Source organism: Dendrobates tinctorius, unplaced genomic scaffold, assembly GCF_039654945.1.
Source record: "Dendrobates tinctorius isolate UK_male_01 unplaced genomic scaffold, ASM3965494v1 ptg000055l, whole genome shotgun sequence".
In the NCBI taxonomy this organism is placed as follows: domain Eukaryota; kingdom Metazoa; phylum Chordata; class Amphibia; order Anura; family Dendrobatidae; genus Dendrobates; species Dendrobates tinctorius.
In genome coordinates, this window is record NW_027361723.1 from 2,832,137 (window position 1) to 2,893,194 (window position 61,058).

Here is a 61,058-nt window from a genome sequence, read left to right on the forward strand (position 1 = left end):
GGCGGTCGTTTCTCAGGCACTGCAGCATGAAATCAACCATGTGCTGCAGACTCCCAACTACCAAAGAACCGCTGTCCCCTGCTTGAGGCGTGATCTCTGCCTGCTCTGCATCACCCCACCCTCGCTGTACATACTGACTAGAGCTTTGTGTACCCCCCTCCTGTGGAGAGATGTCTTCCTCCTCCATCGACTCCTCCTCACAAAGTGTCCCCTGCCTAGGCCTTTGTGAGGAAACACGTAGGGCAGACTGTCCAGAAGCAGATGGCATTTGTGACTCCTCATCCTCCACCTCTTCCAAAACCTCCTCCCTTAGTGCTTGCAGTGTTTTTTGAAGCAGGCAGATAAGGGGGACAGTCATGCTGACTAGTGCATCATCTGCACTCGCCATCCGCGTGGAATCATCGAAGGCACGCAAAACGAGGCAGATGTCCTTCATAGAGGCCCACTCAGTGGTGCTGAAGTGTGACCGGCGCACATTGCGACTTGTTTGCACCTGATGCAGCTGGTACTCCATGACTGCTGCCTGCTGCTCACACAACCGCTCCAACATATGTAACGTTGAATTCCACCTAGTGGGTAGGTCACATATGATGCGATGTTCCGGAAGGCGTAATCGGCGCTGCAGAGATGCAATGCGCGATCTTGCCGTGCTGGAACGACGCAAGTGAGCGCACTCTATGCGGACCTTGTGCAGCAGTGCATCAAGATCCGGATAGTCCCTCAGAAAGCTCTGCACGACCAAGTTGAGCACATGTGCCAGACATGGGATGTGAGTGAGGTTTCTTAGGCCAAGAGCTGCCACCAGATTTCGGCCATTGTCACACACTACCAAGCCCGGCTGGAGATTCGCTGGCACAAACCACACGTCGCTCTCCTGCTTGATGGCATTCCAGAGCTCCTGCGCTGTGTGGCTTCGATTCCCCAAAGAAATTAATTTCAGTACGGCCTGTTGACGTTTGGCCGCGGCTGTGCTCATATCGGTCGTAACAGGCTCCTGCTGCGCTGTTTCAGAGGAACTAGAGTAGGAGGAGGAGTCAATATGAACAGACTGGATTCCTGCAATCCGTGGAGTTGGCAGAACACGTAGAATGCCACTCTCCAGATCTGTACCCGGCTCCTCAACATTGACCCAATGGGCAGTGAGGGAAAGGTATTGTCCCTGTCCATGGTTACTGGTCCACGCATCAGTGGTCAGGTGGACCTTGCTACTGACAGCGTTTAGTAGCGCATGTTTTATGTTTGCCTCCACATGTTTCTGCAGGGCAGGGACGGCTCGCCTGCTGAAATCAAAGCGGCTGGGCACAGTGTATTGTGGGACTGCCAATGCCATGAAGTCCCGGAAGGTGTCAGTCTCCACCAGCCTGAATGACAGCATTTCAAGGGCCAGTAGTTTGGCAATGCCAGCATTCAGAGCCTGTGCTCGGGGATGGTTTGCCGAGTATGGCCACCTTTTCTCCCATGCCTGTGCTACCGACGGCTGCCGAGTGGCCTGGGAGTGTGAGGATGACTTGGAACGTGGTGCTGTGGGTGGAATGTCACAGGGTCTCCGGACAACAGTGCCAGAGGTTCTTCCTTGGCGATCCTGTGAGTAAGTCAAACCAGCTGTGTGTGAGCTGGAGGAAGAGGCCCCAACACGAGCTGAAGAGGTGGTAGGTGCTGCTGTACGTTGGCCTACGTCATCAGTGTGTCTATGTAACTCCACCTCGTGCTTGGTCCGCACATGTTTCCACATATTAGTGGTATTGAGGTTGCTGACAGTTTTCCCTCTTTTGACTCTCTGATGACACAGCTTGCATTTGACAAAGCAAATGTCATCTGCAACTGTGTCAAAAAAGGACCACGCACTGCAAGTCTTGGGAGCGCCCGTTATGCCTTTTGAAAGTGGAATGCTCCTAATGGGTGCCGAAGTGGAGGCTACAGGCAACCAAGTCTGCCCCCTCCCTCTCCCTCCGGTTTTGGCCTTTCGGGGAATCTCTTCCTCAGAGCTGCTCCCACCACCTTCCTGTTCCTCACGCCATGATGGGTCAAGGACCTCATCATCTACACTCCCCTCTTCAAACACCTGCTTCTCCTGGGTTGTCTCGCCAGCACCGTACGCACCAGAAAGTGGTAACTGAGTCTCGTCATCATCTGATGCGTACTGAGGTGTGCTGACCATAGGCACTGGCCCACCCGCCTCTTCAGATTCAGAGGGACAAAGAAGTTGCGCATCACTGCATACTCCCTCTTCTCATTCTGGAATGCTGCTTGGCTGGCCCCCTCTTTCCAAACCAACAGATTCCGAGAACAGAAGTAGAGACTGTGATGGCTCCTGTCCAGGGCTCTCTGACTGCCTGGGCACGTTGGCAGGTGGTGAAGAGACAGATGGTTGCTCTTTGATGCTTTGGCCCTGAGAGGATGTGGAAGTAATTGAAGTCGATGCGTTAGCTGCCATCCATCCGACAACGGCTTCAATTTGTTCCTCCCGTAGCAGTGGGGTACGGCGAGGTCCTACAAAACTGTGCGTAAAGGACTGTTGCCTGGTAAAACTGGGGGATGCTGACTCACTGGTGCCAGCAGCAGGCACAGAATCCCCACGTCCTCTCCCTGCAGAATCCCCACGTCCTCTCTCTGCAGAATCCCCATGTCCTCTCCCTGCTGAAACTCCACGACCACGTGCCTTACTCCCTGCCTTCTTCATCTTGCTAGACTGAGAAAGATAGGCAGAAAAGTACAAAGGGGGGCCTAAGGCCTCTTTCACACATCAGGTTTTCGCCGTTAAGCGCGATCCGGCGCTTTTGACAGAAACCGGATCCGGCGAAATGCAATGCCGGATCCGGTTTCCCCCCCATTGACTTGCATTTGCGCCGGATCGTGCCGGATGGCCATGCGTTTCATCCGGTTTTCGCCGGATCCGGCAATGTGTCGCGATCCGGCGTCTGGAAAAAACGGCTACTGTAACGTTTTTTGTCTCCGGCGTAAAAGCCGGACACGCCGGATCCGGCGCGTCCGGCTTTTTCACACAATGAAAGCCTATGTGCGCCGCAATGCCGGATCCGGTTTTTTGGGTCTGAGCATGCTCAGTAGCTCTGCCCACAAGACATATATAAAAGCAAGACAGTGGGACCCACAGCCACACCCAACATGCCACCCAAGAAAGCAACCAAGCGCAGCAGGAGAAGGCAGGTGACCACTGCAGCACCATCAGCACCACCACCACCCCAAATGGAGCAGCAAATGGAACATGCTGAGGAGGGGAGGCCAGCAGCAGATGAGAGACGGTAATTATCAAATCCCCCATTCCTCCAAACTAGGGCTATGGAATATCAAGATATTCATTGGCCCTTTGTTTCTCTTTATTCAACAGCCGCCCAATAGATGCAGCAGCAGCAGCAGCAGCAGCAGCAATGGCAGCAGGTGGAACACCACCCACAGGCATGGAGTCTGGCCACCAGGAAGACAGCACATCATCTTCTGGGAGCCCTCCCTCGCATCATCAGCGTTTGACGGTAAGTTTTTATTTCCAAAATCCATCATCTCTGTAATATATGTCTATTCATTGCCTTTTATTTCAAAACAGGATTCACAAGATGAAGAGGAGCTCCCAGAAGAAGAAGGAAGGGGTGGGCAGACACTTGGAGTGGGCTCACAATTGGTAAGTTTTTTGCATCAAACGCAGAAACACAACATCACACTACACACAACACATAGAAAACAATGTTCTGCAGACCACACACAGCAAACAAATGCCTACATCCAAAGACATAACATTTTTTGTTTTCTTCTCTAGTCTTCCCAATCTGGTGCTCGGCCAAGAGGTCCTCGCAGTGCCTCCCAGGGTCATCGGCGACAGCAACGCGGCGGTCACCAGCGTGTAAGTATAAATATTTTTGCTTTGTTTTTTTGCACTTTTTATTTCATTTCTTTTGTGGAGGCTAATTATGTTATTTTTGTCTTTTTCTTTAACAGCCTTCACAGCGTGCTCCCGACTCTGACGGTGAGGATGGAGGACTCGATGTGGACCACCTCATCGATCTCGTCAGAGAAAGGGAGCCGCTCTGGAATATGGCTGACCGCCGCCACGCTGACCTTATCGTTACCCGACGACTCTGGGAGGAAATCTGTTCGCTCCTTGTGGACCGCTGGGAGGACCTCGATGCTCGGGCCAAGATTAAAGAGCGTAAGTATATACAGTACCGGTTGCTTGATGTAAACCAGTGTTTCCCGAACTCCAGTCCTCGTGGTCCCCACGGATCATGTGTTCAGGATTTCTATTTACTATGGAAATCCTGAAAACATGACCCCTGGGGACCATGAGGACTGGAGTTTGGGAAACACTGATGTTGTATACTAACCACTCCTTTCTCGTTTCAGGGAACAGAATTGTGAATCGGTGGCGGTCTGTGAGGGATCGTTTCAAGAAGGAGTTCAATAAAGAGATGCGGGCCCCGAGTGGATCTGGAGGACGCAGGAGCAAGTACAAGTCTGCAGAAGCCCTGTCGTTCCTCTGGGAAACAATGGTCACTAGAAGGTAAATATTACACACCACATGTGAAAAAAAATGTTAGATGTAAATTTTTTTTTTCAGCCAGGGCCATACCATGTCAGTATTTTAATAGTTTTTTTTTCTCTTTATTCCACAGCACGGTGAGCAGCACTCGGGAGCCTGCACGATTGGACCCTTCTGAGGAGATCCCTGAGGAGACCGGCACTGAGGGACACTTCGACCGCCCCGGTACATCTGCACCTTCCCAGCCTTCCCACACATTCGACCCATCTGTCCCATCCACCAGCACAGGAGCATCGTGGCCGCCTACATTACATGAAGCTGCTGGTGAGGAGATCGCTTTCCCTTTACCCCACCCTTCTGCCCCTGCCACCTCTAGTACACCTGCGGGTACTGGGCGGCAGCGGCAGAGGGGTCAGGAAAAGACTTATGCGCCAGAGTTCTTGCATCTGAATGCATCTTTCCAGAACTGTCTAAAAGTCTTGTCAGAGCAAATCTCCGCAGGCTATCAGCAGATCAACTCCAGCATTCTGGAGGTGAAGACACTTCTGCAAACCATGCATTCAGAAGCAAGATCTTCGCCAAACCACACCTTTTTCAGGTCTGTTGTGGAGCGCATGGAAACGCTCTCTCCTGCCCAGCAGATGCATGTAATGCATTCATGCCACGCTGTTCTCCAGCAAGTTACCTCCCAACCTCCTCCTCCCACCACAGTAGTTCCTCCACCTGCACCCCCTCCAGCCACTTTCCATCCTCCCCCTCCTATTACATCTACACCCCCTCCAGCCACTTTCCATCCTCCCCCTCCTATTACATACCATCCACCTCCCCAGCACCATCCACCTCCCCAGCACCAGCAACCTCCCCAGCACCAGCAACCTCCCCAGCACCAGCAACCTCCCCAGTACCAGCAACCTCCCCAGTACCAGCAACCTCCCCAGTACCTGCAAACTCCCCAGTACCAGCAACCTCCCCAGTACCAGACATCTCCCCACTTCCAGCAACCTGCCCCGTACCAGACATCTCCCCACTTCCAGCAACCTGCCCCGTACGAGACATCTCCCCACTTCCAGCAACCTGCCCCGTACCAAACTCATTCCCCATACAACTTGCCATCAACATCATCTGCTCCTACAGTCCCTGCCCAACCCTCCACTCCACCACCCACCACCTCTTCTGCTTCCCACATGTCCACCCATTCTGTAGTTTTTTCCACACCTTCACCTCTAACTGTTCCTTCCCCACCACGATCCCAGTCCTCTCTCCACACTCCCAGTGTCGAAGTGTCCCGCAGCCCCTCCAGCAGTATTTCCACCACACACTACACAGATTTATAATGTGTGTATTTAAATAAAAATGACCAGTTTTATGGTTTCAAAGCTTTATTAAACAAGTTTATTAAAATTTTAAAAAAGTTTACTAAAAAAAACATTTTTCAATAAAAGTTAAATTATTTTACACTGGTTGTCTGTCATTTCTTTCTGCGGCGAAAAAGGTTAAATACAGGGTATTTAAAAGGTGAAATGGTATTCAAAACTAGGTATATAACTGTGGGTAAATTTTAGCTTTTTGCCACAGTTGTGTTCCTGGTTGTGTTTGAAGCAAAGTATTTCACCTAAAAAGTTGTGTTTATTGTTGGTGATTTCCTAACAATGTACACAACTTTTGTTAAAAGGTGAAATACTTTGCATAAAACACAACCAGGTACACACCTGTGGCCTAAAGCTAAAAATAGTAAGACCATGACAAGATAGCCAACTTTGGTTGGCAAAGGTATATACTGTTGGTCCAGAAGGTACACAAGTTTGGTTAGGGCACAAATCTTTCACACTCTGTCATCCTGCCAGTGCACTCTGCCTTGAGGTGACATAAAGTATATTGCAAAATTGTCCCTCATTACTGAAACCGTCACAGAACTTCTAGTGGTAATGTCATGGTAATCTTGCAAGGTGGTTTCTTCAGAGGTGTCCTCAATGGAAATGGGTTCCTTGCAGATAACAAAATTGTGGAGTACCACGCACGCTTTGATCACCTCGTCCACAGTTTCTGTCTTGAGGTTGATCGCAGTCAATAGGACCCGCCATTTGGCTGTCAGAATACCAAAGGTACATTCAACCATTCTTCTTGCTCTTGTGAGGTGGTAATTAAAAATGCGTTTTGGTCTTGTCAATCCTCTGCTAGAGTACGGTTTCAAAAGGTGTTCTGACAGCTGGAAGGCTTCATCCCCTACACAGACAAATGGCATAGGTGGACCAGATGTTTGCGGCAGCGGTCTAGGTGGTGGGAACTGGAAGGTGTTTCCATACAGTTTACGCCCCATGGCAGACAGTTTGAAAACTTGAGAGTCATTGGAGCGGCCATAGGCCCCAATATCAACCGCAATAAATTTGTATTCCGCGTCAGCGATGGCCATGAGGACAATTGAAAAATATTTCTTGTAATTGAAATATTCCGATCCCGATCCAGCTGGCTTTACAATGCGGATATGTTTCCCGTCCACAGCGCCCAAGCAGTTTGGAAACTGACATATCTGTTGAAACTTGTCAGCAATTTCAATCCACCTCTCTGTTGTGGGCTCTGGTAAAAACTCTTCAGCTAAGGAGTCCCACAGTGCACGGCATGTGTACTTCACAATTCCAGATATGGTGGAAATCCCGAGTCTGTACTGGAAATGCAGTGACGAAAGGGATTCTCCAGTTGCAAGAAATCTGTGGGGAATTAAAAAACAATAAATTAGTTTTAAATCACAGCATTACATACCAAAACTGAGCTATAACACTTGGAGATACAAACTACCACCAACAAGATTGCAGTGAAAGTGTGCTCTGATGCGATCACATCCAATAAATGTGGCTTACCTTAAAGTCACCATCAGACGCTCTGCGGGTGAAACAGAGAAGCGGCAATAGGTGTCCGCTTTTCTTATGAGGTGTGCAATGCGCTCCACCAAGTAATCAAAATTTTCCATTTTCATCCTAAGAAATCCAAAAAATTTCTCCGGGTTTCGTCGAAGGTCCATGCAGAGTGTAGAATAGACCCCACGCGTCATTCTCTTGGCTGTGATGGGGTGGATCCACAAACGTCGTCTACGATGCCTGATGCGCTGCTGTCTCGCTCTCTCCTTCTCCAGAACAATCACCCTCAAACGATTCGCCTCCGCTATAAAATCCGCCAAATTCTTCAAAATATTTCCAATCACAACATCCATCTTCGCCAGTAACTTGCTCTTCTCTCCAACCTGCACTTTCTCCTCTACAACCTGTCAAAGAAGGGCTGTAGGAACATGCTATATATAGTTTTCCAGTAGCCAATCCCGTTCGGAAGGCCACAAGGGTCAATTTTAAAAACCGGATCCGGCGTAATCCGTCGAAAAACGGATAGAAAAACGGATGAACCGGATGAGACGGATCCGGTTTTGTCTGTCAAGAAAAAGACGGATCCGGCAGAAAACCGGATCCGTCACATCCGGTTTTACGAAACATTTGCCGGATCCGGCGTTCCGACACGACGCCGGATCGCGCCTGACGCCGAAAACCTGATGTGTGAAAGTAGCCTTAGTGTGCTTATTCCTGAACAGCTGGTTACAGGTATAAGAAACACTAATTTTATGAAGTGTGTGTGTCGACTACACTTTAATGGGAGCTAATGTGGCCTACACAACTTTCAAATGTAGTGTTTGTTGAACTTTGTTGTTTTTTTTTTGGGGGGGGAAACTAAAAGGATGTGACCAAAGATTTGAAAGTCAGAGTATCACCAACTTTCTGGAGCTATTACAATGCAGGCAGGTAACCTACAATGCAAAAGATGAGGCTCCAAAAAAATTGGGTAATACTAATCTGGCTGCAGCTGAAGGGCTCAAGCCAGAAAAAGGCTCCTCTATCTACTCCTATATAGTGTTTGCAACCAACCACTGTAAATGGATAGGGATGGATGCACACTAATAGGAGAACAAAAAATGAGCTGCAATTAAAGAAAAATATGTGTGAGGCAGTGACGCACGCTGAGCGGCCTACAACCAGACGTGGCTGCAGGACACACTACTCAGCGTGAGCTGCACTCACACACAGTCACCTCTCAGACAGCCGTGAACAGTGCAGCAAAGTGGGCACTAGCACTGAAAGGCTGCAGAAAGGCTCCGCTGTCTACTACTAGTGTTTGCAACCAACGTATATGGATACGGATGGAAGCACACTAGATAGAATTTTTTAAAAATAAGCAGCTCAAAAAGAAAAATATGTATGAGGCAGCAGTGAGGCACGCTGGGCGGCCTACCACCAGACATGGCTGCAGGACCCACTCCACAGCGTGAGCTGCACTCACACAGCCCTTGCAGACAACTGTGAACACTGCTGCTAGGGAAAAGAAGGCTACAGTGGTGGTTTATGTAGCCTGGGTAAAGCACAATATTGTTTTGAGAATCGCTATTTCTAACTGTCCCTCACAGTCTTCAACAGCAGCCAGTCCCTAACTGAATTCACAGCAGAGTGACCAGAAATGGCAGCGGCGGTGGCTTTTATAGTGCATCATGACATCATTTCAGCAGCCAATCACAGCCATGCCAATAGTTAACATGCCTACATGCCTAACAGGATGTGCCCACACTTCTGAGGATTCCCATTGGCTGAATCAAAGCGAGCGGGCTCCTAGCATTATGGGAACTTCCGATTCCGGTATCCGATATGAAAAAAGTATCGGAAGTCAGTATCGGAATTCCGATACAGCTAATATCGGCCGATACCTGATACTTGCGGTATCGGAAAGCTCAACACTATTCAAGAGTCTATATGCCTGATTTTCATATAGCTCATTAGGCCATATCACAAGGTTGCCCCCCCTTATCCGCAGCCTTAAAGACAACGTCTTTCCATTTTTGCATCTCCTCTAAGGCTTTTTGTTGTTCATATGTTAAATTAAATTTTTTCTTTTTGGTCTCAGCCAATTTCTCAATATCATTAGACACAATTTTTGTAAAAAATTCCACTGCAGGACAAACACTCAATACAGGGAATTTTTTAGATTTACAAAATAGTTTTTTAAGGGAAATTGCTTACCTCAGACGAATTGTCATTTTCCTCCGCCAAGGATTCCAACACTTGAAGGGCCTCCTGCTCCTCTCTAGTGTTAAGACCCTCCACCGTTTTACAATGAAACTTTTTCAAGAGGACTTTACGGGCAAACAGGTGGACGTCCTTAGTCGTTAGAAGCGGATCTATAGAACGGGATGGTGAAAAGGTTAAACCTTTTTCTAATACCTCAATTTGAGGCAAAGTGAGTACATGAGAAGGCAAATTAATGACCTTACTCTTATCATTCTCATAATTTCTCTCTTTCCTTTGATTTTTAAAAGGTTGAATTGATTTATTATTATTTTGATAAGCATATCTTGTAACAGGTCCCGATCTATAAGAGGATTCTCTGTCACTCTCAGATCCATATGCTCCAACTGATGAAGAGAGGGAATTCACGGACTCACTTCTTTTCGGCTGATTCTTATTTTTATCCACTGGGTCCTGGTGCCGCCTCTCCAGTTAGTTCTGCCACACCGAGTTTTTTTAGTAAAGGACTCTGCGCTCATCAGTCATCGTGTTCTGCTGACTACGGGAAGATGTCTGGTCGCGGTAAAAGAGGGAAAGGTCTCGGGAAGGGCGGCGCCAAGCGGCACAGGAAGGTGCTCCGTGATAACATCCAGGGCATCACCAAGCCTGCCATCCGCCGTCTCGCTCGCAGGGGAGGCGTCACGCGCATCTCCGGCCTCATCTATGAGGAGACTCGCGGCGTCCTGAAAGTCTTCCTGGAGAACGTGATCCGTGACGCCGTCACATACACTGAGCACGCCAAGAGGAAGACCGTCACCGCCATGGACGTGGTGTACGCGCTCAAGCGCCAGGGCCGCACTCTCTACAGCTTCAGAGGTTAATGCGTCTCCTCTCCATCCTCACCCCCCAAAGGCTCTTATCAGAGCCGCCCACATCTACTAAGAAAAAGCTATGATCTCCGCTGTGTGATGTGGCCAGGGAGGGAGATTGCGGGTATTTTGCGGTGTTATGTGACATCAGCGGTTAAAACAGATGGTTACCTGGATATACAGCGCTATATGGGTCGGGAATTACTGTATGGATGAAATATCTAGAGCGCTTTATAGAGATTACATCAAAGTATATACATTTACTGCACTCTATGAGGGTACACTGCAGTGTATTAATGGTATTGGGTAGAGTTGAGCGACTTTTGTTTTTTTAGGGTCGAGTTTCGTTTCGTGAAACCCGACTTTTCCAAAAGTCGGGTCGAGCAAGATCGGCCGGCTATAGGGAAAAGTCTGGGTCGTCCTGAAACACGAAACCCAATGTAAGTCAATGGGGAATAAAAGTCGGCAGTGAGAGGAGGACAGGAAACACACCTACAGTGCCCATTTGAATGCCAAAAGCATCAATTCTTCTTACTTAAGCTTGTCAACCTTAATTAACTTCATAATACAAGTTACGCACCGAAAAATGGGGGTTATTTGGCTAAAGTTGTGGGGGGGAAGGGCTGGCTCCAGGTTTTCATGTGCCCTGGGCGAAAGAGCGCCCCTTTAACACATACCACAACTCATCATGCTCCGATACGGCAGAGAAATAGCGGTATAGTACAATGAAAAATACTTCACTTTTTACATCTCATGACAAGGCCCATCTATTTCTCCATACAGAATCATTGGTCCCATATAATGTTTGAAACAGTATATGATGAGATCCACATCCTGCTACAGTATATGTTGGTCCCCATGGATGAAGCTCCACTGTCTTATGGGCCCAAATAATGCTCCAAACATAATGGGCCCCATTTCTAATGCTCTAGTGTATAATGGGCCCTGTAAATGCTGCTCCAGTGTCTGATGTCCACCTTTGGAATGTTCCAGTGTATGGTGGGCCCCATCTATCATTCTCCAGAGTATAGTGCTCCCCAAAAATTGCTGTCCCAACATTGAAAACAATGAAATAAGTCTCCTCGCTAGGGAATCCCTGTACTAGTCTGGACTCCTCGTCGTCCCCATCTTCCATCTCACTGCACAGTATTTCAACCTTGCAAGTGCTGTGATCCTGAGCAAGCAGGGGGGGCCCACTCGTTGGCGACGGCACTGACACAGGGCCCCTGATAGTACGGTGGTGTGTCTGATGGCGGGTGGGCCGAACCTGCACTTTCATCTGCAGCTTCCTCTTTGTCACCGTGTAAGATGGAACTGTATATGGGAAGGGTAACATGAGTTTCATCAGGGTCAGATTAAGGTCGTGTAGCGTGCGAGGGGAATGTAGTGGTCTGGGTCAATGTACCAGCAGATTCATCGAGCAGTGGCTGGGCATCAGTGCACTTGTGTCGCCCCCAGGAGTACGGTCGCCACAGTGGCATTACCTTCCTCCTAGGGAGTGTGATGTCATGCTTGGGAGCAACGAAGGATCTCTCTAGCAGGTTAACTGATTGGGCGGCGTTATTCCCACGAGTCATGACCCTCCAAACAGCGTTCATGAAGGCAAAGTGTTTGTTTTACGTGGGCAGTATGGTTGCAAAGCTGAACCTTAAAGAAATGTCCAGAAGGGCACCACCAGGAGTGGAGCCTACGGTTTAATTCGACTCCACCTGGGAAACCTCAACCATGCCAGCTACAGAAAAGATGCACACATTGCAAGCTTAATTCTGTTAACGAACGAGACTCCGTCATGCCCCGCGGTCCGAGTCCGGCTTACTAGAGGGACACGTGAGGCTCTGGCACATGAGATTGGCCAATAACTGGTGTGTCATGCCCTTACATGTCCGTGGCTGCATGTGCGCTACACTGAAAAGGCCAGCGTTTGTCGCTTACAGGTGCAGATAACCCGCTGAACAGCGTTAGTGATGGGGATCTGTGATTACAATTATTACCCGCGAACAATGATTTCCCAGTAAGTGCAGGTCAACTACCGTTCCGGAATTAGGCCTAACCGTCATTCCTGAAAAAATGAAAAACTTACGTGTGCAAACTACAGGTGCTGTAGCTTGCTTAACAGCTCGCCAGCCATTCTCACATTCTCACGCCCAGTATGGATTACACGTGATTGCACAAAGGTGAGAAAGGGTACCGTATCCCCGGATGACATGTATGGATAGCATAGTGTACACATTCAAAATATATGTCTATACATCAGGAGGCAGGCTCAGACGGTGTCAGGCACAGTATGGATTTCACGGCCCAGACTACACAGCGGAGGAGCAGGGAGAGGTAAAGATTGCAAATGCTGGGGCCCTGCCCAAGCAAGGGGGGCCCACTCGTGGGCGTCGGTATTGGCACTGGGCCCCTCATAGTACGGCGGTGTGTCTGACGGCGGGTGTGCACCACCACCGTCAGAGACACTTGATTGCACTATGAGGGACCCTGTGCCAGTGCCCGCGCCCAAGAGTCGGCCTACCCACCTGTCCAGGGCAACGGCACTCGCACGGTGTCGTGCGCTAGGTGGTGACCCCGGCCATGGGGGGGGGAGGCAGCACAGTTAGGGAGTTTTAGAAAGTGGCATATGTTGATGTTGGACATTCAGCTGATGCAAAAGGCGAAATAGGTGAAGTACCAGGAACAGGTGAACCAAAGCAAGCCATTTTTCTGTCACCCTATGTGTCATCAGGGGAAGGTGGGACAAAATCCTTGGAAACCCATGCATGGTTCATTTTAATGAAGGTTAGATCATCCACATTTTGGGTTGACAGACGGGTCCTTTTTCTGTCAGGATTGATCCAGCTGCACTGAAGACTCTTTCCGATAGCACACTTGCAGCTGGGCAAGCGAGCCCCTGTAAGGCATATTGGGCCAATTCAGGCCAGGTGTCCAGTTTAGCGGCCCAATAGTCAAAGGGGAATGACCTGTGTGGAAGAACATCGATATGGGAGGAAAAGTAGTTTGTAACCATAGTTGACAACTGCTGTCTCCTGTCACTTTCCATCAATGCAGTATTACCAGTTGTGTGAGCGGTACTTGAAAAATCAGTCCACAACATTGTCATGAAACCCCTGTCTCCAACGCCACTTCTGCTGTGTGCACCACGAACACCTCTGCCAAGCTGCCCCCGGCCCGTACGGCTCGTGTGAGAACCATCACCGCTGCTGTGTGCTGGGAATGCCTCAAGCAACCGATTTACCAGAGTTGCTTGTTTATTAGCCAATATTAGGTCAAGGTTCTCCTGTGGCATGATGTTTTGTAATTTGTCTTTATAGCGTGGATCCAGGATGCTGGCCAACCAGTAGTCGTCATCGTTCATCATTTTGGCAATGCGGGGGTCCCTTTTTAGGATCTGCAAGGCATAATCTGACATGTGGGCCAATGTTCCCGGTGTCAATGATGCACTGCGAGTGCTGGTTGGAGGAGCACTTTCTGGCAAATCCACATCCCTCCAGTCACGCACAAACCCTGTACCAGACCTTGCCACGCCAACATTTTCACTTGCCCCACGAGATGCATCCTCCTCCCCTAAGTAATCATCCCCATCATCATCCTCCTCCTCCTCTTCTTCCTCCACCTCGTCCAGGAGAGGTCCCTGAGCAGACAATGGCTGAATGTCATCAAGGATTCCCTCCTCGTCAACATTGGCTGCAGACGCCTGCTCCTTAAGGTGCGTCAAAGTTTGCATGAGCAGACGCATAAGTGGGATGCTCATGCTTAGGATGGCGTCTTCTGCGCTTACCAGCCGTTGTGCATTACTCAAAACACTGAAGGACTTTACAGAGGTCTTTCAGCTTCGACCACTGCACACCTGTCAACTCCATGTCTGCTCTCAAAGTGCCTGGCCGTGTATCCTCCCACAAATGCATTATGGCCTGCCTCTGCTCGCACAGCCGCTCAACCATGTGCAGGGTGGAGTTCCACCTTGTTGCAATGTCGATAATGAGGCGGTGGTTGGGAAGGTGGAGCAATCGCTGCAGCTTCTGCATACGAATGGAGTGTACAGGCGACCGGCGGATGTGCGCGCACAGTCTTCGCACCTTCTGGAGCAGGGCTGTTAACTCCGGATAATTTTTGAGGAAGCACTGCACCACCAGGTTCAAGGTGTGAGCCAAGCAAGGTAGTTTTGAAAGGGCTATGGCTGCCACAAAATTACGGCCGTTATCACTAACTACCTTGCCTGCCTCAAGATGTACACTGCCCAGCCATGACTCAGTTTGTCGCTGAAAGTACTCGGCCAGCACCTCGGCGGTGTGTCTGTCGCCCAAACACATCATCTGCAACACAGCCTGCTGACGCTTTCCACTAGATGCTCAATAGGGGGACACCTCGTGTGCAACAGTGGCAGCTGCAGATGGAGTGCTCGTACGACTGCGCTCTGTGGACGAGCTTTCGCTTCTGGAGGAGGAGGAGGAGGAGGGTGGAACGCCTACAGCCAACTGTTTCCTATACCGTGGGCTAGGCAGCACTGTCCCACCACCGCTGTCCTCTGTGGACCCTGCATCCACCACATTAACCCAGTGCGCAGTGATGGACACGTAACGGCCCTGGCCATGCCGACTGGACCATGCATCAGTTGTGAGGTGCACCTTTCCACTCACTGACTGCTTGAGTGCATGGACAATGCGGTCTTTCACATGATGGTGGAGGGCTGGGATGGCTTTGCGAGAGAAGAAGTGGCGACTGGGTAGGTCATAGCGTGGTACTGCATAGGCGCTTTCCACCAACCGAAAGGGCATCATCTCAAACGAGATTAGTTTGGCAATGTGGGCGTTCAAACCCAGTGTACGCGGATGAGAGACTGAGTACTTTCTTGACCAACTCATAGTGTCTGGGAGGGTGAGCTGGACTTGAGAGCTGCATATGGTGGAAGTAGCGGTGGACAGGGCGGACTGAGAGAGGGTTGATGATGGTGATGGAGTTGGTGTTCTTTCTGATGGCCTAGATTCAGTATTTCGTTGATATAACAGTGGGATTCCCTGACTGCTGTGGCCTTGCAACGACACCTCAACATTTGCTGCTTTGCTGACCGGTGGGCTTACAGTGGGGGAAACAATGTAGCATTGCTGACTACCTTCTTTGTGATCAGTTGCACATGTGGTACTTGAGGTTTGGTGTTGTGTCCACGCTTGCAAGTGCATGGTGGTTAAATGTCTAAGCATGCAACTGGTATTCAAATTTTTCAGATTTTACCCTCGGCTAAAAGTCTTTGCGCACTTCTTACAGATAACCTTGGCCTGATCATGAGGATTTTGTTCAAAAAAGTGCCACACTGCACTCTTCCTACTTTGGCAGACATTTTGCGGCCTAGCACGCTGTGATATTTTGACCCTCTGGACAAGCTGTCCAACAACTCTTTTGATTTTTGGAACCTGTCTTTGGAGTGCTCCGTGCCTGCCAGATAACAGCTGTTGCGATGTCGATGTCTGCTGTGGATGCTCCTCATCTGAGCTATTGGAAGCAGCACCCTCTTCCCCCAATGGATGCCAATCTGGGTCAACAACTGGGTCATCCATCACCTCCTCTTCAATGTCATGTGCACCTTCCCCTGTGTCACCGTGTATGGTGGTATAGTGTGCGGGAAGGGGCACCTGAGTCTCATCAGGGTCAGAATCTGGCTCTGTACACTGCGAGGACAATGTAGTGCTCTGAGTGAATGTACCAGCAGAATCATCTATCAGTGGCTGTGCATCAGTGCACTCCATGTCAGATTCATCTTGGCCTGGGTAATTCACCATTTCACTTGATAATCCAGGCGTGGTATGTGAAAACAGCTCCATGGAGTAATCAGTAGTATGGCCTGCGTCATCCTTCAATCTTGGTTGGGGTGAAGGACACAAGGAAAGGTGTGGTTCATGAACATGAGCCTCCAATGACGACTCAGTGCTTTTACTTTTTACAACTTCAGAAGAGGAGGCGATAGAGCTGGAGGCTGAGTCAGCAATGTAAGCCAAAACTTTTTCCTGCAGCTCTGGCTTTAAAAGCGGTTTGCCAACTCCTAGAAAAGTAAGCCTTCGAGGCCTTGTGGAGCCAGACGATGACGCAGGCTCAACACCTCCTGCATTCGGTCCTATTTTGCTCTTGCCACTACCATCAGATCCACCACCAACACCATCATTACCAGCTGCCAACCCCCGCCCAATTCCTCGGCCTCTTCCACCAGCCTTCCTCATTTTTGGTAGAAATGTAGACAAAATCCAACAAACTATATAGTAATGTAAAACAAGGTACAAGGTGTCTATAGGACAGGGGAGATTTTGAATTTCTGCACACACTTGTGGACACTGGACACTTATGGATTGTGTGAGGCCCACTGAATATCAGAGCGCTATGTCACAGGCTTGATGGCACAGGTGTGAAAAAAGTGACTACAGGATAAGGGAGATTTTGAATTTCTGCACACACTTGTGGACACTGGACACTTATGGATTGTGTGAGGCCCACTGAATATCAGAGCGCTATGTCACAGGCTCGATGGCACAGGTGTGAAAAAAGTGAGTACTGGATAAGGGAGATTTTGAATTTCTGCACACACTTGGGGACACTGGACACTTATGGATTGTGTGAGGCCCACTGAATATCAGAGCGCTATGTCACAGGCTCGATGGCACAGGTGTGAAAAAAGTGAGTACAGGATCACGGAGATTTTGAATTTCTGCACACACTTGTGGACACTGGACACTTATGGACTGTGTGAGGCCCACTGAATATCAGAGCGCTATGTCACAGGCTCGATGGCACAGGTGTGAAAAAAGAGACTACAGGATCACGGAGATTTTGAATTTCTGCACACACTTGTGGACACTGGACACTTATGGATTGTGTGAGGCCCACTGAATATCAGAGCGCTATGTCACAGGCTTGATGGCACAGGTGTGAAAAAAGTGACTACAGGATAAGGGAGATTTTGAATTTCTGCACACACTTGTGGACACTGGACACTTATGGATTGTGTGAGGCCCACTGAATATCAGAGCGCTATGTCACAGGCAGAAATTGGCTAGTGCATCACAAACTACAAGGTGTATATAGAATTGGGCAGAATAGGAATCTAGAGTGTAGGTCTGTAAGAACGGAACAAGTACTCCACTTATCCTTCCACAGTGACACACAGATAGCTTCACTGTGGCCGTGATAAAAGCCGTTACACGGTACTGAGAGGAGCGTGCACGTACACGGCTGTCCGGTGTACGTAAAATTGTCAAGCTCCGTGTTTTTTAAGTATACGGACTGACACACGCTGTCTCTCTATAGTTTTGAATGTAATCAAACAGCAAATATATTTAACTGTTTGAAAGCTAGACAAAACTAGTAGGTGCAGGTCTGAAAGAACGGAACATGTCCTCGACTTATTCTCACAGAGTGACACACAGATGGCTTCACTGTGGCTGTGATAACAGCCGTTACACGGTACTGTGTGAGGAGTGTGCACCGCTGTATGGTGTGAAAAAATGCACGCTCAGTACCTCAGCAGGACAAAAAAAAAAAAATTGGGATTGCTTTTAAAAAAGCAGTTTGCAGAGCAGTGGGTAAACAGCAATGCAGCCGTCAGGAAGCCTTAGAAGGCAGCGTAACAACCAACACCCCTGATCCACCAAAATATAGCCTCCCCTTGCACCGCGCACACAGTGACTGGTGTGTTGTACAGGCAAAATCGATAGCAGCAGAATCAGTTTTTTTTTCTTCTTCCCTGCCTAACGCTCTCCCTACAGAATCAGCAGCAGCAACCTCTCCCTATGCTAAGATCGGCAGAAGTAAGATGGCGGTTGGCGTGCACGCCCTTTTATAACCCCTGTGACGCCCACCAAAGCAAGCCAATCACTTGCATGCCCTTCTGAAAGATGGTGGTGACCCGTGCCTATGTCATCACGTTGCCCACAGTGTCCGTGGATCCTGATTGGCTGAAAAGGAGCGCAAAACAAACTTTTGAAACGCGACTTTGGCACGTAAGTCGCCGACCTCGTGGCCGACCTCATCCTAGGGTCAGGTTTCGTTTCATGAAACCCGACTTTGCCAAAAGTCGGCGACTTTTGAAATTTTTCGACCTGTTTCGCTCAACTCTAGTATTGGGTATGAGCATTAAATGGCCGCAAATAGCGCTATATGGCATCCGGAGAACTACTTTGAAGGCTACATTACTACCTGGAGGTGTCTATTTCTATATGGAAGGTTTACAGCTGTGCGTGGGGGGTTTTGCATGATAGATAGGAGGCATACAGCACAATAAGAGGGTACGCTGCAGTATATGGAGCTTCACTGTGCTATTTAGATGTATACAGCACTATATGGGGGTACACGGCGGTATATAAAGCTGCACTGCATCCCCCATATAGTGCTGTATAAAGACTTGTGGAGCCACCAATGAGCAGCAGTGGGCGGAGCGAGTGACGGTTCCGTTGGTCACATGACTTTGTCACCCAATAGCACGGCGATCTCGCAGCAGTGCTCATTTGCATGGCCGGGCTATAAATACCTCCGCTCTGGGAGGAGCAAGATCGTTATTATTCTGCTTTGAGACGGAGGAGGCTGCTTTACTTTTGTTATGGCTGATCCCAAGTCTGCTCCAGCTCCCAAGAAGGGCTCCAAGAAAGCCGTGACCAAGCCTCAGAAGAAGGACGGCAAGAAGCGGAGGAAGAGCAGGAAGGAGAGCTACGCCATCTACGTGTACAAGGTGCTGAAGCAGGTCCACCCCGACACCGGCATCTCCTCCAAGGCCATGGGCATCATGAACTCCTTCGTCAATGACATCTTCGAGCGCATCGCAGGGGAAGCCTCCCGCCTGGCTCACTACAACAAGCGCTCCACCATCACCTCCCGGGAGATCCAGACCGCCGTGCGCCTGCTGCTGCCCGGAGAGCTGGCCAAGCACGCCGTGTCCGAGGGCACCAAGGCCGTCACCAAGTACACCAGCGCCAAGTGAGATCTGCTCCGCCATCACCCCAAAGGCTCTTCTAAGAGCCGCCCACCCCCTCACCATAAGAGCTGCTCCTCCGCTGCCCTGTGTAGTGTCCTCATCAAGGCCGTGCATGTGCTGAGCAGCTCCTTTCCGGAGAAAACGTCTACACTGGGACCTCCTCTCTCCAATAGGTCAGTGATAATGATTGCAGGTGGTGCGTTGCACTCGGCGATAGGTCCTCGCTCTCCCGCAGCTGGTAATGATGATCTCTGCTCAGTGACATTTCCAGTAGATTATCCTCCTGGTTGGATCTCTGCTTTCTCTTTTCATCTCCTCTTACATTAACCCTTTCCATTCCAATTTGTGAGTTTCCTGTGAATGCTGGGGGTGGTAGTAGTGAGGTGCAGACACAACACTGGATGAATCCAGGAGCCGCGCTACAGCGATCTATGAGGGCACCCGGCCGTCACTGCGCTTCACTGGAATAATACAAGTTCATGGAGTCTCTGATTCTACACACTCCTTTTCCTTCCGCTGTCCGGTTTATGTGCGGGTTCTCCCTATACGGATCGCACTCTCTCAGGAATAGATGGCGGCTGCGGTTTCTGATATCACAGGTGAGAAGTGAGATTCCAGTTATCGCTCAGCACTTTCTCTAGTCTCATCCATTGTAAGGGAGAGGGGTATGGTGTGCACAGCCGGGGTCTGCGGTGCTTGAGGCGGATTCTGTACAGAGCAGAGATTCAGCAGGAATACGGTCACTAAGGAGTTGAAAGTAAATTAAGTAGCGGGCGAATGGTCGGTTCTTTATTTCGATGTTCCGCCGTCATTTACTGAGCCGTTAGTGAACCCTAATTTCCCGCTCAGTCGCACATTGCGCTCCGGAGAAGCGTTAGCGATCACAATCTGATGTCACACGCGCTGGGTCCTGGTGCCGCCTCTCCAGTGTGTTCTGCCTATACCCGTATTTGTCCCCGGATCGGTGCTGGCGCCTTCCCACTCCCTTTTCTATATTGTCTTAGTGAACATTATTCCTGACGTTGATTGGAGCAGATCCCGTGCGCGGCGATGGTCGCTGCAGATCACATCGGTGGTTGGGGATCGTTATCTTGTATCTGATATTTCTCCTCTTCTCCGGGGATGGAGCCTCCGGGACTCGTTACATGCGGCTCCCTGCCCTGTACTGGCCGCCACCACCTGTAATGAGGAGCGACTGCCTGGGTCAGATGAGGCTTCTGGAGATCACTGTCCCTAAAGTATTTATTTACTTATTACATTTTGAAGAAGCTGGAAAATAGCAACGGAAAAATCCAAATAACGGACAGATCTAGCGGCGGCGCCGCGATGGGGAGTTTTGTTGAATATTCTTTGTAACTTAGAGGCGGGAAATTCAAAATCACCAACAGTCCTGTATTCAGCCAATCAGAGAAGAGGAGGAGCTTAACTGCGAATTCAATACTAGAACCCCCGCCCCGGAAACCGTCATCCCTCCTGTTCTCGCTCCGGTCCGCACCTCCTCCATGTAAAGTAAAGGACTCTGCGCTCATCAGTCTTAGTGTTCTGCTCACTACAGGAAGATGTCTGGTCGTGGTAAAGGAGGGAAAGGTCTCGGGAAGGGCGGCGCCAAGCGGCACAGGAAGGTGCTCCGTGATAACATCCAGGGCATCACCAAGCCTGCCATCCGCCGTCTCGCTCGCAGGGGAGGCGTCAAGCGCATCTCCGGCTTCATCTATGAGGAGACTCGCGGCGTCCTGAAAGTCTTCCTGGAGAACGTGATCCGTGACGCCGTCACCTACACCGAGCACGCCAAGAGGAAGACCGTCACCGCCATGGACGTGGTGTACGCGCTCAAGCGCCAGGGCCGCACTCTACGGCTTCGGAGGTTAATGCGTCTCCGCTCCATCCTCACCCCCCAAAGGCTCTTATCAGAGCCGCCCACATCTACTTAGAAAAAGCTATGATCTCCGCTGTGTGATGTGGCCAAATGGTTATCTGGATATACTATATGGGTCATGAATTCCTGTATGGATGAAATATCTAGAGCGCTTTATAGAGGCTACATCACAGTATAGGCATTCACCACACTCTGAGGGTACACACACCTTACCCCTCTCCCTATATTAACGTTGGTTGTTATAGACGCCGCATGTTTTACAATGGATGAGAATAGAGAAAGGTGAGATTTCAGTTATCGCTCAGCAATCACCTGTGATATCAGAAACCGCAGCCGCCATCTATTCCTGAGAGTGCGATCCCTATATGGAGAACACGCACATAAACCGGCAGTTCAGGACTCAGCTCGTTTTTGGGAAGATTTGGTGGCTCTGAAAAGAGCCTTTGTGTTGTGGTTGGAGCCCGGGAAGATCTAAGCTCTCTCCCCACGGATCCTGCGGGCCAACTGGATGTCTTTGGGCATGATTGTTACCCTCTTGGCGTGGATGGCGCACAGGTTGGTGTCCTCGAACAGTCCCACCAGATAAGCCTCGCTGGCCTCCTGCAGGGCCATCACCGCGGAGCTCTGAAAGCGCAGATCAGTTGTTAAGGGGTTAAGTGTGACAAAAGAATTGGAAATCAGGAAGGGGGCAAACGCTTTTTCATACCACTGCATATCACATAGTAAAGAACAAACACCCCAGAATAACAAGACCGTATGTAACACCCCAGAATACTGAGACCGTATATAACGACTCGAAAGTACGGGAATGTATATAAAACACCAGAATAATGGGATCGTATATAAGACCCCAGAATACCGAGAATGTTGTGAATTTGCTTTCTGGCCTACCTCTGGTTACTACTAGTGTTGAGCGATACCGTTCGATACCCAAAAATATCGTATCGGATGGTATCGCCCGATACGAAAAAAAAATCGGGTATCGCCGATTCCGATACCGGAAGTCCCATTCAAGTCAATGGGACTTCCGGTATCGGAATTAAAAAAAGGCCTTTATTTCCTTGTTGGCTAATTCTACATAATTGAAAACAAATAAGAATCATGTAGAATGTATTGTGGGAGGTGGAGGAGACATTAAAGGCATAGTGGTTTATTCAAATCACATGGCACAGCATTAAATCCAATTTTTTTTTTCAAGACGTTCGGAGTTAAAAAGATATTGACTATGTTAACCTTTTTTATATTTAGTCAGATATGTGTGTTTCACAACTTCCTTGCTCTTCACCTTCTTTTGTACTTCTCCCACACTTTCTCCTTCATGATCCGCAGCAGTAGCATTTTTTTCATCAACTGTTTCTTCACCTTATTCATCTTCTTCTTCTTCATCTTCTCCCCATTAATTTTTTTTTTCCATTCTTCATATTCTTCTTATTCAGCTATTATTAATTTTCATATGCTATTTCTTCATCTTCTTCCTATTCTTCTTTTTCTTCATTTTCTTATGGTGACAGGCATTCCTGTAGTACTTATCTATAAAAGTTATAAGATTACACCTTACGTTCTGCCTGTCACAAAAGATTTACAAAAGGATTTGTCCGCGTTCAGTTTGGCCTGCAGCAGCAGGCATTTTCCAGGGGCACCACGAGGAGGAACGGACTCACCCCCATTTACTGCTTAGTCTTCTGCTTATAATTTTGATTTCTTCTATGCTGATTTTTTGTCTTATGCTTAATGTTCTTCTGCTTTCTGTTCTTCTGCTTCTTGTTCTTCTGTCTTTTGTTCTGTATCTTGGTGGTTGTCTTCATGTTCTTTGTCCTCTTGGTCTTATTATTTAGGGTCATATTTCTGGTCTTCTTTGGTGTGGTCTTCAGGGTCATCGTCATGGAGATCAATAAGGATTACCAAAGACAATTTCAAAAAGCTTGATCTTGGAAATGTAGCAGAAGGTACAAGAAGGCTGAGAAACTGGCGAGAACCAGCAGACAGTGCTGGCACCCGGATGGGTAGCAGAAGGAACAAGAGCCAATGGCACTACCGAGGACCAACTGACGGTGCTGGACCACGGTTACTAAGCAGAAGGTACCTGTGCTAAAAAGCACTACCAAGGACCAGCTGACGGTGCTGGACCTCGGATACCGAGATGGAGGCACCTAGGCCAAAGGCTCTGGCGAGAACCAGCAGACAGTGCTGGAACCCGGGTGGGTAGCAGAAGGTACCCATTGAAAGCAAAGTAGCCAGGCCGCAGTTACCGAAACCCACAGTCCTACAGGGGGTCCATGTCCCATTGGCACTACGGATCCAGCCTTCAGTGCCAGTTCCCGCAGCCCACATAGGAGTCACCTAAACTGCAGGCACCGTAGAGTCGGCTAACCCGGCCGCAAGACGACAGGACAACGGATTGGTGGCATAGTGACCTTGACACTACCCGGAAACAGCAGGCGTGCTGGAACCCGGGTGGGTAGCAGAAGGTACCCATTCAAAGCAAAGTAGCCAGGCCGCAAGCCTGCCGCAGTTACCGAAACCCACAGTCCTACAGGGGGTCCATGTCCCATTGGCACTACGGATCCAGCCTTCAGTGCCAGTTCCCGCAGCCCACATAGGAGTCACCTAAACTGCAGGCACCGTAGAGTCGGCTAACCCGGCCGCAAGACGACAGGACAACGGATTGGTGGCATAGTGACCTTGACACTACCCGGAAACAGCAGGCGTGCTGGAACCAGGCTGGGCAACAGGGAGTCCCCGTGCCAAAGACACTGCCGAGCACCAACTGGTGTTGTTGGAGCCCAGGGACAATCATGGTGTAGGCCGAGGCCTACTTGGTGGCAGTTTTAGATTGCTTGTAGGCTACAACAGACTGTCAACGTGCTCCAATTAGGCATCTGTCTCCACTCTGTTTCCATGATTTCACGTGACTACCAACACCGCCAGTTTATGCGTACAGTAGCCGTCTGCCCAATCCACACGTGTTCCTGTGTTACTGGTGTTCTGTAATGTCAGCAGATCCCCTGATGTTTGTCTGCCACTGTCTCCTGCTCTGTCCACATTCCCACCGCTTACAGTGGGAAGGTGGACAGCGCAGGAGACAGTGCCGGACACACATTGGGGGATCTGCTGACGTAACAGAACCCCAGTAACACAGGAACACGTGTGGAATGCGTGGACGGCAACTGTGAGCAGGAACTGGCGGTGTTGGAGGTCAGGGGAAATACTAGAGACAGAGTGGAGACAGAGGCCAAATCAGAGAATTTTTAAATCTGAAGTAGTTACAATTTGGAGGCAGCAGCAGTTTGCCCTCCACACAGCAGGGGATCAGCTGACGTTACTGAACCTCACTTTCACATGAACGAGTGTGTTTTTCTGTGTGGACAGCACTTCCGAGCACCAACAGGCGGTGTTGGAGCCCAGTGACAATCATGGTGCAGGCCGAGGCCTACTAGGAGCCAGGTGTAAAGCTGAGGTATTTTGACTTTGGAGGGAGCAGGACACTTTGCCCTCCACACAGCAGGGGGATCAGCTGACGTTACCGAACCCCACTTTCACATGAACGAGTGTGTTTTTCTGTGTGGACGGCACTTCCGAGCAACAACTGACGATGTTGGAGCCCAGGGATAGTCATTTTGTAGGCTGAGGCCTACTTGGAGGCAGTTTAAGATAAGACGTTGTTTGAATTTGGAGGCAGCAGCAGTTTGCCCTCCACACAGCAGGGGATCAGCTGACATTACTGACCCCCACATTCACATGAACAAGTGTCTTTTTCTGTGTGGACAGCACTTCCGAGCACCAACTAGCGTTGTTGGAGCCCAGGGAGAACCAGGGTGCAGGCCGAGGCCTACTTGGTGGCAGTTTTAGATTGTTTGTAGGCTACAACAGGTTGTCAACGTGCTCCAATTGGGCATCTGTCTCCACTCTGTTTCCAGGATTTCACGTGACCACCAACACCGCCAGTTTATGCGTACAGTAGCCGTCTGCCCAATCCACACGTGTTCCTGTGTTACTGGGATTCTGTAATGTCAGCAGATCCCCTGATGTGTGTCTGCCACTGTCTCCTGCTCTGTCCACATGTCCACCTTCCCACTGCAAGCGGTGGGAATGTGGACAGAGCAGGAGACAGTGGCAGACACACATTGGGGGATCTGCTGACGTAACAGAACCCCAGTAATACAGGAACACGTGTGGATTGCGTGGATGGCAACTGTGAGCAGGAACTGGCGGTGTTGGAGGTCAGAGGAAATTCTAGAGACAGAGTGGAGACAGAGGCCAAATCAGAGAATGTTTAAATCTGAAGTAGCTAACATTTGGAGGCAGCAGCAGTTTGCCCGCCACACAGCAGGGGATCAGCTGACGTTACCGAACCCCACTTTCACATGAACGAGTGTGTTTTTCTGTGTGGACAGCACTTCCGAGCACCAACTGGCGTTGTCGGAGCCCAGGGAAAATGAGGTAGTAGGCTGAGGCCTACTTGGAGCCAGGTGTAAATCTGAGGTTGTTTGACTGTGGAGGGAGCAGGACACTTTGCCATACACACAGCAGGGGATCAGCTGACGTTACCGAACCCCACTTACACATGAGCGAGTGTTTTGTCTGTGCGGACAGCACTTCTGAGCACCAACTGGCGGTGTCGGAGCCCAGGGAAAATCAGGTAGTAGGCTGAGGCCTAATTGGTGGCAGTTTGCGATTGTTTCTAGACTACTACTAACTGTCAACGTACTCCAATTAGGCCTCTGTCTTCACTCTGTTTCGAGTATTTCCGCTGGCTTCCAACCACGCCAGTTGCTGCTCTGAAATGCCGTCTGCACATCCACACTTGTTCCTGTGTTACTGGGGTTCTGTAACAGCAGCTTCTCCCTAGAGGTGAGTCAGGCAATGTCTCCTGCTCTGTCCACATTTCCACTACAAGTAGTGGGAATGTAGACAAAGCAGGAGACATTGCCGTGCTCAACTCTGGAGATGAGCAGATGTTACAGGACCCAGGTACCACAGGAACAAGTGTGGATTGTGCAGACGGCACTTGACAGCAGAAACAGGCGGTGTTGTAGGCCGGAGGAAATACTCAAAACAGAGTGGAGACAGAGGGCAAATCAGAGAACATATTAAATCAGAGGTAGTCAGAAGTTGTAGGCAGCAGGAGAGTTTGCCGTACACACAGCAGGGGATCAGCTGACGTTACCGAACCCCACTTACACATGACCGAGTGTTTTGTCTGTGCGGACAGCACTTCAGAGTAGAGTTGAGCGAAACGGGTCGAAAAAATTCAAAAGTCGCCGACTTTTGGCAAAGTCGGGTTTCATGAAACGAAACCCGACCCTAGGATGAGGTCGGCCACGAGGTCGGCGACTTACGCGCCAAAGTCGCGTTTCAAAAGTTTGTTTTGCGCTCTTTCAGCCAATCAGGATCCACGGACACTGTGGGCAACGTGATGACCTAGGCACGGGTCACCACCATCTTTCAGAAGGGCATGCAAGTGATTGGCTTGCTTTGGTGGGCCTCACAGGGGGTATAAAAGGGCGTGCACGCCGACCGCCATCTTACTTCTGCCGATCTTAGTATAGGGAGAGGTTGCTGCTGATTCTGTAGGGAGAGCATTAGGATGGGAAGAAGACAAAAAAACTGCTTCTGCTGCTAGCGATTTGGCCTGCACAACACACAAGTCACTGTGTGTGCAGTGCAAGGGGAGGCTATATTGTGGTGTATCAGTGGTGTTGGTTGTTGGGCTGCCTTCTAAGGCTTCCTGACACGCTGGCATTGCTGTTTACCCACTGCTCCACAAACTGCTTTTTTAAAAGCAATCCAATCTCCCTTATCCTCTAGTCACTTTTGTCACAGCTGTGCCATCGAGCCTGTCACATAGCGCTCAGATATCAGTGGGCCTCACACAATCCACAAGTGTCCAGTGTCCAAAAGTGTGCGCAGAGATTCAAAATTTCCATTATCCTCTCGTCACTTTGGTCACAGGCAGCTGTGCCATCGAGCGTGTCACATAGCGCTCAGATATCAGTGGGCCTCACACAATCCACAAGTGTCCAGTGTCCAAAAGTGTGCGCAGAGATTCAAAATCTCCATTATCCTCTCGTCACTTTGGTCACAGGCAGCTGTGCCATCGAGCGTGTCACATAGCGCTCAGATATCAGTGGGCCTCACACAATCCACAAGTGTCCAGTGTCCAAAAGTGTGCGCAGAGATTCAAAATCTCCATTATCCTCTCGTCACTTTGGTCACAGGCAGCTGTGCCATCGAGCGTGTCACATAGCGCTCAGATATCAGTGGGCCTCACACAATCCACAAGTGTCCAGTGTCCAAAAGTGTGCGCAGAGATTCAAAATCTCCATTATCCTCTCGTCACTTTGGTCACAGGCAGCTGTGCCATCGAGCGTGTCACATAGCGCTCAGATATCAGTGGGCCTCACACAATCCACAAGTGTCCAGTGTCCAAAAGTGTGCGCAGAGATTCAAAATCTCCATTATCCTCTCGTCACTTTGGTCACAGGCAGCTGTGCCATCGAGCGTGTCACATAGCGCTCAGATATCAGTGGGCCTCACACAATCCACAAGTGTCCAGTGTCCAAAAGTGTGCGCAGAGATTCAAAATCTCCATTATCCTCTCGTCACTTTGGTCACAGGCAGCTGTGCCATCGAGCGTGTCACATAGCGCTCAGATATCAGTGAGCCTCACACAATCCACAAGTGTCCAGTGTCCAAAAGTGTGCGCAGAGATTCAAAATCTCCATTATCCTCTCGTCACTTTGGTCACAGGCAGCTGTGCCATCGAGCGTGTCACATAGCGCTCAGATATCAGTGGGCCTCACACAATCCACAAGTGTCCAGTGTCCAAAAGTGTGCGCAGAGATTCAAAATCTCCATTATCCTCTCGTCACTTTGGTCACAGGCAGCTGTGCCATCGAGCGTGTCACATAGCGCTCAGATATCAGTGGGCCTCACACAATCCACAAGTGTCCAGTGTCCAAAAGTGTGCGCAGAGATTCAAAATCTCCATTATCCTCTCGTCACTTTGGTCACAGGCAGCTGTGCCATCGAGCCTGTCACATAGCGCTCAGATATCAGTGGGCCTCACACAATCCACAAGTGTCCAGTGTCCAAAAGTGTGCGCAGAGATTCAAAATCTCCATTATCCTCTCGTCACTTTGGTCACAGCTGTGCCATCGAGCCTGTCACATAGCGCTCAGATATCAGTGGGCCTCACACAATCCACAAGTGTCCAGTGTCCAATAGTGTGCGCAGAGATTCAAAATCTCCATTATCCTCTCGTCACTTTGGTCACAGGCAGCTGTGCCATCGAGTGTGTCACATAGCGCTCAGTAGAGTTGAGCGACTTGTTTTTTTAGGGTCGCGTTTCGTTTCGTGAAACCCGACTTTTCCAAAAGTCGGGTCGAGCAAGATCGTCCGATTATAGGGAAAAGTCGGGGTCGTCCCGAAACACGAAACCCAATGTAAGTCAATGGGGAATAAAAGTCGGCAGTGAGAGGAGGACAGGAAACACACCTACAGTGCCCATTTGAATGCCAAAAGCATCAATTCTTCTTACTTAAGCTTGTCAACCTTAATTAACTTCATAATACAAGTTACGCACTGAAAAATGGGGGTTATTTGGCTAAAGTTGTGGGGGGGGGGAGGGCTGGCTGCAGGTTTTCATGTGCCCTGGGCGAAAGAGCGCCCCTTTAACACATACCACAACTCATCATGCTCCGATACGGCAGATAAATAGCGGTATAGTACAATGAAAAATACCTCACTTTTTACATCTCATGACGAGGCCCATCTATTTCTCCATACAGAATCATTGGTCCCATATAATGTTTGAAACAGTATATGATGAGCTCCACATAATGCTACAGTATATGTTGGTCCCCATGGATGAAGCTCCACTGTCTTGTGGGCCCAAATAATGCTCCAAACATAATGGGCCCCATTTCTAATGCTCTAGTGTATAATGGGCCCTGTAAATGCTGCTCCAGTGTCTGATGTCCACCTTTGGAATGTTCCAGTGTATGGTGGGCCCCATCTATCATTCTCCAGAGTATAGTGCTCCCCAAAAATTGCTGTCCCAACATTGAAAACAATCAAATAAGTCTCCTCGCTAGGGTATCCCTGTACTTGTCTGGACAGGTGCTGTAGCTTGCTTAACAGCTCGCCAGCCGTTCTCACGCCCAGTATGGATTGCACGTGATTGCACAAAGGTTAGAAAGGGTACCGTATCCCTGGATAACATGTATGGATAGCGTACACATTCAAAATATATGTCTCAGGAGGCAGGCTCAGACGGTGTTAGGCCCAGTATGGATTGCACAAAGGTTAGAAAGGGTACCGTATCCCTGGATAACATGTATGGATAGCGTACACATTCAAAATATGTGTCTCAGGAGGCAGGCTCAGACGGTGTCAGGCCCAGTATGGATTGCACGTGATTGCACAAAGGTTAGAAAGGGTACCGTATCCCTGGATAACATGTATGGATAGCGTACACATTCAAAATATATGTCTCAGGAGGCAGGCTCAGACGGTGTTAGGCCCAGTATGGATTGCACGTGATTGCACAAAGGTTAGAAAGGGTACCGTATCCCCGGATAACATGTATGGATAGCGTACACATTCAAAATATATGTCTCAGGAGGCAGGCTCAGACGGTGTCAGGCACAGTATGGATTTGACGGCCCAGATTACACAGCGGAGGAGCAGGGAGAGGTAAAGATTGCAAATGCTGGGGCCCTGCCCAAGCAAGGGGGGCCCACTCGTGGGCGTCGGTACTGGCACTGGGCCCCTCATAGTACAGCGGTGTGTCTGACGGCGGGTGTGCACCACCACCGTCAGAGACACTTGATTGCACTATGAGGGACCCTGTGCCAGTGCCCGCGCCCAAGAGTCGGCCTACCCACCTGTCCAGGGCAACGGCACTCGCACGGTGTCGTGCGGTAGGTGGTGACCCCGGCCATGGGGGGGAGGCAGCACAGTTAGGGAGTTTTAGAAAGTGGCATATGTTGATGTTGGACATTCAGCTGATGCAAAAGGCGAAATAGGTGAAGTACCAGGAAGAGGTGGACCAAAGCAAGCCATTTTTCTGTCACCCTATGTGTCATCAGGGGAAGGTGGGACAAAATCCTTGGAAACCCATGCGTGGTTCATTTTAATGAAGGTTAGATCAGCCACATTTTGGGTTGACAGACGGGTCCTTTTTTCTGTCAGGATTGATCCAGCTGCACTGAAGACTCTTTCCGATAGCACACTTGCAGCTGGGCAAGCGAGCTCCTGTAAGGCATATTGGGCCAATTCAGGCCAGGTGTCCAGTTTAGCGGCCCAATAGTCAAAGGGGAATGACCTGTGTGGGAGAACATCGATATGGGAGGAAAAGTAGTTTGTAACCATAGTTGACAACTGCTGTCTCCTGTCACTTTCCATCGATGCAGTATTACCAGTTGTGTGAGCGGTATTTGAAAAATCAGTCCACAACATTGTCATGAAACCCCTGTCTCCAACACCACTTCTGCTGTGTGCACCACGAACACCTCTGCCAAGCTGCCCCCGGCCCGTACGGCTCGTGTGAGAACCATCACCGCTGCTGTGTGCTGCGAATGCCTCAAGCAACCGATTTACCAGAGTTGCTTCTTTATTAGCCAATATTAGGTCAAGGTTCTCCTGTGGCATGATGTTTTGTAATTTGCCTTTATAGCGTGGATCCAGGATGCTGGCCAACCAGTAGTCGTCATCGTTCATCATTTTGGCAATGCGGGGGTCCCTTTTTAGGATCCGCAAGGCATAATCTGACATGTGGGCCAATGTTCCCGGTGTCAATGATGCACTGCGAGTGCTGGGTGGAGGAGCACTTTCTGGCAAATCCACATCCCTCCAGTCACGCACAAACCCTGTACCAGACCTTGCCACGCCAACATTTTCACTTGCCCCACGAGATGCATCCTCCTCCCCTAAGTAATCATCCCCATCATCCTCCTCCTCCTCCTCTTCTTCCTCCACCTCGTCCAGGAGAGGTCCCTGAGCAGACAATGGCTGAATGTCATCAAGGATTCCCTCCTCCTCTTCCTCAACATTGGCTGCAGACGCCTGCTCCTTAAGGTGCGTCAAAGTTTGCATGAGCAGACGCATAAGTGGGATGCTCATGCTTAGGATGGCGTCGTCTGCGCTTACCAGCCGTGTGCATTCCTCAAAACACTGAAGGACTTTACAAAGGTCTTTCAGCTTCGACCACTGCACGCCTGTCAACTCCATGTCTGCTCTCAAAGTGCCTGGCCGTGTATCCTCCCATAAATGCATTATGGCCTGCCTCTGCTCGCACAGCCGCTCCACCATGTGCAGGGTGGAGTTCCACCTTGTTGCAATGTCGATAATGAGGCGGTGGTTGGGAAGGTGGAGCAATCGCTGCAGCTTCTGCATACGAACGGAGTGTACAGGCGACCGGCGGATGTGCGCGCACAGTCTTCGCACCTTCTGGAGCAGGGCTGTTAACTCCGGATAATTTTTGAGGAAGCACTGCACCACCAGGTTCAAGGTGTGAGCCAAGCAAGGTATGTGGCTGAGTTTTGAAAGGGCTATGGCTGCCACAAAATTACGGCCGTTATCACTAACTACCTTGCCTGCCTCAAGATGTACACTGCCCAGCCATGACTCAGTTTGTCGCTTCAAGTACTCGGCCAGCACCTCGGCGGTATGTCTGTCGCCCACACACATCATCTGCAACACAGCCTGCTGACGCTTTCCACTAGCTGCTCGATAGGGGGACACATCGTGTGCAACAGTGGCAGCTGCAGATGGAGTGCTCGTACGACTGCGCTCTGTGGACGAGCTTTCGCTTCTGGAGGAGGAGGAGGAGGAGGGTGGAACGCCTACAGCCAACTGTTTCCTATACCGTGGGCTAGGCAGCACTGTCCCACCACCGCTGTCCCCTGTGGACCCTGCATCCACCACATTAACCCAGTGCGCAGTGATGGACACGTAACGGCCCTGGCCATGCCGACTGGACCATGCATCAGTTGTGAGGTGCACCTTTCCGCTCACTGACTGCTTGAGTGCATGGACAATGCGGTCTTTCACATGATGGTGGAGGGCTGGGATGGCTTTGCGAGAGAAGAAGTGGCGACTGGGTAGGTCATAGCGTGGTACTGCATAGGCCATGAGTTCGCGGAAAGCTGTGCTTTCCACCAACCGAAAGGGCATCATCTCAAACGAGATTAGTTTGGCAATGTGGGCGTTCAAACCCAGTGTACGCGGATGAGAGACTGAGTACTTTCTTGACCTACTCATAGTGTCTGGGAGGGTGAGCTGGACTTGAGAGCTGCATATGGTGGAAGTAGCGGTGGACAGGGCGGACTGAGAGAGGGTTGATGATGGTGATGGAGTTGGTGTTCTTTCTGATGGCCTAGAATCAGTCTTTCGTTGATATAACAGTGGGATTCCCTGACTGCTGTGGCCTTGCAACGACACCTCAACATTTGCTGCTGTGCTAACCGGGGGGCTTACAGTGGGGGAAACAATGTAGCGTTGCTGACTACCTTCGTTGTGATCAGTTGCACATGTGGCACTTGAGGTTTGGTGTTGTGTCCACGCTTGCAAGTGCATGCTGGTTAAATGTCTAAGCATGCAACTGGTATTCAAATTTTTCAGTTTTTTCCCTCGGCTAAAGGTCTTTGCGCACTTCTTACAGATAACCTTGGCCTGATCATGAGGATTTTGTTCAAAAAAGTGCCACACTGCACTCTTCCTACTTTGGCAGACATTTTGCGGCCTAGCACGCTGTGATCTTTTGACCCTCTGGACAAGCTGTCCAGCAACTCTTTTGATGTTTGGAACCTGTCTTTGGAGTGCTCCGGGCCTGCCAGATAACAGCTGTTGCGATGTCGATGTCTGCTGTGGATGCTCCTCATCTGAGCTATTGGAAGCAGCACCCTCTTCCCCCAATGGATGCCAATCTGGGTCAACAACTGGGTCATCCATCACCTCCTCTTCTATGTCATGTGCACCTTCCTCTGTGTCACCGTGTATGGTGGTATAGTGTGCGGGAAGGGGCACCTGAGTCTCATCAGGGTCAGAATCTGGCTCTGTACACTACGAGGACAATGTAGTGCTCTGAGTGAATGTACCAGCAGAATCATCCATCAGCGGCTGTGCATCAGTGCACTCCATGTCAGATTCATCTTGGCCTGGGTAATTCACCATTTCACTTGATAATCCAGGCATGGTATGTGAAAACAGCTCCATGGAGTAATCAGTAGTATGGCCTGCATCATCCTTCAATCTTGGTTGGGGTGAAGGACACAAGGAAAGGTGTGGTTCATGAACATGAGCCTCCAATGACGACTCAGTGCTTTTACTTTTTACAACTGAAGAAGAGGAGGCGATAGAGCTGGAGGCTGAGTCAGCAATGTAAGACAAAACTTTTTCCTGATGCTCTGGCTTTAAAAGCGGTTTGCCAACTCCTAGAACACTAAGCGTTCAAGGCCTTATGTAGCCAGACGATGACGCAGGCTCAACACCTCCTGCATTCGGTCCTATTTTGCTCTTGCCACTACCATCAGATCCACCACCATCATTACCAGCTGCCAACCCCCGCCCAATTCCACGGCCTCTTCCACCAGCCTTCCTCATTTTTGGTAGAAATGTAGACAAAATCCAACAAACTATATAGTATGTAAAACAAGGTACAAGGTGTCTATAGGACAGGGGAGATTTTGAATTTCTGCACACACTTTTGGACACTGGACACTTTTGGATTGTGTGAGGCCCAATGAATATTTGAGCGCTATGTGACAGGCTCGATGGCACAGCTGTGACCTAAGTGACTAGAGGATAAGTGAGATTTTGAATCTCTGCACACTTTTGGACACTGGACACTTTTGGATTGTGTGAGGCCCAATGAATATCTGAGCGCTATGTGACAGGCTCGATGGCACAGCTGTGATCTAAGTGACTAGAGGATAAGTAAGATTTTGAATCTCTGCACACTTTTGGACACTTTTGGATTGTGTGAGGCCCAATGAATATCTGAGCGCTATGTGACAGGCTCGATGGCACAGCTGTGACCTAAGTGACTAGAGGATAAGTGAGATTTTGAATCTCTGCACACACTTTTGGACACTGGACACTTTTGGATTGTGTGAGGCCCAATGAATATCTGAGCGCTATGTGACAGGCTCGATGGCACAGCTGTGACCTTAGTGACTAGAGGATAAGTGAGATTTTAAATCTCTGCACACACTTTTTGACACTGGACACTTTTGGATTGTGTGATGCCCAATGATTATCTGAGCCCTATGTGACAGGCTCGATGGCACAGCTGTGACCTAAGTGACTAGAGGATAAGTGAGATTTTGAATCTCTGCACACTTTTGGACACTGGACACTTTTGGATTGTGTGAGGCCCAATGAATATCTGAGCGCTATGTGACAGGCTCGATGGCACAGCTGTGACCTAAGTGACTAGAGGATAAGTGAGATTTTGAATCTCTGCACACACTTTTGGACACTGGACACTTTTGGATTGTGTGAGGCCCAATGAATATCTGAGCGCTATGTGACAGGCTCGATGGCACAGCTGTGACCTAAGTGACTAGAGGATAAGTGAGATTTTGAATCTCTGCACACACTTTTGGACACTGGACACTTTTGGATTGTGTGAGGCCCAATGAATATCTGAGCGCTATGTGACAGGCTCGATGGCACAGCTGTGACCTAAGTGACTAGAGGATAAGTGAGATTTTGAATCTCTTCACACACTTTTGGACACTGGACACTTTTGGATTGTGTGAGGCCCAATGAATATCTGAGCGCTATGTGACAGGCTCGATGCCACAGCTGTGACCAAAGTGACTAGAGGATAAGGGAGATTGGATTGCTTTTAAAAAAGCAGTTTGCGGAGCATTGGGTAAACAGCAATGCCAGCCTGTCAGGAAGCCTTAGAACGCAGCCCAACAACCAACACCACTGATACACCACTATATAGCCTCCCCTTGCACTGCACACACATTGACTGGTGTGTTGTGCAGGCCAAATCGCTAGCAGCAGAAGCAGTTTTTCGGTCTTCTTCCCTGCCTAACGCTCTCCCTACAGAATCAGCAGCAACCTCTCCCTATGCTAAGATCGGCAGAAGATGGCGGTCGGCGTGCACGCCCTTTTATACCCCCTGTGACGCCCACCAAAGCAAGCCAATCACTTGCATGCCCTTCTGAAAGATGGTGGTGACCCGTGCCTATGTCATCACGTTGCCCACAGTGTCCGTGGATCCTGATTGGCTGAAAAAGAGCGCAAAACAAACTTTTGAAACGTGACTTTGGCGCGTAAGTCGCCGACCTCGTGGCCGACCTCATCCTAGGGTCGGGTTTCGTTTCATGAAACCCGACTTTGCCAAAAGTCGGCGACTTTTGAAATTTTTCGACTCGTTTCGCTCAACTCTAATCCTAACTACTCCGGTTTTTGCCTACCGCATGTGTGCCACTGAGTCCCTGTGTTGCTAACAGGCTCAGCGTTACTTTTCTATTTTTTCCTGGAGCAGCTCTGTGCACTTAACAGAGACTGCTTGATTGCACCTGGGTGATATAGAACCCTGTGCACATTACCGCCACAATGCTCTGTGTCTTCTAGCTGCGGTTTTTCCATCTGCCGCACGGTGGACCCCGGGCGGCGAACACGTTTATTTATATTTTTTTAAGAGTGTTCCGCCGCCGTAACACCCGGTCCCAGACCAGATCCAGGACGACCTGGCCAGCCGCTGCAATTGCGGTACACCGCAGGGCCTTCCCAGGTGGAGGCACATCCGACATACCTGGGGCCTCCTGGCAGTGCGTCCTGTGCTCCGGTGCAGGTGGTGATGGAGCGGATGGTAGCTCTGGGTCCGCGGGGGCTTCGGTCGGGACCTGCGCAGCCACAACAGGTCCGGGCGGGCGCACGGTCTCAGCTCCCGGGTCCTCCGATGACTTCTTCGGGCGAGCGGGACGCAGCCGCACGGACAGCGTGGAGGTGAAAGTTATCGCTGGCGGGGAGTGGTCTGGTGCGGCAGCGGCAGGTACCGATGGAGAGGGTACCGCTGATGTAGGCCCCGCCAGGGCGCGCTGCCGTCTCAACCTCTCCAGCGCTTCCCTTCTTAGCTGCAGACGGGTAGTCAGTTCGGTGATTTCGTCTTGTAGCTGCCGGCAAATGATGCCAGCTTCAGGGTTGGAGCCGTGAGCCATGGCGCCGGGGGCTTGCACTTCCCCGCGCTCCGCAGGCCTCCTTCCATCACTCTCCAAAATGGCGTTCTGGCGTTCTTCTTCTTGCTTCGCCCTTCTGCTCGCCACTGGCTTTCTCTGCCCCTCCTTCCGGGGGCAGCGTCTTCTTCCCGCGCCTCCAAACCAAGCCAGTACACGATCCCCTCGGGGAGTGGGCCATGCATCAGTCACATAGTAATTCAGGCAGGGACAGCCCAAGACTCTTCGCGGTCTTTTCTTAGGACCTCCCACCTCTTCACGCCCTTCTTCTCCGCGCCAGTGGCCATTTCTAATGTCCATTTTACAGTCTATTAAATTTGGTCTTCTGCACATTTTCAAAAGTTGTTAATCCAAGGCACACAGAACCCGATGGCATCGGGTCTCGTCATCCTGTTCCATGGCATCGGGTCTCGTAATCCTGTTCGTGACGCCAAAAATTGGGTCGCCCTCGCTTCTCCCAGGGCTGCGGGGTACTCGGTACCGGGCCGGTGTCAAGGCGGGAATGTGTCACAGCAGCGGTGACCCGGTCCGTGGCCCTGGGCGCCCAATATCAATGGCGGTGATATTAATGGTGTTAAAGTTTATATGACTAGTTCGTGATGCCACCCGTGGTATTTGGCAAGTGAGGTGTTAGCCAACACTGCGTGCAGATCCGCTGGGACTGATGGTGTGGTGCAGCAGAGATGGTGTAGCTCCCCACAGGTGGAGCTGTAGTCCCAGGGCAGTGTAGGTGCAATGGATGAGGAGAGGCACAGAATGGTATGGAGGCTGGTACCCTGGTGTAGTGGTGCGGGAATAACTGGAGGACACCAGAGTATGCGGTTCCAAAGCTTTACTCACTGTTTGCAGTTCACACAACTGCCTGCCTCCGTACCGTGTTCTCCAGGTCAGGGCTCCAGCCAACCTCCAGGCAGGATAGGATTCTCCCTACCACACTCCGCCAACATGTACCTTCACTGAACGACTCCTCCAATGCGCCTTTAGGTGCGAAGCACTCCAGTACTTAGTTACCCTGGAATGCCTCTCTCTAGGTGTTCCTAGTCTTTACTTGTATGACAGACAGCTGTAGCCTGCTCGGGGACTCCTCACTACGTCCCGCCTCTCTATTCAGTTGCTGTTGTGTCCCAAGTCTATGATGGGAGCAAGCCGTTAGCGGCTCACTACTCCTCCGAAGTCTGTTGCCGGACATTAAGTTCCAATCCACCTCGGGGACCGGGCCCCGGCCTTTGCGCTCTCTGGACTGGAAGGGTGCTCTCTCTTTCTCAACCTGCTTCCCACTGTCCTTCTCTTCTCCTTCGTTCCGATCTGTTCTCTCTCTCTTATGGAAGGTTAGGTTATCAATCTTATCAGTCTCTCTCTCTGGTCTTTCTCGTGCCAGCAGCCGAGATCACTGGGGCCTGCTGCAGCATGTCCCTCAGACACCTATCTTCTCTCTTCTTTCTCCTCTAACCAACTAACTAATAACTTTCACTCTTCCCTCTCTTTTATATCTAACTCCACCCGCCTCCCCAGCACCTCATGTGTTACTAAGCCAGGGACCTCAAAAGGCACCCTATGACCTTTCCAGCATAAAGCATGGATGGGTTCCTGCTGATCTATCCTGTGTGTGGGGTGCAGGTGTTGGAATGCGGAAAGGAGTTCCCAGCCTACCTGGATAGTGGGGCACTACACCTTAGGAGAAGGTGCAGTACCTCTGTGGCAACTGAAGCCTCAGGGGCGCCACAGCAACAACAGAAGGGTCACGTGACTCTACACCATTTTCCTCCAAGCTAACCTTCAAGGGGGAGCTGGAGTTCGGTTCCTCCACTCTGGCGGTGGAGGTTTGCGTGGATTCTGGAGAGGAGGATAATTTTATGTCCTCAGCCTTCGCTCTTCTGCACGTGATGCCATTGGCCAGGTTACCATTAAAATGAACCATGCATGGGTTTCCAAGGATTTTGTCCCACCTTCCCCTGATGACACATAGGGTGACAGAAAAATGGCTTGCTTTGGTCCACCTCTTCCTGGGACTTCACCTATTTCGCCTTTTGCATAAGCTGAATGTCCAACATCAACATATGCCACTTTCTAAAACTCCCTAACTGTGCTGCCTCCCCCCCCCATGGCCGGGGTCACCACCTAGCGCACGACACCGTGCGAGTGCCGTTGCCCTGGACAGGTGGGTAGGCCGACTCTTGGGCGCGGGCACTGGCACAGGGTCCCTCATAGTGCAATCAAGTGTCTCTGACGGTGGTGGTGCACACCCGCCGTCAGACACACCGCCGTACTATGAGGGGCCCAGTGCCAGTACCGACGCCCACGAGTGGGCCCCCCTTGCTTGGGCAGGGCCCCAGCATTTGCAATCTTTACCTCTCCCTGCTCCTCCGCTATGTAGTCTGGGCCGTCAAATCCATACTGTGCCTGACACCGTCTGAGCCTGCCTCCTGATGTATAGACATATATTTTGAATGTGTACACTATGCTATCCATACATGTTATCCGGGGATACGGTACCCTTTCTCACCTTTGTGCAATCACGTGTAATCCATACTGGGCCTGAGAACGGCTGGCGAGCTGTTAAGCAAGCTACAGCACCTGTGGTTTGCACACGTAAGTTTTTCATTTTTCAGGAATGACGGTTAGGCCTAATTCCGTAACTGCGGTTGACCTGCACTTACTTGGAAATCATCGTTCGCGGGTAATAATTGTAATCACAGATCCCCATCACTAACGTTGTTCAGCGGGTTATCTGCACCTGTAAGCGACAAACGCTGGCCTTTTCAGTGTAGCGCTCATGCAGCCACGGACATGTAAGGGCATGACACCAGTTATTGGCCAATCTCATGTGCCAGAGCCTCACGTGTCCCTCTAGTAAGCCGGACTCGGACCGCGGGGCATGACGGAGTCTCGTTCGTTAACGGAATTAAGCTTGCAATGTGTGCATCTTTTCTGTAGCTGGCATGGTTGAGGTTTCCCAGGTGGAGTCGAATTAAACCATAGGCTCCACTCCTGGTGGTGCCCTTCTGGACATTCCTTTAAGGTTCAGCTTTGCAACCATACTGCCCACGTAAAACAAACACTTTGCCTTCATGAACGCTGTTTGGAGGGTCATGACTCATGGGAATAACGCCGCCCAATCAGTTAACCTGCTAGAGAGATCCTTCGTTGCTCCCAAGCATGACATCACACTCCCTAGGAGGAAGGTAATGCCACTGTGGCGACCGTACTCCTGGGGGGCGACACAAGTGCACTGATGCCCAGCCACTGCTCGATGAATCTGCTGGTACATTGACCCAGACCACTACATTCCCCTCGCACGCTACACGGCCTGAATCTGACCCTGATGAAACTCAGGTTACCCTTCCCATATACAGCTCCATCTTACACGGTGACAAAGAGGAAGCTGCAGATGAAAGTGCAGGTTCGGCCCACCCGCCATCAGACACACCACCGTACTATCAGGGGCCCTGTGCCAGTGCCGTCGCCAACGAGTGGGCCCCCCCCTGCTTGCTCAGGATCACAGCACTTGCAAGGTTGAAATACTGTGCAGTGAGATGGAAGATGGGGACGACGAGGAGTCTAGACTAGTACAGGGATTCCCTAGCGAGGAGACTTATTTGATTGTTTTCAATGTTGGGACAGCAATTTTTGGGGAGCACTATACTCTGGAGAATGATAGATGGGGCCCACCATACACTGGAACATTCCAAAGGTGGACATCAGACACTGGAGCAGCATTTACAGGGCCTATTATACACTAGAGCATTAGAAATGGGGCCCATTATGTTTGGAGCATTATTTGGGCCCATAACACAGTGGAGCTTCATCCATGGGGACCAACATATACTGTAGCATTATGTGGAGCTCATCATATACTGTTTCAAACATTATATGGGACCAATGATTCTGTATGGAGAAATAGATGGGCCTCGTCATGAGATGTAAAAAGTGAAGTATTTTTCATTGTACTATACCGCTATTTCTCTGCCGTATCGGAGCATGATGAGTTGTGCTATGTGTTAAAGGGGCGCTCTTTCGCCCAGGGCACATGAAAACCTGGAGCCAGCCCTCCCCCCCCACAACTTTAGCCAAATAACCCCCATTTTTCAGTGCGTAACTTGTATTATGAAGTTAATTAAGGTTGACAAGCTTAAGTAAGAAGAATTGATGCCTTTGGCATTCAAATGGGCACTGTAGGTGTGTTTCCTGTCCTCCTCTCACTGCTGACTTATTCCCCATTGACTTACATTGGGTTTCGTGTTTCGGGACGACCCCGACTTTTCCCTATAGTCGGCCGATCTTGCTCGACCCGACTTTTGAAAAAGTTGGGTTTCACTTAACGAAACTCGACCCTAAAAAACCAAAAGTCGCTCAACTCTAGCGACGACACCTCAACATTTTCAGCTTGTGGTGTGCTAACCAGTGGGCTTACAGTGGGGGAAGTGATGTAGCATTGCTGACTACCTTCATTCGGAGCAGGTGCACATGTGGTACGTGAGGTTTGGTAGTCCGTCCACGCTTGCAAGTGCATGGTGGTTAAATGTCTAAGCATGCAACTGGTATTCAAATTTCTCAGTTTTTTCCCCTCGACTAAAGGTCTTTGCACACTTCTTACAGATTACCTTTGCCTGATCATTAGGATTTTGTTCAAAAAAGTGCCACACTGCACTCTTCCTAGTATGGAAGACATTTTGAGGCATTGCACGCTGTGCTAATTTGACCGTCTGGCCAAGCTGTCCTGCAACTCTTGGTTTTTGTAACCCGTTTTTGGACTGCTCCGGGCCTGCCAGATAACAGCTGTTGCGATGTCGATGTCTGCTGCAGATCCTCCTCCTCTTCTGAGCTATTGGCAGCAGCACCCTCTTCCTCCAATGGATGCCAATCTGGGTCAACAACTGGGTCATCCATCACCTCCTCTTCAATTTCATGTGCACCTTCCTCTGTGTCACCATGTAAGGTGGTATAGTATGCGGGAAGGGGCACCTGAATTTCATCAGGGTCAGATTCTGGCTCCGTACACTGCGAGGACAATGTCGTGCTCTGAGTGAATGTACCAGCAGAAAAATCTAGTAGTGGCTGTGCATCAGTGCACTCCATGTCAGATTCATCGTGGATTGGGGAATTCACGATTTGACTTGATAACCCAGGCATGGTATGTGAAAAGAGCTCCATGGAGTAATCTGTAGTGTGGCCTGCCACATCCTTCACTTTTGGTAGGGGTGAAGGACACAAGGAAAGGTGTTCCTGACCAGGAGACTCCACTGACGACTCAGTGCTTTTATTTTTTGAAACTTCAGAAGAGGAGGCGATAGAGCTGGAGGCTGAGTCAGCAATGTAAGCCAAAACTTGTTCCTGAAGCTCCGGCTTTAAAAGCGGTTTACCTACTCCCAGAAAAGGGAGCCTTCGAGGCCTTGTGGAGCCAGACAATGACGCAGGCTCAACACCTCCTGCCTTAGGTGCTATTGTGCTTTTGCCACTACCAGCAGATGCACCCCCACCAGTACCAGCTGGCAACCCCTGCCAACTTCCACCATACAGTCATGGTCAAAAGTTGAGAATGACACAAATATTAATTTTTACAAAGTCTACTGCTTCATTTTTTCTAATGGCAATTTGCATATACTCCAGAATGTTATAAAGAGTGATCAGCTTAACAGCAATTACTTGCAAAGTCAATATTTGCCTAGAAAATGAACTTTATCCCCCAAAACACATTTCAACATCATTGCAGCCCTGCCTTAAAAAGACCAGCTAACATCCTTTCAGTGATTGCTCCATTAACACAGGTGTGGGTGTTGATGAGGACAGGGCTGGAGATCAATCTGTCATGATTAAGTAAGAATGACACCACTGGACACTTTAAAAGGAGGCTGGTGCTTGGCATCATTGTTTCTCTTCAGTTAACCATGGTTATCTCTAAAGAAACACGTGCAGTCATCATTGCACTGCACAAAAATGGCCTAACAGGGAAGAGTATCGCAGCTAGAAAGATTGCACCTCAGTCAACAATCTATCGCATCATCAAGAACTTCAAGGAGAGAGGTTCCCTTGTTGCCAAAAAGGCTCCAGGGCGCTCAAGAAAGACCAGCAAGCGCCAGGACTGTCTCTTAAAAGTGTTTCAGCTGCGGGATCAGGCTACCAGCAGTGCAGAGCTTGCTCAGGAATGGCAGCAGGCAGGTGTGAGTGCATCTGCACGCACTGTGAGGCGGAGACTCTTGGAGCAAGGCCTGGTCTCAAGGAGGGCAGCAAAGAAGCCACTTCTCTCCAGGAAAAACATCATGGACAGACTGATATTCTGCAAGAGGTACAGGGAGTGGACTGCTGAGGACTGGGGTAAAGTCATTTTCTCTGATGAATCCCCTTTTCGATTGTTTGGGACATCTGGAAAACGGCTTATTCGGAGAAGACCAGGTGAGCGCTACCACCAGTCTTGTCTCATGCCAACTGTCAAGCATCCTGAAACCATTCATGTGTGGGGTTGCTTCTCAGCCAAGGGCATGGGCTCTCTCTCAGTCTTGCCTAAAAACACAGCCATGAATAAAGAATGGTACCAGAATGTCCTCCAAGAGCAACTTCTCCCAACCGTCCAAGAGCAGTTTGGCGATCAACAATGCCTTTTTCAACATGATGGAGCACCTTGCCATAAAGCAAAGGTGATAACTAAATGGCTCAGGGAACAAAACAGATTTTGGGACCATGGCCTGGAAACTCCCCAGATCTTAATCCCATTGAGAACTTGTGGTCAATCATCAAGAGACAGGTGGACAAACAAAAACCTTCAAATTCAGACAAAATTAAAGCATTGATTTTGCAAGAATGGACTGCTATCAGTCAGGATTTGATCCAGAAGTTGATTGAGAGCATGCCAGGGAGAATTGCTGAGGTCCTGAAGAAGAAGGGTCAACACTGCAAATATTGACTTGCTGCATTAACTCATTCTAACTGTCAATATAACCTTTTGCTACTCATATGATTGCAATTATATTTCTGTATGTGATAAAAACATCTGACAAACACACATAAAAACCAGAGGGCAGCAGATCATGTGAAAATATAATATTTGTGTCATTCTCAAAACTTTTGGCCATGACTGTACTTCCTCATTTTTTTGAAAAATGTACCCAAAATACCACCAGCTATATGGTACAAGGTGTATATAGTATTGGGGAGAATTGGAATCTCCCTAGAGATTTTAGGAGGCTGACAATGATGCTCTCAGTCCAAGTATGGCAGCAGGCAGCCTAATAAGCAGGACTGCTGCACACAAAAGTGTGGAAAAATGAACGCTTGGTAACTGTGCAGAAGAGAGGAAGAAAAGTACTTTTGCTTTTAAAAAGGCAGTTTGCTCAGCAGTGTGCAAACAGCAATGCAGCTATCAGGGAGCCTTGTAAGGCTGGTTTCACATTAGCGCTTTTGTGCGCAGCGCATCGTGCGCACCCGTGCGCATGCGCACTGCGCACCTATACTTAACATGACGTGCGCATGGTCTTGCGCATACTTGCGTTTTCGTGCGCATGCGTTTTTTTGTCTTTTGCGCCAGGCGCGCCAGACGCAACATGTTGCATTTTTGGTTCCGCCCTGTCTCGTCAAAAAAACGCATGCGCACGCTTGCGCACGGAATGCGCAAAAACACCACATTGGAGCCTATGGGAACGCATGCGTGCGCATGGTCTTGCGCACGCTTGCGTTTTTTTGCGCATGCGTTTTTGAGTTAAACAAGTCTAGAATGTTCTCTAGACAATGGAAAAAACGTCACACTTAAAAACGCATGCGCATAAAAAACGCCAACGCATGCAAAAAACGCATGTAAAACGCAAACAACGCTGCGTTTTTTTTACACATCAGCGTGCGCATGACGTTAAAAAAACGCGCATTTGTTTTGCGTTTTTCTTTGCGTTTTTTATGCGCCCGATGCGCTGCGCAAAAAAACGCTAATGTGAAACTAGCCTAAGGCAGCCTAACAACCAACAGAGCTGATGCACAAAAATAGAGCCTCACCTGTCACTGCACACAGTGTTGTACAGTGGAAATCGCTACCAGCAGAAGCAGTTTTTTTGTTCTTCTTCCCTGCCCAACGCTCTCCCTTTATTAGGGCTGGTGGAACGCACCAAATGATAAAGTAGTAGTAGGTGCGTTTGCAGCCGGGGTCCACTGTGCAGAGGTGGTACACTGCTGCTAGACAATGGCGGAAGAATAGAGCAGCGTGAAAACAGTCACACGTGGGTTACGTCACCCAGTGTGAGCAGGAGCGGACTCTGTTAATTCACAGAGCCGCACAACCACTGAACGTGGATGCCGGAGCCTGTTTAGCTCACAGAGCCCGGCCAAAGAGCGCACAGCAAACAGCCACAGAACTCTACCTCAAGGACACGGGGTTAGAGTCCCTCTAGGCCCACTGAGCGCGCGGCGTCGCTACCACGAGCGCCGCTATAGACGCTGACTATGGAGTGCGGAGCACTTGCACTGAGGCGTGCCGAGTCACTGGTGTGGACTAAAGCCTGACGCCAACTCTGACCTACCTACGCCTAAGCGCTAGCAGGCTAGGCTGCATAACACATGCGTACCAAGGGTAGGGTTGAAAATACAGTGTATCCTAGCGCATGGCCGAGCGGCCATGTGAACCTTTTACAGCCACGAGCGTCCGGGACCTTCCTGGCTTCTTCGGTAGGAAGGCTGGATCAGTTTTTATGATCACCCCATCATCCAAAAAGGTGGTATATGGTGGATTTACAGACATTGCCTGCAGCTCGCAGACACGACGAGCTGAGGTTAGGGCCACCAGGAGTACTGTTTTTAGCGTCAGCGCCTTTATTGAGATGGAAGCAATAGGTTCCAATGGAGACGCTGTTCGTGCCCTAAATACTAAATTTAGATCCCAGGGAGCTACCTTAGATGCTAATTTTGAGGGCCTGGATGTAAAGGAGGCCCGAATGAATCTATAGACCCATGGGTGATCAGCCAGTTTTTGATCAAACAATGCACCCAGGGCCGATACCTGCACTTTCAAGGTGCTTGTGGACAGTCCTTTTTCCAGTCCTTTCTGGAGGAACTCTAGGATTTCTTTTATTGGCATTTCCTGGGCTGTCCCAGTCAATTGTTGGCCCATGAACTGCAAGAATTTTTCCCAAATTTTTTGGTATTTGCGTGAAGTTACCTCCTTTCTGCTAGCGAGCAGGGTGGTTACTAACGGGACTGAGAACCCTTTTGCTAGAAGGAGTCCCCTTTCAAGTTCCACGCAGTGAGGTGCAGCCTGTGAACCCTGGGGTGTTCTACTGGGCCCTGGTATAGCAGATTTAGGGTATCTGGGAGGATCCGCGTCTGAGCCATGTGAACCATGCCCTTTTCGGCCAGAAGGGTGCAATCAAGAATATTCGAGCTCTCTCTTGTCGGATCTTTTTCAAGAATACTGGTGTCAATGGAAAAGGGGGGGGGGGAACGCATAGGCCAGACAAAATTTCCACCGGTGTAGTAGCGAGTCCACCCCCTCTGGTTGCTCTCTTGGATTTAGGGAGTAGAACCTGTCCACTTTCCGATTTTTCCCTGGTAGCAAACAGGTCTACTTCTGGTGTGCCCCAGGCAGTGCAGATTTCTCCAAATATTTTTTGACTTAGGGACCATTCTCCCTGGTGTAGTACATGGTGGCTTAAATAATCGGCCAGATAATTGTCTGCCCCCTTTAAATGTGTACCCGATAAGGACAGAAGATTGTTTTCCGCCCATGCGAATAATTCCCTGGCCTCTGCCATAAGGGTTGCCGACCTTGTACCCCCTTGTCTGTTTATGTATGCTATGACTGTGTTGTTGTCGGATAATATGGTGACATGTCTTCCTTGTACTTCTTGCTTTACCAGGGGAAGGGCTCGCCTTACAGCCGCCAGTTCTTTAAGATTTGAGGATGCATCCCTCATTCCGGGTTCCCACTGGCCCTCTAGGGTTCGTTTCTCTGTGTGTGCCCCCCAACCACTCAGACTTGCGTCCGTGGTTAATACTACTGAGTTTTGAGTAGTCCAGGGCACTGATCTGGTTAAATTTTCGGTGCTCAGCCACCATTTTAGTGACTCCCGCACTTGAGGGGAGAGAATGATCTCCCGGTTTAAATTGGAAGGACCCTTCTCCTGCTTGGATAGGATCTGCTACTGTAGCTCTCTCGTATGGGCTTGTGCCCACCGGACCGCTGGGATTGTTGCTGTTATCATGCTCAGGAGCGACATTGCCTCACTTACTGATATGGCTCGACCGGATTGTATCCGTTGTGTTTTTTGTTGGATAGCCCCAATTTTTCCTTTCTGGAAGAATGCACTGCTGTTTTAATGAGTCCAATTGAATTCCAAGGAATTCTTGTGACTGTACTGGAGTTAATTTGGATTTTCTCAGATTGATCCTCCAGCCCAACCTGGTTAATATTTCCAGGACCTTTAACTGCATCTTCGCAATTTTGCTTGTCGTTTGCTATGACCAGGAAATCGTCTAGATAGGGTACTAGCAGGTTATTCTCCCTTCTTATAAAGGACGCTACTTCCCCGATGATTGTTGTAAATATATGAGGGGCTACTGATACCCTGAAGGGTAGGTACTGGTACAGTAGACGAGTGTGAATTTGAGCTCTCTCTACCACCAGTCTTCGATATTGTTGGTGCTCTCCCCATATTGGGACATGGTAATAGGCGTCGTAAGATCTATTACTGCCATGTAGCAACCTGGGTCGAGTAGCTTAACTGCTGACCCCAAGGTCTCCATTTTGAATTTCTATGTTCTGATGTATTGGTTCAGGGCTTTGAGATTGAATATTGTTCTTAGTGACCCATCTGGTTTTGGCGTGAGGAACAGAGTGCTGTAATACCCTTTCCCTTCTTGATGAGACGGGACTTTTATTAGTACCTCTTTTTGAAGGAGGAGCTGGATCTCCTTTTCTAGCATAGCCTGATTCTTTTTGGCTACCCGGGTCACTTTTAGTCTTTGGGGTGGAAGGCTTAGAAAACTTAGTCGTAGGCCCCCGGCTAACAGGTCGGTTACCCACTTTGAGGTGTGCAATGCTACCCACTGATGGACAAAGAACTGAAGCCTTCCCCCGACCACCCTGGCGTCATTGCTTAGTATCGGGTCTCGGGGTGGTTTTACTAAAGAGGAATCCCTTCTCTCTTCCCCTCCATGGTCTGCCCCGTGTGGTCCTATCGTCTGGCCGCCCTTGGCTCCCTCTGTTCCCTGTTCCCACGAAAGGATGAGAGAGCTTCAGTCCACCGGCGCCTAGGGAAGGGGGGTGGAAACCATTTTTTCTTATCTGACGCCTTTTCTAAAATTTCATCCAATGCTTTCCCAAACAAGTATTGACCCTCACAAGGGAAGGCACAGAGTTTAACTTTTGACTGGAAGTCTTCCGACCAGTTTTTTTTAACCAAAGTGCTCTGCAGCCTGAATTTGAAAGGGCTCATGCACGGGCGGCACCATGGACGGAATCTACTGCGGCGTCCACCAGGAATTCCGCTGCCTTCTGTAGGGAAGGTATTGCCTCCAGCAATGTCTCCCTTCGGCATTTATTCTTAATTTGGCCTTTCCCTACAGAAGACATATATAGGGCAATTGTTAATATATTGTGCTGCCTTACAAAGGCACTCACCCGGCCCCTTTCCTAGGTACCCCGGTAGCTCTTCATCCTGCGCGTTCCTCTCAACTTTAGGATCCATTTTCCTTCTGCTGCTGGTCTGGCTCTATAACACTGGAGTCCGTGTGCAGCCTCTCAGGGACCATTGGCGCTTGCCTCGTCTCCCTTTTTATGGAGGAGCGGTGCGCGCTTCTGGGACTGCTCCCGCCCGGAAGTGCCCATTACACCGCTCCCCCGGCATGTGAAGTCACTTCCAGTGCAACCCCGGAAGCCGTCGCCACACAGTCGGTGCCAGGCCTCCCCCGGCTCTGCCTCCCACTGGAGCGGCCGCCGGGGAGTCACACGAGGAGGACACCGCTCACAGCGCCCACCGAGCTGGGCTGACAGGCGCGCGCCACCGCGCCCCGCTGCCGTCCTCTCCCTGTGGACCTCGGCCTCCTGACCGGACATCAGAGGGGGATCCCTCCGGAGGTACAGGCTCTGCCCCAAGCATTCCGGCTGCAGGAAACCAAACTGGGGAGAGAGGTGCCGCCCCCTTCTTATGTCTCTGCTACAGGTTTCCTGTTTCCTGGGGGCAGATACCTTCTCATGTCTGCGGTGCTGTCATGGGGAAGGGAAAAATACGACCTAGTAGGAATAACTGAGACATGGTTAGACGACAGCTATGACTGGGCGGCTAACTTGCAAGGATATGATTTGTTTAGGAGGGATCGTAAAAAAAGGAAAGGGGGTGGAGTCTGTCTATATATAAAGCCCACACTAAGAGAAGATCTACAAGAGGGAAATGAAGAGGTGGAGTCTCTATGGGTGGAGATACAAGGAGGGAAAAGTAATAAAATCCTCATAGGGGTTTGTAATAAGCCACCAAATATAACAGAAACCACTGAGAATGTATTATTGAAGCAAATAGACAAAGCAGCAAATCCAGAGGTGTAGCTAGGGTTTCGGTTCGAGGGGGGCAAAACTTCTGAGTGGGCCCCTAACTAGGTAACGCACCCTAATAGTGGATGTAGGCGATGACTGCGCTGTTACTGAAAATAATCCCTATATAAAGGCCAACGTGGATATTACCGCAATATCGTCAGTGGTAAATACCATTCCTACAAAACATATGTGATTACTGCACAGGTATAGTTGGTGTCTTACCGCTGACGTTCTTTCTGATGGAATCGTTCACTTTTCACGTCTTTTCCATCTGGCCCAGACCGACATGACAACTCCTCCAGCCAAGACTCGGCTACAGAGAATACAACAACGACATGTTTCACCTCTCATATTCCCGCCCCATCACCATCTATTCCCAACCTGCACAAACCCCTCATCCTGCTGATACCTCAATACTGAGCCGCTGCTACCGTATGTGTCCCTATTACTGCACCTGATACCCCAATACTGAGCCGCTGCTGCCATATGTGTCTCTATTACTGCACCTGATACCCCAATACTGAGCCGCTGCTGCCATATGTGTCTCTATTACTGCACCTGATACCCCAATACTGAGCCGCTGCTGCCATATGTGTCTCTATTACTGCGCCTGATACCCCAATACTGAGCCGCTGCTGCCATATGTGTCTCTATTACTGCACCTGATACCCCAATGCTGAGCCGCTGCTGCATGTGTCTCTATTACTGCGCCTCATACCCCAATGCTGAGCCGCTGCTGCCATATGTGTCTCTATTACTGCACCTGATACCCCAATACTGAGCCACTACTGCCGTATGTGTCTCTATTACTGCACCTGATACCCCAATACTGAGCCACTACTGCCGTATGTCTCTATTACTGCAGCTGATACCCCAATACTGAGCCGCTGCTGCCATATGTGTCTCTATTACTGCACCTGATACCCCAATGCTGAGCCGCTGCTGCCGTATGTGTCTCTATTACTGCAGCTGATACACCAATGCTGAGCTGCTGCTGCATGTGTCTATTTACTGCACCTGATACCCCAATACTGAGCCGCTGCTGCCGTATGTGTCTCTATTACTGCACCCGATTCCCCAATACTGAGCCACTACTGCCGTATGTGTCCCTATTACTGCACCTGATACCCCAATGCTGAGCCGCTGCTGCCGTATGTGTCCCTATTACTGCACCTGATACCCCAATACTGAGCCGCTGCTGCCGTATGTGTCTCTATTACTGCAGCTGATACACCAATGCTGAGCTGCTGCTGCATGTGTCTATTTACTGCACCTGATACCCCAATACTGAGCCGCTGCTGCCGTATGTGTCTCTATTACTGCACCCGATTCCCCAATACTGAGCCACTACTGCCGTATAGAACATAATTTTACCTCTATATAAGTCACTAGTGCGACCACACTTAGAATACTGTGTACAGTTCTGGTCTCCGGTGTATAAGAAAGACATAGCTGAACTGGAGCGGGTGCAGAGAAGAGCGACCAAGGTTATTAGGGAACTAGGGGGTCTGCAATACCAAGACAGGTTATTACACTTGGGGTTATTTAGTTTGGAGAATCGAAGGCTTAGGGGTAGTGTTGAGCATTCCGATACCGCAAGTATCGGGTATCGGCCGATACTTGCTGTATCGGAATTCCGATACCGACTTCCGATATTTTTTCAATATCGGAATTCGGCATCGGAATCGGAAGTTCAGTTGATTGACAGCCTGACGTCATCATGATGCGCGGTGTGTGCGCGCATCATGATGCGCCGTCATTTCGGGCCTTCCGGGGGTCTCAGCCGGCCTGCCGGGGGGCTGTGCCGGCCTGCCGGGGGGCTGTGTGGACTGCCCGGGGTCTGTACCGGCCTGCCGGGGGGCTGTACCGGCCTGCCGGGGGGCTGTGCACCCTGTGGGGGTCTGTACCGGCCTGCCGGGGGGCTGTGCCGGCCTGCCGGTGGTCTGTGCACCCTGTGGGGGTCTGTACCGGCCTGCCGGGGGGCTGTGCCGGCCTGCCGGTGGTCTGTGCACCCTGTGGGGGTCTGTACCGGCCTGCCGGGGTCTGTGCCGGCCTGCCGGGGGGCTGTGCTGATGTCCGGGGGTCTGTGCAAGCATCGTCCGATGGGACTACAAGTCCCATCTGGCGATGCCTGCTACCATGACAGTGATTGACACATTAGCCAATGATGGGACAGTAGTAGTCCCATCATCCGGCTAATGTGTTAAATGTTAAAAAAAAAAAATACTACATACATACTACATGCTACATACATACTACATACATGCTGCATGCTACATACATGCTGCATGCATACTACATACATACTACATGCATGCTACGTACACACTACATATATACTACATGCATGCTACATACATACTACATACATACCACATACATACTATATATACTACATACATACTACATGCATGCTACATACATACCACATGCATGCTACATGCTACATACATACTACATGCTACATACATACCACATACATGCTACATACATACTACATACTACATACATACTACATGCATGCTACATACATACTACATGCATGCTACATACATACTGCATGCTACATGCATGCTACATACATACTACATGCTACATACATACCACATATATACTACATACATACAATACATTCATACAATACATACAACATAGAGTAACATACTTACCAATACTTGTCACATTGTTCCCCGAAGCCATTGTCTTTTCCGGAATAAATATTAACATAACAAACCACAAAAATACTCACCCACGATCCAAAGCAGTCCACGAGTGTGTCCCACGACGATCTTGGGTAGAGAACTGCAGCATCAGATGATGCTGCCGTTCTCTACGGGCTGCAGGAATCCAATGACGGAAGGTAGGTATCCTTCCGCACTGTATTCCTCCGCCACTTAAAAAAAAAAAAGTCCCTAGTCTCACTTTATGCCATTGCTGTGTGGGAATTTCCCACACAGCAATGGCATAAAAAAAAAAAAAAAGTCCCTAGTCTCACTTTATGCCATTGCTGTGTGGGAAATTCCCACACAGCAATGGCATAAAGTGAGACTAGGGACTTTTTTTTTTTTTTAAGTGGCGGAGGAATACAGTGCGGAAGGATACCTACCTTCCGTCATTGATTCCTGCAGCCCGTAGAGAACGGCAGCATCAGCTGATGCTGCAGTTCTCTACCCAAGATCGTCGTGGGACACACTCGTGGACTGCTTCGGATCGTGGGTGAGTATTTTTGTGGTTTGTTATGTTAATATTTATTCCGGAAAAGACAATGGCTTCGGGGAACAATGTGACAAGTATTGGTAAGTATGTTACTCTATGTTATATGTACTGTATGTCTATGTATGTATTGTATGAATGTATTGTATGTATGTAGTATATATGTGGTATGTATGTAGCATGTAGTATGTATGTAGCATGCATGTAGCATGCAGTATGTAGCATGCATGTAGTATATATGTAGTATGTATGTAGCATGCATGTAGTATATATGTATGAATGTATGTAGCATGTAGTATGTATGTGGTATGTATGTAGCATGTAGTATGTATGTAGTATATATGTAGTATGTATGTAGCATGTAGTATGTATGTAGCATGCATGTAGTATATATGTAGTATATATGTAGCATGTATGTGGTATGTATGTAGCATGTAGTATGTATGTAGCATGCATGTAGTATATATGTAGTATGTATGTAGCATGTAGTATGTATGTAGCATGTAGTATGTATGTAGCATGCATGTAGTATATATGTAGTATATATGTAGCATGTATGTAGTATGTATGTGGTATGTATGTAGCATGTAGTATGTATGTAGCATGCATGTAGTATATACGTAGTATGTATGTAGCATGTAGTATGTATGTAGCATGCATGTAGTATATATGTAGCATGCATGTAATATATATGTAGTATGTATGTAGCATGCATGTAGTATATATGTAGTATGTAGCATGTAGTATGTATGTAGCATGCACTATGTATGTAGCATGCATGTAGTATATATGTGTTATGTATGTAGCATGTAGCATGCATGTAGTATATATGTGGTATGTATGTAGCATGCAGTATGTATGTAGCATGCAGTATGTATGTAGCATGCATGTAGTATGTATGTAGTATATATGTAGTATGTATGTTGCATGTAGTATTTATGTAGTATGAATGTAGCATGTATGTAGCATGTAGTATGAATGTAGCATGTATGTAGTATGCATGTTGTATGTATGTAGAATGTAATTTTTTTTTTTTTTTTTACATTCAACACATTAGCCGGATGATAGGACTATTACTGTCCCATCATTGGCTAATGTGTCAATCACTGTCATGGTAGCAGGCATCGCCCGATGGGACTTGTAGTCCCATCGGACGATGCCTGCACAGACCACCGGCAGGCCGGCACAGCCCCCCGGCAGGCCGGCACGGACCCCCTGGCAGGCCCGTACAGACCCCCTGGCAGGCCCGTACAGACCCCCTGGCAGGCCCGTACAGACCCCAGAGAGGCTGTACAAGGGCAGGAAAGGGTTTTTCTTATTCCGATACCGGAAGTCCCATAGACTTGAATGGGACTTCCGGTATCGGCGATACCGATACTTTTTTTAAAGATCGGCCGATACCATCCGATACGATACTTTGAAGTATCGGACGGTATCGCTCAACTCTACTTAGGGGTGATCTTATTACAATGTATAAATATATGCGGGGACAATACAAAAACCTTTCTAATGATCTTTTTACTCTTAGACTTGTGACGGGGACAAGGGGGCATCCTCTACGTCTGGAGGAAAGAAGGTTTAAGCATACTCACAGACGCGGATTCTTTACTGTAAGAGCAGTGAGACTATGGAACTCTCTGCCATATGATGTTGTAATGAGTGATTCACTACTAAAATTTAAGAAGGGACTGGATGCCTTTCTTGAAAAGTATAATATTACAGGGTATATACACTAGTTTCCTTAATATTGCGTTGATCCAGGGAGCTAGTCTGATTGCCGTATGTGGAGTCGGGAAGGAATTTTTTTCCCCAATGTGAAGCCTACTGTTGCCACATGGGGTTTTTTTGCCTTCCTCTGGATCAACATGTTAGGGCAAGTTAGGATAGGATATGGGATGAACTAGATGGACTTAAAGTCTCCCTTCAACCTTAATAACTATGTTACTATGTATGTGTCCCTATTACTGCACCTGATACCCCAATGCTGAGCCGCTGCCGTATGTGTCCCTATTACTGCACCTGATACCCCAATGCTGAGCCACTGCCGTATGTGTCCCTATTACTGCACCTGATACCCCCTATACACACACGGCCTGCTCCATACACCTCGTACACAGCGTCGGACTGGCCCACCGGGGAACCGGTGGATTCTCCGGTGGGCCCTGGCATCTGGTGGGCCCTGGCACCTGCTGGCATACAGGGCCAGCAGTTGCCTAGGGCCCCCGCTGCTCCAGGGGCCCCCAGCCAGGGGTGTGTCACACACCACGCAGCTGCTATGGGGGCCCCTGCCAGCGGAGCAGCAGCGGGTGTCAGGAGCCCATGTCCCCGCTGCTAAAGAGAAATGAATATTCACTGCGAAGCAGTGAATATCATTTCACAGTCTCCACCCCCAGAGGCTACGGCCACCAGCCCAATAAGCTGCTCTGCATCAGGGCCGGCGCCGCCCTCAGTCCTCTCTGCTCCTGGCTCACAGCCAGTGCGCGATGACGTCACTACATCGCGCTCCCGCTGTGTGTCTGGCAGAGGGGGAGCTCCTGACACTGAAGCCGGGATCAGCGTGGGAGCGAGGAGGAGAGGTGAGTATTGTGGTTTGTTTTTTTTTTTATATCTCTCTCGCTCTCTCTATCTCTCTATCTCTCTTATATATATCTATCTTTCTATCTCTATCTATTATCTATATCTATCTATTTCTATATCTATCTTTCTATCTCTATATCTCTATATCTTTCTATATATATATATATATATATATATATATATATCTCTATTATGTCTATCTATCTCTATATCAATCTATCTTACTCTATCTCTATATCTATTATCTATCTAGCTACCATCTATATCTATCTATCTTTATCTATATATATCTATATCTAATATCTATATCTATCTATCTCTATACCTATCTATCTATCCGTTATCTATCTCTATATCTTTTCTCTGTATCTATCTATATATCTATATCTCTCGCTATCTATCGCTCTATATCTATCTATCTTTATCTATTTATCTCTATATCTTTTCTCTGTATCTATCTCTCTATCTCTATATATATCTATTATCTCTATATCTATATCTATTTCTCTCTATAGCTATCTATTTATCTCTATCTCTATATCTCTCTCTCTGTATATCTATCTATCTCTATATCCATCTCTATATCCATCTTTATCTATCGCTCTATCTTTCTATCTAAATCTATATCTATCTATTATTACTATCTATCTAGCTATCTCTATATCTTACTCTATCTCTATATCTATCTGTTATCTCTATATTTATTATCTATCTATCTCTCTCTATCTACCGCTCTCTCTATCTTTATATCTATATCTATTATCTCTATATCTATTATCTCTATATCTATTATCTCTATATCTATTATCTCTATATCTATTATCTCTATATCTATTATCTCTATATCTATTATCTCTATATCTATTATCTCTATATCTATATCTGTTTCTCTCTATATCTCTCTCTATAGCTATCTATATATTATCTCTATATATCTATCTATATATTATCTCTATATCTATCTATCTATATATCTGTTATCTCTATATCCATATCTATCTCTATATCCATATCTATCTCTCTCTATAGCTATCTTTCTATCTAACACTATATCTCTATATCTATCTCTATATCTCATTATCTATCAATCTCTATCTCTATCTCTCTTTATCCATCTATTGATCTATCCATATATCTCTATATCTATCTATTATATCTATCTATTATCTCTATTATCTATCCATCTATCTATATCTACAGTGCCTACAAGTAGTATTCAACCCCCTGCAGATTTAGCAGGTTTACACATTTGGAATTAACTTGGCATTGTGACATTTGGACTGTAGATCAGCCTGGAAGTGTGCAATGCACTGCAGCAAAAATGTTATTTCTTTGTTTAATTTTTTTTTAAATTGTGAAAAGTTTATTCAGAGGGTCATTTATTATTCAACCCCTCAAACCACCAGAATTCTGTTTGGTTCCCCTAAAGTATTAAGAAGTATTTCAGGCACAAAGAACAATGAGCTTCACATGTTTGGATTAATTATCTCTTTTTCCAGCCTTTTCTGACTAATTAAGACCCTCCCCAAACTTGTGAACAGCACTCATACATGGTCAACATGGGAAAGACAAAGGAGCATTCCAAGGCCATCAGAGACAAGATCGTGGAGGGTCACAAGGCTGGCAAGGGGTACAAAACCCTTTCCAAGGAGTTGGGCCTACCTGTCTCCACTGTTGGGAGCATCATCCGGAAGTGGAAGGCTTATGGAACTACTGTTAGCCTTCCACGGCCTGGACAGCCTTTGAAAGTTTCCTCCCGTGCCGAGGCCAGGCTTGTCCGAAGAGTCAAGGCTAACCCAAGGACAACAAGGAAGGAGCTCCGGGAAGATCTCATGGCAGTGGGGACATTGGTTTCAGTCAATACCATAAGTAACGTACTCCACCGCAATGGTCTCCGTTCCAGACGAGCCCGTAAGGTACCTTTACTTTCAAAGCGTCATGTCAAGGCTCGTCTACAGTTTGCTCATGATCACTTGGAGGACTCTGAGACAGACTGGTTCAAGGTTCTCTGGTCTGATGAGACCAAGATCGAGATCTTTGGCGCCAACCACACACGTGACGTTTGGAGACTGGATGGCACTGCATACGACCCCAAGAATACCATCTCTACAGTCAAGCATGGTGGTGGCAGCATCATGTTGTGGGGCTGTTTCTCAGCCAAGGGGCCTGGCCATCTGGTCCGCATCCATGGGAAGATGGATAGCACGGCCTACCTGGAGATTTTGGCCAAGAACCTCCGCTCCTCCATCAAGGATCTTAAGATGGGTCGTCATTTCATCTTTCAACAAGACAACGACCCAAAGCACACAGCCAAGAAAACCAAGGCCTGGTTCAAGAGGCAAAAAATCAAGGTGTTGGAGTGGCCTAGTCAGTCTCCTGACCTTAACCCAATTGAAAACTTGTGGAAGGAGCTCAAGATTGAAGTCCACATGAGACACCCAAAGAACCTAGATAACTTGGAAAAGATCTGCATGGAGGAGTGGGCCAAGATAACTCCAGAGACCTGTGCCGGCCTGATCAGGTCTTATAAAAGACGATTATTAGCTGTAATTGCAAAAAAGGGTTATTCCACAAAATAATAAACCTAGGGGTTGAATAATAATTGATCCACACTTGTATGTTTAAAATTTATTAAAATTTAACTGAGCAACATAACTTTTTGGTTTGTAAGATTTATGCATCTGTTAATAAATCCTGCTCTTGTGTGAAGTTTGAAGGCTCTAACTTATTTGCATCTTATCAAACCTGCTAAATCTGCAGGGGGTTGAATACTACTTGTAGGCACTGTATCTCTATATCTATCTTTCTAACTCTATATCTATCTATCTCTATATCTAGCTATTATCTCTATATCTATCTGTCTCTATATCTATTATCTCTATATCTATCTATATCCATTTTTATTTATAGCCATGTATCTATATATATTTATCTCTATATCTATATATGTCTATATTATTATTATTATTATTATTATTATATCTGTATATCTCTATCTATTATCTATCTCTATCTATCTATCTCTATATCTTTCTATCTATAGCTATCTATCTCTATATCTATCTATCCATTATCTATTTTCTATCTATCTCTATATCTATCTACCTATCGATCTATCTTTCTATATCTATCTTTATATCTATATCTATCTCTATGAATCTTTCTATCTATATCTATCCATTTCTACATCTATCTTTCTATCTATATCTATCTAACTCTATATCTATATATCTATATAGCATTATACCCTATGAGGGGGTGCATTATTCCCTATGAGGGGGGCAGTATTATACCCTATGAGGGGGCAGCATTATACCCTATGAGGAGGGCAGCATTATACCCTATGAGGAGGGCAGCATTATACCCTATGAGGGGGCAGCATTATACCCTATGAGGGGGTGCATTATTCCCTATGAGGGGGGCAGTGTTATACCTTATGAGGGGGGCAGTGTTATACCCTATGAGGGGGTGCATTATACCCTATGAGGGGGTGCATTATTATACCCTATGAGGGGGTGCATTATTATACCCTATGAGGGGGTGCATTATTATACCCTATGAGGGGGTGCATTATTATACCCTATGAGGGGGTGCATTATTATACCCTATGAGGGGGTGCATTATTATACCCTATGAGGGGGTGCATTATACCCTATGAGGGGGTGCATTATACCCTATGAGGGGGTGCATTATACCCTATGAGGGGGTGCATTATACCCTATGAGGGGGTGCATTATTGTATTCTATGAGATGGCTGCATTATATTCTATGAGATGGCTGTATTATACTATGTGAGGGGGCTGCTTTATATTCTATGAGGGGGCTACCCCAACTCCTGCTACATAATTAAGACATGTACAACCTTATATTATACCCGGATATTAGCGTGTTTTACCGCATAATTGGTGGTCTGGTATTTAACTCTATGCAGCTACATAGTGGGCCCCAAGAATGATTTTCTCTGGTGGGCCCAAGGTGTTCCAGTCCGACGCTGCTCGTACACATACGGCTCAAATCCGTACACCTTGCACACACGGCTCCACTCCGTACACAAACAGCTCCGCTCCTCCATACACCTCATACACACACGGCTCTGCTACATCCACCCTGTAAATCAATCCTGAGCCCACACAGAAACTTCACCTCATCCAGCACCATGACAACCAGCACAGCAGAGCCCTGTGCTGAAGCCCGTGATCATGTGACCCCCTGACTCCGCCCCTCTTGTGACCTCATCACAGGTCCTGTGCGCACAGAAAAGCTCAGGACGACATTGCTGGCTGTGAGGTGGGGGGCGCACTGCTGGCACCAGGTCCCTCAGCGGCCGGGCACCAGTGTAGGGAGATCGATTCTCCCTGCTCTGCTGCAGAATGTAACTGTATGGGTGCGCTGTGCACGCCGATACAGTTACAGTAGCATAGCTCAGTGGGCCCCTCAGAGTTCGGGGCCACTGCCCCCTCTGCCCCCCCGGTAGCTACGCTACTGAGCAAATCCCAATGAGGTGATTATTATGGGGGACTTCAACTACCCCGACATTGACTGGGAAACTGAAACCTGAGGATCTCAGAAAGGAAACCAATGTCTGTCAGTGACCGAGGATAATTATCTGTCACCACTTGTGCAGGGCCCAACTAGAGGGACGGCCCTTCTGGACTTAATGTTAAGCAACAGGCCAGATAGAATAACAGAAGTCCGAGTGGATGGCACCGAGGGAACAGTGACCACAATATAACACAATGCCACTTGTCCTTCAGTAAGGCGCCCTGGAAGGGGGCTACGAAAACGCTGAATTTCAGGAAAGCAAAGTGTGAGCAGCTTAGAGAGGACCTTCGCCGAATTGATTGGGACAATGTCCTCAAAAATAGGAGCACAGAAAATAAATGGGAAACATTTAAATCCGTTTTACACACCCACTGCGAGCTAGCCATACCGTACAGAAATAAAAGGGCTAGGAACAGGAGAACACCAATGTGGCTAAATAAGGATGTAAAAAGGGCAATAAAGAACAAGAACAAGGCATTTAGGAAGCTAAAACAAGAAGACAATGAAGAAGCATTAAAAAGTTATAGAGAAAAAATAAAATGTGTAAAAAACAAAACCATTTAGCAAAAGTGGAAACTGAGAGACACATTGCTAAGGAAAGTAAAACAAATCCCAAACTATTATTTAATTATATAAACAGTAAAAAGATTAAAATTGATGGTGTCGGCCCTTTAAAGAACAATGAGGGTGAAATCATAGAGAGCGATGTTGGAAAAGCAAATGTTTTAAATACTTTTTTCTCAACAGTGTTTACACAGGAAAAGGATTTGCCAGGGGAAATGCAGAGTGATAATTAGAGTTGAGCGATACCGTCCGATACTTCAAAGTATCGTATCGGATGGTATCGGCCGATCTTTAAAAAAAGTATCGGTATCGCCGATTCCGATACCGGAAGTCCCATTCAAGTCTATGGGACTTCCGGTATCGGAATAAGAAAAACCCTTTCCTGCCCTTGTACAGCCTCTCTGGGGTCTGTATGGGCCTTTCGGGGGGCTGTGCCGGCCTGCCAGGGGGTCTGTGCAGGCTCCGGTGGTCTGTGCCGGCCTGCCGGGGGGCTGTGCAGGCTCCGGGGGGCTGTGCCGGCCTGCCGGGGGGCTGTGCCGGCCTGCCGGGGGGCTGTGTAGGCATCGTCCGATGGGACTACAAGTCCCATCGGGCGATGCCTGCTACCATGACAGTGATTGACACATTAGCCAATGATGGGACAGTAGTAGTCCCATCATCCGGCTAATGTGTTAAATGTAAAAAAAAAAAAAAAATTACATGCTACATACATACAACATGCATACTACATACATGCTACATTCATACTACATGTATACTACATGCATGCTACATACATACTGCATGCTACATACATACCACATATATACTACATACATACTACATACATGCTACATTCATACTACATACATACCACATATATACTACATACATACTACATGCATACTACATAAATACTACATGCAACATACATACTACATATATACTACATGCATGCTACATACATACTACATGCTACATACATACTACATGCATGCTACATACATACCACATACATAACACATATATACTACATGCATGCTACATTCATACTACATAAATACTACATGCAGCATACATACTACATATATACTACATGCATGCTACATACATGCTACATACATACTACATACATACCACATGCATGCTACATACATACTACATGCTACATACATACCATATACATACTACATGCATGATACATACCACATACATAACACATATATACTACATGCATGCTACATACATACTACATGCTACATAC

General features: G+C 48.5%; 2 protein-coding genes, 1 long non-coding RNA gene and 1 pseudogene across 3 annotated transcripts; 3 read left to right on the top strand and 1 right to left on the bottom strand.

Annotated features, from left to right (window-relative positions):
- The first annotated feature begins 10,091 nt into the window (after positions 1 to 10,091).
- LOC141091699 (histone H4-like) lies at positions 10,092 to 10,403 on the top strand. Its single transcript, XM_073577393.1, has one exon. The coding sequence runs from the start codon at positions 10,092 to 10,094 to the stop codon at positions 10,401 to 10,403; it is 312 nt and encodes a 103-aa protein (XP_073433494.1).
- An 8,527-nt stretch (positions 10,404 to 18,930) lies between these two features.
- On the top strand, positions 18,931 to 19,390 carry LOC141091629 (histone H2B 1.1-like). The gene has a single exon (XM_073577314.1). It carries the CDS (start codon positions 18,970 to 18,972, stop codon positions 19,345 to 19,347), a length of 378 nt encoding a protein of 125 aa, XP_073433415.1. The 5' UTR covers positions 18,931 to 18,969; the 3' UTR covers positions 19,348 to 19,390.
- Positions 19,391 to 19,525: 135 nt separating this feature from the next.
- On the top strand, positions 19,526 to 21,244 carry LOC141091630 (histone H4-like; annotated as a pseudogene).
- Positions 21,245 to 21,637: 393 nt separating this feature from the next.
- Positions 21,638 to 49,390, bottom strand: LOC141091631 (uncharacterized). The gene is made up of 2 exons (XR_012232550.1): positions 49,142 to 49,390; positions 21,638 to 21,841 (listed from the first exon to the last, which is right to left on the bottom strand). It is a non-coding gene; the product is annotated as an uncharacterized lncRNA (long non-coding RNA).
- Positions 49,391 to 61,058: the final 11,668 nt, after the last annotated feature.

Coding starts and splice junctions, on each gene's coding strand:
- LOC141091699 (XM_073577393.1), top strand. CDS start 10,092: ATGTCTGGTCGCGGTAAAAGAGGGAAAGGTCTCGGGAAGGGCGGCGCC.
- LOC141091629 (XM_073577314.1), top strand. CDS start 18,970: ATGGCTGATCCCAAGTCTGCTCCAGCTCCCAAGAAGGGCTCCAAGAAA.